Source organism: Urocitellus parryii, chromosome 4, assembly GCF_045843805.1.
Source record: "Urocitellus parryii isolate mUroPar1 chromosome 4, mUroPar1.hap1, whole genome shotgun sequence".
Taxonomy (NCBI): Eukaryota; Metazoa; Chordata; class Mammalia; order Rodentia; family Sciuridae; genus Urocitellus; species Urocitellus parryii.
The window spans coordinates 208,779,226-208,848,046 of NC_135534.1; the positions used below are offsets into that span (position 1 = coordinate 208,779,226).

General features: G+C 57.0%; 1 protein-coding gene and 1 non-coding gene across 4 annotated transcripts; one reads left to right on the top strand and one right to left on the bottom strand.

Annotated features, from left to right (window-relative positions):
• Positions 1–10,195: 10,195 nt before the first annotated feature.
• On the top strand, positions 10,196–27,749 carry Wdr5 (WD repeat domain 5). Of its 3 annotated transcripts, none has more exons than XM_026395437.2 (14): positions 10,196–10,283; positions 12,439–12,605; positions 13,221–13,329; positions 13,668–13,741; positions 14,052–14,141; positions 14,293–14,382; positions 14,533–14,616; positions 18,795–18,850; positions 22,231–22,277; positions 24,471–24,546; positions 25,143–25,176; positions 25,447–25,521; positions 26,146–26,233; positions 27,036–27,749. In XM_026395437.2, the coding sequence occupies exons 2-14, from the start codon at positions 12,525–12,527 to the stop codon at positions 27,134–27,136; spliced, it is 1,005 nt and encodes a 334-aa protein (XP_026251222.1). In that variant the 5' UTR covers positions 10,196–10,283; positions 12,439–12,524; the 3' UTR covers positions 27,137–27,749. The 3 variants fall into 3 exon arrangements, with proteins under 3 accessions (XP_026251222.1, XP_026251224.1, XP_026251223.1); XM_026395439.2 differs by having other exon boundaries at positions 10,217–10,283; positions 12,496–12,605; XM_026395438.2 differs by lacking the exon at positions 10,196–10,283 and adding an exon at positions 11,676–11,765.
• A 3,037-nt stretch (positions 27,750–30,786) lies between these two features.
• Positions 30,787–30,912, bottom strand: LOC113187674 (U6atac minor spliceosomal RNA). The gene has a single exon (XR_003301446.1). It is a non-coding gene; the product is annotated as a U6atac minor spliceosomal RNA (small nuclear RNA).
• Positions 30,913–68,821: the final 37,909 nt, after the last annotated feature.

Genomic DNA, 68,821 nt, shown 5'->3' on the forward strand with positions numbered 1-68,821 from the left:
GTCGCTGAATGGATAGCTTTCTGGACGCTGGGCACTCACAGCATGTAGTCACTCACAGCTGCTCCTGAACTCCCCTGGCCACCATGGACCCTGCTGAAGGGACAGTCCTCATGGACATAGCTGATGAGGATGACACTGCCCAAGAGGGCCCCCCCGCCACCCAGGCTTGAGATGGCCCAGGTAGGGACCAATATGGCAAGACTCTCCACTGGGAGGAGATCCAGAGCTCTGGGCAGATGAGTCTGGGAGGGCAGTGTGGCCACCCTGAGAGTGAGGGAGCCAGATCTAGGAACCGTGGGGATCTCAGCCTGGGGAGAGCTGAGTGTGTGCCTGCAGAGGGGACAGGGGAGACCGTGAGCCAGAAAGGACTGAGACCAAGTCACATGGGCTGGACACAGGGCAGGGATCCCCAAATGTGGTCAGTACCCTGCAGGCTGATGGATCCCAGATTCCTGGGCTCTACCTGACCCACAGGGTCCTGGGGACCTGCATATCCCTGGCTTCCATGTGATTCTGCTGCATCCCCAAGTCTGAGAGGCACACGGCCCAGGTGGCCCAGGTGGCCCCAGGCAAGGAGCCTGGAACCCACTCATCTGTGCACATAGCTGTTGACTACTTCCTGCTGGGACCAGCACCTGGGGGAGGTCAGGCATTTGCACTCTAAGGGACACAGCCATATTGACACCTCTAAGGCCGAAAATTGAGCAGCCCAGCCTCCTTGCCCAGGGCCTGTTGCATGCTGCCCAACCCAGGGACAGCCTCTGCTCCTCCTCCCAGGGTCTCCTAACCAGGGTCACAGTCCCTGACCCATGGGGGCTGGGCTCACTGCACTGCCCAGAGCTGGCTGTGGAGTTCAGACTCACGGTGCCTGAGCTCATCTCAAAGACCCACCAGGGGCTGGGGTTGTGGCTCAGAGGTAGGGTGCTTGCCTAGCACGCAGGAGGCACTGGGTTCAATCCTCAGCACCACATAAATGTAAAGTAAACATATTGTGTCCACGTAAAACTAAAAAATAAATATTAGGGGGAAAAAAGGGGCCCTTCTACCCTGTTGCTCCAAAGAATTGACTTTTCTCTCCTGTGGGCCTCCTGCCCGTGCCAGAGGAGGTGAAGTGCAGAGGTCACCGAGAGACCCAGGGCGGGCTGTGGGCTGCAGAGGGCTCTGGGCAGCTGCGTCTCCCCGGGCTCCTCGAGCCCCACTCTTGCTGGCGTGGCTGGCTGGGGCCTCCTCCCCCTCCAGCCTCTTGGTCCCCCTCTACACTTGGTAGTGGCTGTATCCCCACTCATGCCTGGGTCTGGGGACCTCTGGTCAAGCTCTATGTGGGAAGATCCTGGGACACCCCCACACCCTTCCTGCCAGGGCCCCTGGGTGAGCAGAGAAGCCTGTTCAAGACCCTGGAACTAGTCTTGTGGACACTGGCTGGGCCTGGTCTCCTCAGGGGCTCCCGGACAGCAGGAGGTGGGGGGCAGCTTCCCTCTAGGGCCCCTGGCAGCACCTGGAAGGTTCCTGGGATGCTGGTGGTGCGAAGGGCTGGGCCTGGAATGAAGGGGGCGCCCAGTGTTCTTTACTCACCAAAGCAGGATGAGTGGGATGGAGAAGGCCTTGGCCCAACAGATAGAGGTGGAAAGACCCCCAGTCCTGCCTATTGCACCCACCCGGCACCCCACAAGACCTTGCTCCCCCCTCCCCAGGGCAGTTTTGGTTTAAAGAGACGGGATCCTCCTGTACAATTCTTTTTTTTTTTTTATTTTTTGGTACTGGGGATTGAACCCAGGTGTCATGTACCGCTGAGCTAAGACTCCAGCCCTTTTTATCCTTTTTTTTTTAATATTTATTTTTTAGATGTAGATGGACACAACACAATGCCTTTATTTATTTTATGTGGTGCTGAGGATCGAACCCAGTCCCGCCCATGCTAGGTGAGCGCTCTACCACTGAGCCACAACCCCAGCCCAGCCCTTTTTATTCTTGAGACAAGATGTCATTAGGTTGCCGGGGTGGTCTGGAGCCTGCGTTCCTGGCCTCGCCTGGCCTCCTGAGCCGTGTGGTCCTGGGTGTGGATACTTCTAGTGCTGTTCTCTCCACACCTTCAGGCTGTTCTGCCCTCAGCAGGATTTTCCAGCTATCTCCATCTTCCGTGGCTGTGGCTGTCCCAGCACGTGTACCAGGGCCTGTCAACCTGTGACCTCCTCATTACCCACAGTGCTGCTTGAGCATCCTGGCACCCTGAGCCCTTTCGCAGGGCTTCCTGAGAGACAGATTCCTGGACGGGAACTGGGAAGAATCCTGGTTCCAACGATTGGTGTCCATTTTTACTTCACTTTTAGGGACCATGGTTTCTCTCAGTTAAACCACCTCCACCACCCTCATAGTTCCCATGCCTGAGGCCCCAAGATTGATGAGGAAATCAAAGTCTGGGGTCAGAACCACCCAGAACCTTCCACGCCCTCTGCACCACACCTCCTCCTTCGCCCCAACTTCAAGCCAGCCCGCCTCCCAATAGCAGGCTTACAGTGGGGAGGCACTAGCCACAGGGCTGGGCAGGGAGGCCACTCCCAGCTCCACTGCTGGCCCAGGGTGGAGTGGCCCTGCAAGACAGCTGCAAAGAAGCTGCAGACTCCAGACCCTGGGCTCAGAGAGGCCTCCTCCACACTCCTGCCACCTCCACCCAGAGCTGGCTTTTTTTTGGTGGTGGGGGAGGAGGAGGAGGTTAAAGACCCCAGGGTTTGGAGGGAAGGATGGGCAGATGGAGGGGCCCCCTTGGGGGAGCTGGGGTGGAGTGAGCTGGCTTGCAGCTGCATGGGCAGCCAGTAGGGAAAGGCCTATGGCTTTGGCCCCCTGCTTCCTGTGTCAGCTTTTCTATTTTAGGCCGGTTGCTCCTCCCTTGGGGAATGCTCTGGGGGCCTGTGGGAAAGGCAGAGGCAGGCCCTGCTGGGGCCCTGTGCTCCTTTCTTCAGCCCCCTTGGGCTTCTCATTCTGTGTGGGGCTCGGGCGTAGCTGGCACGCTCCCCCAAACACAGGCCACCTCTTTGAGAATGTTCCTGCCTCCAGCCCCAGCCAGGGCGGTCCTGGATTTTATCCCAAACAAACAATCCTCACGGTGAAACTACGGAATCCTGCAGTCCAGGCCAAGAGGCAGCGGGGGAGAGGGTGGGAAACTCTGCTCCGGAGAAAACACTAGCCCCATAGGCAGGCAGCAAAACTGCTGTGGACACATCATGCCCACAAGGAAAGGGCCAGTGTGACTCCAGGACATGGGTGGGCACTACGACCACCACGGAAGAACAGAGTAAAGCCTCAGCCTGTTATCTCTTGCTGTATGGCCTTGGGCAAGGCATGGAGGCTCTCTGAGCCACATTTTCATCATTTATAAAATTCAGAAGAACGCCCAAGTTTGGGCCAGAGGAGGCTTTTAAATCCTCAGGTGAGTAAAAGACATTCAGTAGGCACTCAGAGGAACTGCTGCCAGGGATTTTAAGAACACAGATAAATGGAAATCGTTTGGCTTGATGGGAAAGGAGAGGTGAAAGATTAGTAGCCAAATCTGTATTTCTTTCAAAATGGCTCTATAAACCATTTTGACCCCCAAATCTCAAGCATTTGAAAAATAGCCTTTGAGAGAGGCCTTTGGGGCCTCTGCACACAGGGACAGCCCCTCGGCCGCGGAGGTGGGCGGGCCGGCCGGCCGCGCCAGGTGCGGCCCGCGCTGGAGGGCTGCATTCCAGGCATTCCTGCCGGGGACCTGCCCGCCGCGCCGGGACCGCGCCGTCCCTGCAGCTTCCGGGCGCGGTGGCTGAGCCGTAGCGCCACCTGCAGGCGCAGCGAGCCCACGCAGAGACCTCGGCCTGCGTCCTCCCCGAGGTCGGGCCCTGGGACACAGCAGCCCCGGGGGCTGCGCAGGAGGAGGTGGCGCCGCTGTGCGTGACCCCAGCGAGCGCGAGCGTCCCGCCACCCGCTCGAGCCGCCGGCAGCCGCGCGCCTCCACAGGCGCCCGGTTGCGCTGAGGCTGCTGTCAGTAGTGAAGGACAGGGACGGTGAACGACCCCAATGCCAGCAGGGACAGTGGTGCCTCGAGGTGGGGCAGCCCACGTGACCAAGTATCTTGCGATGTCAGGGGACCGCGGCTGCACGGGGCCGGACTTATAGTTCTGAAACCCGGAGGGTGTCCGGCACCCGGGATTGTACTCACTTTTGGGGCTAACCTGGAGGGGCCACCTAGATAGGCCCGGAGAGGGGTCCTGATGCATGGAGCAGGCTGCAGGGTGAAAGGGAGCGGAAGGGATGTGGAAAAGGCCTGGAAGGTCACCTGGCCAGGCTGTAGAGGCAGAGAACAAGCGCTGGGCAGATGCCACCGACCCATCCTCAGGTGAGGCAGGACTGGCTCCTCCTGTCCAACCTGCTCCTCTGCACCTGGGAAACGGGCCAGCAGAGGGTGACTACCAAGGCCTGGTCCCAGTTAGGAGAAGCTGTCAGTTGAAGGCCCTTGAGACCCAGGGCCTGTCCTGATGACCACCATGAAGGTGCAGGAACAGGAGAGAGGGCCCAGGGACCAGAGGACTAGCATGAATCCCCCAAAGGCTGTCCTGGCAGAGTTATGGGGGTGGGGGATTTACACCAACCCCACCTACCTGGGCTGGCTGGGAGCCCCAGGGTCTTTGGCAGTGTCAGCAGCTCCTGGACCTTGAACAGTGGCCCAGTGGTGGCAAGCCATCCAGCCTGGAAATCTGGTGAGCAGCTCCCAGAACCCAGGGCCCTGGGCATCCCTCCAGGTCCCTTGACTTCCAGACACTCCCTGGTCAACTGCCATCAGAATCCACCTCTTACCCACCCCCAGCTCTGGCTGGGCTGGCCATTTAAGAGCCAGCACCTGTCCTGCTGCGGGGCACCATCACTTTCTGTTAGGTCGATGGAGGTGGCTCAGGAACAAAGCACAAGCAACCCGTGCAAGAGAAACACCAATCAGGTGCTGACAGAACCGCTGGCGAATCAGCAGGGTCTCCTGGCCAGCTCTGGATCTTGGGGGGTGTCCCCCCCAATTCCCCCAACCCCTGTAGGACAAGGGACTCTAAAACCCCTTTTCCTATCCCCAGCCCTCCCTTCCTGCCCTAAGCCCAATAAAAATTTCAGTCCGGTCCAGCCCGGGAGCACTTTTGCTCAGACCCTCGTCTTACCCTGTTGGTCTGAGGGTCCCGCCCAAGAGCAAAATCTCCATTAAGCAACCTTTTTAAATCTGCCCCCTAACTGGGCATGGTGGCGCATGCCTGTAATTCCAGCGACTTGGGAGGCTGAGGCAGGAGGATTGCAAGTTCAAAACCAACCTCAGCAAAAGCAAGGCGCTAAGCCACCCAGTGAGACCCCATCTCTAAAAAAAAATACAAAATAGAGCTGGGATGTGGCTCAGTGGTCGAGTGCCCCTGAGTTCAATCCCCGGTAGAAAAAAATTTTTTTTTGCCTCATTTTGGTCGACACTGCCTGACCTTACACCTTCCCCCCCTGGGGTTGGCTCTCTCCACTGCCCGCACATGATGTCTTGAGATGGGGAGTCCACTGCTACCCAGGAGATGCTCCTGGGTAAAATGTGGTTTTCCAAAAGCTTTAAGTCCTAAAGAAGGTGATGCTTTAAATTTCAGCTTTCCTACTTCAGAGACACCCTCCTCCTGTTCATGGGGTCCTCTCTTCTTCAACCTTAGCACTTATCATTCATTTATATACCCACTCACCTTCCTTCCACAGACTACCTACCTGCCCATCCATCCATTTATGCATCCACCACCATCCATTGTCCATTGTTAGGGTCTGAATCTGAAATGTGCCCCCAAGATTCATGTATTTAGGGTTTGGTTGCCAAAGCAGTAATATTCAAAGATGGCACTTTGGGGGCAGTGATGGATCATGAGGGTTCTGACATCATTGATGGGTTAACCCATTGATAACTGAACGGACAGCTGAAAGGTGGTCAGAACTGCAGATGTGGGGCCTGGGAGGGTGATCTTGTCCTCTGTCTCTGCTTCCTGGCTGCTGTGAACAGGAAAGCCTTCTGCTGCCTTTCCACCAGGATATTCTGCCCAGTCTCAGGCCCAAAGCCATGGAGCCAGACCACCATGGGCTGAAACCATGAGCCAAAATAAATCTTTCATCCTTTAAGTTGTTTTTCTCAGGTATTTGTCACAATAGAAAAAGTTGAGTACACACCCATCCACCATTCAACCATCCACCCATTCATCCACCCATCCACCAACGTATCTCATCCCATGACCCACAGATGTCCTCAGAGAAGAGTTGTCTCCAGAGACAGGCCTGGGAGTTCCTGGAGAGAAGGGAGAACTCAAAGCAGGACCAGTAGGGTTCTTGGCGCACTTGAGGGAAAAGGATTTCAGCATGCGCTAGTCAAAGGCACAGACAGGCTTATTTAGGAAAGTGGAGACACATTCCAGGAGAATGTGGGTGATCTCGAGAGTTTTGGGGTGAGCAGGGAAAATACAGTCAATGGAGAATGTGGACCATATCCAGAGGAAGAGTCACCCATTGCTGTGGGGTGTTAGTCTTTATAGAGGGGTGGTTGCTTGGGGGTGGACTACAGGGGGAGCCGGGGCGGAGCTACACACTCTCATGCCTGTTTTCCTGGGCCTGCCCATTGCCCTCAAGTTTCTTCATTGCAGACCAGGGCATGGGCCAAGGGGATGGGTAGGTGGCACAGGAGTTGAAACCATCAAGGGTGCTTTCTGCATTTCAATGGTTCATGCGTGTTTTCCTTGAGACTCTGTATCTCTCCCTTTGATGTGTCCCCAGATTCCTATCTCAAATCTATCTAGTCCCCCCCATCCACCCACCAATCCATAAGAACCCCTAAGGGCCACTAAGTTTTTGTATTTTGGTACTGGAGATGGAACCCAGGGGCACTTAATTAACACTGAGCCGTGTCCCCAGTCTTTTTATTCTTTGACACAGGGTTTTGCTAAGTTGCTTTGGGCCTTGCTGAATTGCTGAGGCTGGCCTTGAACTTGTGATCTTCCTGCCTCAGCCTCTGGAATTATTGGAAAGTATTTTGGATTTGATTGGGTGGGACCTGAAGTGCACAGTGCGGAGGGCTGGAGTGGAGGGGGAGGGGGAGTCTGAGCATGTCCCTATGGACTGGAGGACATAGGAAGCCCATTCGGAGTCTTCAACTGGGGAGTGACAAATCAGAGCTGGGGTTTTAGAAGTTCCTCTGGAGTGGTTTGGAAAAGACCAGGCCTGAGTTGGGGCTAGGGTGGGGCCGCATATGGAAGGATTTGAAAGCCTTCTGAGAGAGGTGGAGGGTTGCCCAGTCCCTGTCTGGTCCAGGCAGGTGGGTGGAGAGAGACAGAGAAGCCATTCTTCATGGGATGTGGCTTCCTCCCCTGCCATAGTCACTGCCTTGTGCTCCAGGGCACCTGGCCCAAGGGAGCAGGCCTCCTGGGCACACAGACCCACAGGGAACTGTCTCTGTTTCCTTTATGGGAGGGGATTTCAGACTAACTGCTTTTCTGGGCTCCTGTAGCTATGGCAACCGCCCACCCTCTGGCCTGCTATCTTGGTAGAGGTTCCTGTAACAGAGATCCACTTGCTGCTCTGCCGTTGCAACTTACTCTTAACGGACATGTTTCTTTGTTGCAGTGGGCAAAAGGTGTGACATATGCAGTCCAGGGGGAGAAATAAAGAATGTCCACGTGCTTCTGCCCTAGTCAATGCTTTATTCACTCAACTGGCTCAATACAATTTCACTCTGTAGGTTCTTAATCAAGAAAACGGCAATCCTTAATGCTGGGCACTGCAATAGACATAATCAATCCACAGCAGAGAATCCTAGAGTAATTAATTCACAGCAAACAATCCTAGATTAATTAATTCTAAGCCTGCAAACACACTTAATCATGACAGGCTAACGACAGACATTCCCTCTACATATTAAGCTCAAGTGCCAGGTCTAAAGTCTCAAGCCTTAGGCTCTAAGTCCACAGATGCCCACTCACTCAGCAGTGATCAGGTCAGGAACCAAGGCAGGCTTCTCCTGGGGCAGAGCAGGCCGCTGGCTGAGGAGGGGGTCTAGGGAGAAGTTACTGCTCTCACCAGGGTCAAGATATGGCTGTAGAGTTGGAGAGCGGTGAGGAAGATGCAGAGGATCAGCAAACAATGACAGGTGATGGGATGTCAGTCCAGGTCCTCATCAGGCTCTCTAGCTTGTGGGCATCAGTTTCGGCTGGCTGAATATCTGTTCATTTACTCTATTATTTATACTAAATTTTTGGGCTTTTGACCCCTCTTCAATCCTTATCAGCTACCACCGGATTTCTCAGGGACATCATTTACCCTGGGGTTAAAACATCTGGCCTGGTGGTCCCCACCCTGAGCTTTTCGCCTTTACCTTTTATTAGGTCTTTCCCTCTTATCCGAGGAGGCCAGCTTTCCAGAGGCTTCACTCTGAGTTTATCAGGGCGGGGAGAAGTGACTGTTTGTGCCGGGGAGCCATACTAGAGGGCTCTGTTAGGCAAGTGTGGTGAGACTGCAGGTTTCAAACTGGAGTTTTTAAAATGGACTTGCTTAGGCTCAGGCCCAAGACCATCCTCACATTCTTTCCTTTTCTCTCCCCGCTACTCCCTAATTAATTGCTCCTTCTCTTTAATCTCAGGGGGTAGCAGGATTAGCAATCCATCCTAGGCAGAGTTACCTGTCCTTGAGCACATAAGTACACATCACAGGAACAAAGTAATCCAGAAGATCTCAGAAATGACTATCTCCCAAGTTAACAAGTGAATTACAGCTCCAACAGAGAACACATGCTTTTGAATCATCTCCTTAAAAGCCTCCTGCTCCCCTTGATGGACAGAATCACAGCCTCTGGGACAGGAGTTCTCTGTGCTTTTTCTAGAAAGCAATAGAACTTCTTTTCCTCAAAACCATGTCTTTGTTATTGGATTGGCATGGAGACAAGGATGGAGCTTGTCATTTGACAGTTCCTGTGTCATTTGGCACGCTTTTTAAAAAAAAAATTTGTTTTTTAGTTGTAATTGGACATAATACCGTTATTTATTTTTGGGTGGTGCTGAGGAAAGAACCCAGTGCCTTGCACATGCTAGGCAAGTGCTCTACCACTTGAGCCACAACCCCAGCCCTCACTTTTTTTTTGTACCAGAGGTAGAACCCATGGGCACTTAACCACTGAGCCAGCCCTTTTTAGGTTTTACTTTGAGACAGAGTTTTGCTAAATTTCTGAGGCTGGCTTTGAACTTGGGATTCCCGGCCTCAGCTGCTGGAATTACAGGCGTGCCTGGTGCTCTTTTAACTGGAAGACAGAAGGCTGTAGAGTACCCTACCTAGGCCTGTGTTGAGCCTTGGGGCTGTGGGGGTCATGCCACCCTAAGATTTGAAGACCCATGAGGCTGCAGAAGACCAGCTTAGGCTCTCCTCCCGCCCCGGTGGCCTCCTCTCTGGGTGTCCCCTTCCTCATTTGTAAAGGGAGGCAGAGGAGGACCCCAGGAGAGAAGGCTGTGCCACCACCCACCCACAGCAGAGCAGCCTGCAGGCTCACAAAAGGGACCGGGAATTCACGTACACTCCTCTGGGTGCCAGGAGCAGGAATTCTGGTCACCTTCCCCCTTTGACCGCAGTCATCTGGCGCCATCTAAGGGGTAGTTACAAGGTGCAGAGGCTTTAAAAGCTAGTCTAGGTGATGGAGGGCGGGTTCGGCAACTGCACGTGTCACCCCGCCCCTCCTATCCTCAGGTAGCCCCCGCTCCTTCTCCACAGGTGCCACTCTCCCAGCCTGCCCGGACACGGGTGCACAGCTCTCTGAACCAGCCCTCTCTCCCGAATAAAGTCCGAGTTTGAGCGGCCGGACAGGGAGGCCACCTGGCCTTGGGCTGGGGCGGCCCAGGAGCGCTGCCCTGCAGGGGTCAGGCGTGGGCCCTCGAGGGACCAGGCGCGGACGCCCGTCCTGGGGCGCCAGCCCGGGCTGTACCGGCGCAACGAACCCAGCAACACGCTCCAGCGTGTTCCTAGAAGGAACAGGCGAATGGCCCACATCCGCCAAGCTTGAGCTAACGCTTCCGGTAGAAAACGCGGGTCGTACGCGGCTCCTTTAAGGCGGTGCGCCCTCCAAGGCTTTATGGCCCTCGCTGCCGCCCGTCGCCCCACCCCACCGCCCCGCCCCCCGCGCACGCGCGCCGCCGCCCGCCGCCCGCGCCCCACCGCGTCCAGCTTGTCCGCGCTCGCGCCAGGCGGCGGCTGCCGCGACGCCCGCCCGCCCGTCCCTCCACGGCCGGCAGGTAAGAGGCGGCGCGAGTCAGAGGTGGCGGGGCGGGCGGGCTCCCGCAGGACTGCCGCACGTGTCCGGGGCCTCGGTCCGCCGCCGCCGCGTGATTCCTGCCGCCGACCCCGGAGCCCGCCCGCCCTCAGTGTCCCGCGTGCGCCGCCCGCGTCGCCCGGAGGGACCCCGGCCGCGGGCTGAGGCGGAGCGCACCCCGCTCGCGGCGTCTGCGGTCCCCGCGGCAGAGGCGCGCAGCCCCGCCACCTTCGCGCAGGTTTGAGCGCAGCCGCGGTGCCCTCCCAGCCTCGCGCCGGGTCCGAGCCGAGCCCGCAGCCTGCGAGGGGGGAGCCCCGGGAGCGGCCGACTGCCCCGCCGGGGCGCGGGGCCTGATGCGCGCGGACGGGGGCCGTGGCTGCTGGCGGGCGACGGAGGCCACCCAGGTCACCTTTCTTGCGCTGTTTCCCCAAGGCCCAGCCCCCGACCCTTGGCCTGCTGTCTCAGCAGTTCCTAGAACCCGGGCGTTCAGGGAAGGTGGCCCTGGACCCCACTCGGTGCAGTGGGAGCTGGTTTTCTTACATGTTAAGTGTTTTGCTCTCCTGAAGGTTTCTTGTAAGACCATTCTGTGTTGTTCCTCACCAGGGGCCGCCTGCCTACCTCCAGGTGAACGCTGCTTTAGGGGAGAAGGAACTGCTTCCGCAGCCCCCACTCCCCAGTGGTCCAGACCCAGCGCCACAGCCCCTTGTGTTGTGCTGGTGTGGTTCACCGGGGTTGGCGCAGGGCTCAGGTCTTCTCCGCTCTCAGCTTTGTTTGGGTCTCCTTGGTTCCTGTCTCTCTGATGCCTGCCCAACCCACAAAGGAGATGGTGGCCTTGGGGTTACAATCAGAGTGTCTAGGTTGTATCGAGGATAAGTAGCAAGCAGCTGGCATTTACCAGTGCTTTGTCCCCAGAGAGGTCTGCAGAACCCCCACGCCCACCCTGCCCCTGGACTTTAGGCACAGCACGATCCATCTCTGGGTGGACTCTGTTGCAGGTGACAGCGTGGCTACACCAGTGTCCTGTGCGGTGGAGTTGTAATTTCTCTCCCTTTGAAGACCAGACATGCTCCTTTTGATGGCCTGTTTCCCCTTAGTGTTACATGGGCCTGTGCAAGACTTCAGTCTGAAGCTCCAAGCTAGAATTTACCGTGTGCAGATTCATTTTCGAATGGTAGAGCTGAGTATCAGTCCAACCAGTGGCATTTGCAAGCATGTCTGTGGCTTCTCTTTTAAAGATGTGTCCCTGGTTGGATAGCACCTTCATGAGGTGCATTCAGGTAGCACGGTCTATCATGTTAGAGGAAACAATCATTGGTTTTGGACTGAGATTGTTAAGCCGAAGCTGGATTGAGCTGCAGTTTTTTTCCCTCTGCAGTGTGAGTCTTAATGCAGGATGCCCAAGCTGCACCCTAGGCTGCTTCTCCGAGGGCAGGATGTGAAAACTCTTGGGGAAGAGCCCACTCTGGTATATTCTTGCGGTTTTTCAGTAGTACTGCATGGGCTTGGAGTCCTGTGAATGTTGGTGTTTGGAAGGCAGCCTTGCATCTGCAGTCTGTGCAGGGAGCAGCGAGGCCCACCCGTAGGTGCTGACCACTGGTTGCGTACTCCTGTGTGTTCACACAGAGCTGTTAACATGATTGCATCCCCTAGGCTTCATTTTATGGTTTGGATGTGCTCCCAGGCTTGTGCACCCTGAAGCTCAGTGTCCTGACATTTGACAGGTTGGTTTCTGTCACGAAACCTTTCTTTTCTTTTTTTCTTTTTGATGTGTCAAAGGTTCCTGGAATCCCTTGTGTTTTGTTTGCATGCTTTGTGCTGCATTTCTGCAGATGCCTGGATAGCGTAATAGGAAGCCCTGCTGTGTGTCTTAGGATCACAGAAGAGGTGAGAGCAGGAATATCTTGGTGCCAACTGAGAAGTGGTGCCGGGAGTTAGGGTAATAGTTACATTCTCCAGTTTGGAACAGCTTCTTTCGAGGCAGGTCTCAATATGGTCAGGTTTTTCTCTTTCTTATCCTTTCTCCTGGAAATTAATTGGGAGGGGGATAGTATGTAGATAGAACCCAGGGCCTTGTGCATGCTAGTGAGCTACACCCCCAGTCCTGGAAATTAATTTTCTAAAAAATGATTTGTTTTTAGGCCTCCATTAAAGGGTTTGCTTAGCAGATAGGCTATTCCCTTGTGACTCTCCACCAGAGGTTTCCTGCCACGTGGGCTTCAGAGCAATGGCCACGGAGGAGAAGAAGCCCGAGACAGAGGCTGCAAGAGCCCAGCCCACCCCGTCCTCATCCGCTACACAGAGCAAGGTGTGCTCCTGGGGCTCTTTGGGGCCTCTGGGAGGTTATTGCAAGCCAATTGTCCAGCCTCCTCTACTCAGATAAGCTCCTTTGTGAGAAGCCACTTTTATTCATCGGCCACTTATTGTAATGACTGCCTACTGTGTGCTGTGTCAAGGATTCCCACATCTGTCACCTAGGGGGCAATGGTGGGGGGTTGGTTCTGATTGTAAATCTGTGGTACCCAGAAAACATCTCTGAGTAATCATCCCATCCAGCCCCATGTTCCGTCTTTTCCGCAGACCCCCTCCCCAGGCACAGGAAGTAGGGCCTTCAGACGCCCTCTGGGAGGCCTGGGCATGCTGGAACTGTGTGGACTTGGTGGCCATGCCTGGTGTTGGGGACAGGGCAGGGCCCCAAGGGACCTGAGACATGTATCTGGAATGGTGGAGTTGCTGTGCTGAGGGGGGAGTGCAGCAGAATCAGGGCTTTGATGGGGATGTAATGGGCTGAGACTTAGACCTGGTCAACATGAAGGATGATGTTGGGTGGTTGGTGGGTGCTTGGTGTCTCACTGTGGGAGTCCAGGCAGTGACCAGGCAGTGTGGTTCCTTAGGCTCACTTTAGCTGCACTCTCTCCAACAGCCCACACCTGTTAAACCAAACTATGCTCTGAAATTCACCCTGGCCGGCCACACAAAAGCTGTGTCCTCTGTGAAGTTCAGCCCCAATGGAGAGTGGCTGGCAAGCTCATGTGCGTATCATGGAGCACCTCAGATAATGGGATGGTGGTCTGAATCACAGATAAGAGTGGGGTGGGTGTGCTTCCCAGGGGCTTGTGGTAAATGGCGTGTCCCTTCTCTGAAACTGAAGAATCACTGCTTGTTGAAATTATGCCAGTTACCTTTCTGCAGTGAAGGGGCAGAGTTGGGGGGGCTTGCCCCTTCTACTTGTGACTGTGCCTTCGGGTCCCTGAGTGATCTGAGCTGGTTAGCAGGGGCTTAGGGTGTGGGACAGCTCAGGCTCTGGCCTTTGGGTAACTGGACAACTATATTCCTACCCTGAGCATCAGCTCCTTTTCATTTCTTTCAGCTGCTGATAAACTTATTAAAATTTGGGGAGCCTATGACGGGAAGTTTGAGAAGACCATCTCTGGTCACAAGCTGGTAGGTGTGGGGAGCAGGTGGCTCTGGTGCTCTTGGGAGGGAGGTGCAGCTTAATGCCCTCAGCGTGTGATTGCCTGCTGCTGCTCTCCAGCCCTTCAGCTCCACAGGTGTGTGCCTGTCTGTCTCTGAGGCCAGCAGAGCCACTTTCTCTGGGCTCTCTGCCATCTCCTCTGGGCCAGAGTGTGTCTTCCTGTGGCTAACACTGGCCAGAGGATTTCCCCAGGGGGAATGATGAGTGTGGGGACTTTGGCCTTTTGCTGGCCAGTGGTGTTTTGTCCTAGAGGATGGTTACTGTGTTTTTCTCCTCAAGGGAATATCGGATGTAGCCTGGTCATCAGATTCCAATCTCCTCGTTTCTGCCTCTGATGATAAAACCTTGAAGATCTGGGATGTGAGCTCGGTGAGTGTCATTGGTCCTCTGTGGGCGGAGGTGGTTGAGGAGGGGAAGGGGCCAGGACAGGTGGAACGGGATCGCGGTTGCTCACAGTCAGCGCTGGTGTCTGGGGAGACAGCCTCTGGGAGCCACATGGTCTCATCCTGCTGTGTTGTAGGGCAAGTGTCTGAAAACGCTGAAGGGGCACAGTAACTACGTCTTCTGCTGCAACTTCAACCCACAGTCCAATCTCATCGTCTCAGGGTCTGTAAGTGCGCTGCTCTCTCCTCTGGGAGACGCTGCGGGTGTGCTGTGTCCTGTGCCCATGCCCAGCATGGGACAGGCAGGTCTGGGTTCTGGGGCCTCTGTCATCGCCCCTCCTTCCCATAGTCATTTCAGTCGCCTCTCTTGTCTTCAGTTTGATGAAAGTGTGAGGATATGGGACGTGAAGACGGGGAAGTGCCTCAAGACTCTGCCGGCTCATTCAGATCCAGTTTCAGCTGTAAGTCCCCTTGATGGGTGCATGTGGCTTCACCTGGCACACTTCTGCTGGTGTGCAGCCTCTGGGACTGAGATACCTTTTAGGCCAGTGTGCTGTGGAGGAATGGGAGTGGGTGCCTGTGAGGAACACCCCAGGACCCCTTGAAGGCTGGGAGGCCAGTGGCCACGGCTTTCAGGGGGGTTTCCCCCAGAACTGACTCCCATAGGCTATGCCTGGAAGGGTGTAGGAGAAGAGGGAGCTCTGTGTCAGGCAGGGTGACCACAGTTAGGTGAGTTCTGTGTGTGGGGAGCTGATGGGTGGCAGGGCCTGCCCAGTCACGGAGAGAACCGTGGGGACCTCTGGTGGCAAGGGCATGGGGTCTGTGTCCTGCCATTGCACACACACCATCCCAGTGTGCAGAACAAACGGACAGGAGTCATACTCTATAGAATGTAACAAACTATTGTTTAAGAGAGTGGCCCAAGCCGGTGGCACATGCTTGTAATCCCAGTGGCTCAGGAGCCTGAGGCAGGAGGATTGTGAGTTCAAGGCCAGCCTCAGCAAAAAAGCAAGGTGCTAAGCAACTCAGTGAGACCCTGTCTCTAAATAGAATACAAAATAGGACTGGGATGTGTCTCAGTGGTTGAGTACCCCTGAGTTCAATCCCTGGTACCCTCACACCCAACAAAGAAAAAACACATTTAAAAAAACAGTGGCCCAAGGCTGGGTGAAGCTCTGGCTGAGTGCTTTCTGGGCATTCATGAGACCCTAGGTTCCATCCCAGCACCCCACAGACAAGGTGCTCGAAGGTCTCTGTGTTAACAAGAGCCCCAGGTGGTTTTGTAGCCACACTGTGGATGGAAGGATTGCAGAAGGATCAGGCATGTGGTTTGTTTTAGCCAGCACGAGTGGCTCACTTTTCTTTTTCTTGGTGCTGAGAACTGAACCCAGGGCCTCACCAGTGCTAAACAAGCCACAGCCCCAGTCATTTTTTTAGTTTTCGTATTCTGGGACAGGGACTCACTGAATTACATAGGTTGGCCTCTCAAACTTGTGATCCTTCTACTGCAGCCTCCTGAGTAGCAGAGATTACAGGTTTGCATCTCTCTGCCTGATGGAGCTGCTCACTCTTTGAAGTCCTGGTGGTGTAAGATTTTAAGCATTTTTGGCCTTGGAAGGCTTTTGCCCAGCTAAGACCACATAGCAGACAGACAGGCCACCTGGCCCTTGCTGGCCCAGAGCCGCTGCTAGCACATAGGGCACTCTGCTGTGAGAGGCACGCAGGCAGCAGTGCGCACAGGACTGGCTCAGCCTTGCTGTCAGTCCCTGCTCCCCAGCATCTGAGACCCCAGGTAGAACTGGCTTTCACATGGGCTTGTGAGTGAGCCAGGAAACAGTGTCCCCAAAGAAGCAGGGGCTTGGGAGCTCCCAGTGGTGAGGGCTGCGGGGCTGTCCTCCATGGGTTTCCTGCAAAGGTTGTGTGCACACTTAGTGGAAAGGCAGGCAGGTGAGGAGTCTCCTGAGCTCTGTCCCAGCTGGTGACAAGAGCTGGTGTCCTTGGTGCCTGGGCTTCTGCTTTGTGTGCGTCTTCAGCCTTCTTTGCTGCTGTTCTGTTTTTAGATGACAGTGGTGATGTCTGCTGCTTCATAAGGTCCCTTGGGTGTTCTGGTTGTGTGTATCTGTGGGTCAACATGGGAGGCCACATACCTTGACGGATGCCTTTGGTGACCTTGCTTGTATCTATAGGAGTGACCGGTTTGCACTGCCTTGGCACTTGTGGGACAGCTGAGCAGGCGTGTCTTGAGCTGGATGCTGGGCTGTGGGTGCTTGGCTGGCTTCTCTGTCCCCCTCCACCTTGTCCGCCCTGCTGCTCTGCTGAGCCTTGCCCACATGCCACACGCTGGTCTTTCTGTCCATTCCCCTGGGCGCTGCCTGGCTGTAGCCGTGTTTCCCCTGCTCAGAGGTCTTCCTGGCAGTTCATCTGAGGTGGCACTTGGTCCCCCTGTGAGCTCTGCTTCGCTGGTGTACCTCTTTCTCCCAGTCTATGGTGTGGACTGTGTTACCTTGAACTGAATGTCTGTTGAGTGGAAAAGCCACGTTGAATGGGCCACTTTTGCCAGTAGGTAGGTAAGTGGAGCATGAACTGGGCTTATAAGTTTGGGCCTGTGTTGGCTCGTTGCCATGGAGCAGAGTGCCCTCAACGAGAAAATGCTCAAAATACTCAGGCTGTTTTGTGTGTTTAAGGCAAGGGCTGAGTGTGGGCAGACGGGTTGTAGTTAGTTGGGGAGAACTTTAGGGACAGCCCCCAGATGTTTGGTTAAGGACCTGGTGCTGCAGGAGCAGCTCCGTGTGGGCCGGTAGAAGCAGTGATGACTGTCAGGAAGCTCAGAGCTGCTCTGTCCAGGTGAGGCCACAGTCTCACGTGGTGTCAAGCAGGGATAGTGCTGTGAGTGCAAGGTACAGAGGCAGCACAGTGGAGAAGTGTCAACTACTTTTTCATGCTTTTTATTAGTCTACATGCTGAACGGCATCTTAGGGTGAATGAGCCTACCAGTTTCACCTGTTCTGTGGACTGGAGCTGTGAGGGACCTCACTACTACTGTGGCTTGTGGTGCCCCCATGGAGTCTAGCTGATGTCCCCTGGGTGAGCCCCCTTGGCCAGCAGCAGTACCTCCTGAGTGTATTTGAAAGGCATGTTTTTGGGCCTGTCACAGCCCTGGAGTCAGGATTCAGCGATGGGTCCAGGTGCTGCCCTGTGTGGTAGCAGTCTCCCAGGAGCCCTTGCTGAATGTGGTCTTGGCTATGTCTGGAGACTTGGTTGTCACAGCCAGGTGCTGCAGGCCTCTGGTGGGTGAGGGACAAGACTGCGGCTACATGGGGCAGCTCCAGGTCAGAGTCTGCTGAACTCTTCAGTGCCCAGGTGGGGGAGCACAGAGCCCAGCCCTATCCCTGCATCATGACACCCGGGGATTCTCTGTAGCTTGACTTACAAAGGAAATGTGTCCCTCAAAGCATGGAGCAAGGCTTGTTCTGAGTCGTGTCTGCCCAAGTCTTCACCAAAAATGATTGAAACTTGTGCTTTCTTTCTTTCTCTTTTTTTGGTCCTGGGGATTGAATTCAAGCGCTCAACCACTGAGCCACATCCACAGCCCTAGCCCTGTTCTCTATTTTATTTAGACACAGGGTCTCGCTGAGTTGTTTAGTGCCTCCTTTTGCTGAGACTGGCTCTAAATTCGTGATCCTCCTGCCTCAGCTTACTGATCTGCTGGGACTGTAGGCGTGGCCACCGCGCCCAGCATTGTGGGACTCAACTCCTGGCATTGTGGTTCCGTTTATTTCCACCAAGGCTTACTTGGAAAGGAGAATTTAAGAGCTGAAATGAGTCATTGAAGAGGAGGACTGTTGTCGGGTGCAGTGTCCTTTCTATTAGAAAGTGCTGTTCTGGGATGTTGCTCCATGGTGGAACACTTGTATAGTAAGTGCAAGGCCAGAGCTTTAGTCCTAGTACCCCTCCAGGAGAAAAGGAAGGTAAATGACCTCGTTCCCTTCTGGGGAGTAAGGCTGAACCTTTAAGACCTTTAGATGGAGAGAGCCGTTGGTCATTGGAGGTCGTCTTGGGCCAGTGGTATGTGCGGAACTCAACCTCTTCTGAGGCAGGTGTGGAACCACCTGGATCCCTTCTGTCCAGCTGAGAGCTCATGTGGGCTCTCCAGTTCCTGGCCTGGGATCAGCAGTCAGCTAGGTGTCTGGGGCTCAGCTTCTTGGTGGCTCTGGTGGGCAGGCACAGGTATATGAAGGAGAGGGACCGGAATTCCTGCCTTTTGCCTTTCCTTTCTGTTGAGTCAGGGAAGTTAGGTTCGGCTATATTTGCCCTGTCAGGCTATCCCCAGCAGGACAGATAGACAGGCCTGGAAGCCGCCCCTCTAGGGTCCTGTGGGCCTTTGTGGTTTGGCTTGAATTCTGTGGGGTGGTTTGGCTTTGTGCTAGGGCTCAGTCCTCTGTCACTGACTGTGCTGGACAGGGCAGGTGGGGCATCGCTGAACTGGTTGCTCCTGATTGGCTGTGTATGTCTGGGTACCTAGGAGTAGTGAGGCCTGTGTCACCCTGTTGTGAGTCCTGGGTGGAGGGTGCTGGGGAGAGGAGTGGTGTGCGGATGACTTGGAATAATTTCTGTTTTCCTCCTGTTCTTTAATTCTTAGGTCCATTTTAATCGTGATGGATCCTTGATAGTTTCAAGTAGCTACGATGGTCTCTGGTGAGTGAGAGGATCTTATTTCATGTAATCAACAGGTGCTCATTCAAGGCCTGCTCTTGAGCTTTCTGGCTCTGGGGTGCAGTTACAGAAAGGGACACATGTTCATCTTCCAGAAGCACATCCCAGTGAGCTGCAGTTTCAGTGCAGGTGGGGGAGGAGCTAGGGAGGGAGACCAGCCAAGACTGGTGGGGGAGTGGTGGCCAAGAGCTGCTAGTATGTCCTGCATAGCTTGTGGAGAGGCGCTGACCTAGCTCGAGACGACTCTCTGGTGCCATTAACCTAGCAGAGGGTGTCCCAGCCAAGTCCCCTGGGTGTTATGCTGACCTGGAGGAGGTAGATGCTCAGGGTTGGAGGAGATGGGAAGACCCCTGGGGCAGGTACGAGCCGAGGCGGGAAGCCTCCGATGAGTCCTGGCTGGGGACCTGGCTAAGTGGTGGGACAAGGAGGGACCACTGATACTGGCAGAACTTGGCAGTGGGAAGTGAGGGAGGAGTGCTAGCAGAGCGTCCACCTGTAGCACAGAGGAACAAAGAGCATGCCTGGCCATGTTGGTGGGAAGGCGTGAACCACAGAGGGGAGCAGAGTCTGTAAGCATGTGGCAGAGGGCGGTCAGAACCAGCAGCAGGGCCAGTGAGAAAGAGCCCAGAAATACGGCAGCTGGACCTTGGTGATAAAATCCAGAAATGGGAGGAGAATATGACTGGTTTTCTTTTTTCCCCAGTGTTGGCAATCTAAGCCAGGGTGCTCTACCACTGAGCCCTGTTCCCAGCCCTTCTTATTTTTTGAGACAGAATCTCAAAAAGTTCCACAGGCCAGTCTTGAACTTATGATCCTCCTTCTTCAGCCTCCTAAGTTGCTGGGATTTCAGGCATGCACCACCACATCCAGTACGACTTAAAAATCTTTTGATGTTTACGTTTTTAAAATTTTTATGTTTTGTGGAGCTGGTGATTGAATTCAGGCCTTGTGTATGCTAGGCAAGCACTCTGCCACTGGGTCATACCGCAGGCCCATGAATGCTTTTAATGTATCCTGTAACTCATAGGAGGAGGACTTGGGACTTGGTAGATCTGGTGGACACCTTTAGCTGCAGTTTGCTGTGCATAGACTGTATTGTGTGCTGCAAAGAGGAAATGGGTATTTTCTTTTTAAGCACAATTTTTTTTTTTTTTTTTGGCGGGGGGTACCATGGATTGAACCCAGGGGACTTAACCACTGAGCCACATCCCCAGCTTTTTTTTTTTTTTTTTTCACTTAGAGATGGGTTCTTACTTTTTGTGTTTTTTTTTTTTTTTTGAGATGGGTTCTTACTAAGTTGCTCAGGGACTTGCTAAGTTGCTGAGGCTGGTCTCAAACTTTGTGATCCTCCTGCCTCAGCCTTCTGAGTCACTGGGATTACAGGTGTGGCCACTGTGCCAGGCTAAGATGTATTTGTTAAGGCCAAAAAAGCAAAAATGAGCAAGACTTAAAATACAAAGGGAGATCACAAGTTCAGGGAGGGTGGGCTGTACAGGTTGCTTTTGGAACGGGTGAGGAATCTGGAGCTAGGTGGTCCATCACCACTGAAGAGCTGGAGAACATGGTTGAAGATCTAAAGGTGTCCTTGGTCCTCATGATTTTATACCTGAGTTCAATAAATAACACACTTTTAAGGTTATCTAAACTTTCCCACACTAGAAAGAGGAGCTCCCTAATCTAATCCATCTTTGGGGTCTTGCATACCCTTCCTGCCCAGAGCCCGAGGGCTGTTCCCTCATGAGCACTGATGCCCGAATGCCAAGGAGAACCAGCAGACTGAATCTGAGCGTGCCCCACACCTGCCCGGCCAGGGGACTCACAGGGTGATGACGGAGGGGGTGGCAGACACCGAGAGCTGGCTCCCCAACACTGAAGGCGCCAGCCTCCTTGTCATTACCAGTAGAGATAGGTGCCTGAGCAGATCTGGCAGCCCTCCTTGTGGACACCTGTAGTGGGAGACGCCACTGTGGTCATTTGTGGAACCCTGTAGTATGTGGTGACAGGTAAACCCCTTGCCTGAGCCAGGAGCAAAGTGCACCTGGCCGTCCCCCTCACTTGGCACCCTCAGCTCTTCTAGTTAGTATGACAGGAGAACAGTTGGGTGAGGTTAGATGGGGCTCTGTCTCCTCATAGAGAGATATTTACATGTCCTTAAAATTTAAAATTAAGCAGTGCTAAGGTGCTTTGCCCATGTTTACCCATTCACCCCCTTTTGAGGGTCCTTCCTTGGTTCTTGTCATCCCTACTTTGTGCTTGGGAAACTGAGGCTGGCATAACACTTGCCAGTTGTCCCTCGGCTGGCCAGTGACAGGCAGGACCCAGGCTTCGCAGCTGGGCTGTGAGTCCCAGCCCTGCTGCCACGGTCTGTGCTGTAAACTGGGCCAGGGGCTGTTCTCCTGTCTGCTGGGAGTCACCAGCTAGAAGATGGGGTGCTCTGGTGTGAGAGCAGCACAGCATGGAGCTGATCAGGAGTGTGCTCATCAGAGACCAGGACCTCAGAGAACGGGCATCTGATGGAGGACACCTGTCTGGTGCAGGGTGGGACTGGCAGCACTGCCCTGAGCTTCTACAGTGTGAAGCGGTTGCCTTAGAGAATCCCCCCAAGTTCTTGCTGCAGCTAGGTAAAGGGGTGAGGCTGCAGGGCAGGAGGGCTGCTGCCAGCTCAGTGGGTTCTCGGAGCTGAGGTGGCCTCCTAAGCACACAGGTGGTCTTGTTTGGGGATCCCAGTGCTGTGGGGTCCCTCCTAAGGCTGGGGAGAAGAGGCCATATCAGAGTAGCCTGGGGCGTTGTCGCCTTGGGGTACAAGGAGTATGGCCCAGCCTGGGGACTGGGGAACTTACACTGGGAGATGACCTGTGCACGTGTTATGGTTATCAAGTTCCCACGTTCATCCAGCACCCCCACCCAGCATCTCTGGAAGTGTGGGTGCTGAGACAGTGCACGATGGGGCATGCTTCCAGTGTGCATGTTGGCAGAGGTCACAGGAACCGTGAGACGGGCGTGACGTCAGAACCTGGCATGACTCCTGTTTTCTTGTTACTGAACTAATGGGGTTGCTAGGAAATGGCACCAGCCTCCTTTTTACAAGTGTCTGTCCTGCCCTGCCTGCCTGTGTGTTGGGGGTCTGTGGAGTCTAGACCTGCCGGTGAGCCCTGCACCGCACCCTCGGCCTTGGCTGCCTTCTGCACAAGAGCCTAGCCTAGTCCCTGGGCCGTGGAGGCCTCCTGTGCTCACAGGCGTGGTGCCCGGTCAGTGTCTAGATCATAGGAGAACAGCTGCCCAGGTTGTGAGTGCAGTGGGGCTGGTCCCAGAGCCAGTGGTGGCAGCTGGCCTTCTCATATGGTTTTGTTCTTGCTTTGAAGCCGCATCTGGGACACCGCCTCGGGCCAGTGCCTGAAGACACTCATTGGTGAGTGTGCCATAGGGGTGGGGCTGGGTGGGGCTGGGCCTGCGCTCTTCATCTTCACTGTCGTCCATCTCCTACTAGCATCTACTTCCTGTCGAGCTCTCTTGTTCCTTTTGTGAAACTTGCTGCTGTCTTCTCTCAGGCCAGTCTGGGGCCCCTTGGCCTGTGTTGTCTGGTCTTGCTCAGGGCTGCTCCACTGTGTCCTCAAGTACCTGTGCCCTGCTCCTGGCTGCTGCCTCTGGGGAAGTGTGCTCTCCTGTTTGGGTGCTGCTGAGGCCTGAGGGCTTCTTAGGGATGAGGGAAGGGGAGGACCTGGCATGGCGGGGTGGGGCAGGTGGAAGCCTGTGGCTGGAAGGGTGTTCCCTGGAAGGTTGGTGTTCAGGGCCCAGTCTCTGCAGGCCTGGAGAATTGCAACTTCAGCCTAGGATGCAGAAGGGACAGCGGTGAGGAAGCTGGGTGGTGGTCACCCCACAGGCCTCCCCTCAGTGTGTCCACCTGGGAAGCTGTCTTCGGGCTAGTCATGGTCCTGAAGCTCTTGGTAGGGCCCCATGAGTGGGGGACAGTGTACCTGGACAGTGGCCTTTATGCCTTCCTGCTCTGGAAGCCCATCTTATTACCACCCACAGCAGACTCATAACTGTGTCTGTCAGCTTGTCTCCTGGTGCATGCCCAGCTCTGCTGCCAGGACCTGTCCTGGTGCACAGAGACCAGGGAGGTGCTACACATGATATCTACGTGCTCCTGTTACCACACTGTTGTCCTCACAGTAAGCTGCCCTCAGGGGTATCTGCCTGTCACAGAGCAGGTACTGTAGGCAGAGAGAAGTCAAGTTAACTGTTCTGAAGCCATACAGCAAGTGCAGCCATTGCTCTGTCTCTGGGGGATTGGTTTGAGGACCTCCCATGAATACCAGACTCCTCAGGAGCTTGGTCCCCTGTGTAAAAAGGCGTGGCTGGAGTAGGGCCCGCGCACATCCTCATCTCTAGATTGCTCCTGTGTGCAGCAGAAACAGTGGTCACACGGAGGTGGACTTGCAGCGCGGGGCTCCACGCTGGCCAGAGTGCAAGGCTGGCAGGTGCCCGGAGCAGGGTCTGTGTGCGCTGAGCCCCCTCATCCACGGGGACCAGGCAGTGCTAGTCTCACAGCAAATTCAAGTCTCGCCTTTGAGATTTTCTGGAATATTTTTGTTTTTGTAGTAGTTTTGACCTGTGGCTGATTAAGCTGTGGGACGTAGACTGCAAGTGGCAGGGCCAGGACTTGGGCCGGGACTTGGGCCTGGCGCTGACTAGAAGAAGGCCTGAGAGACAGGGCGGGGTGGGGGCGGAAGTGGCGGGGTGGCCGTCTCTCCTCGGCCTAGTGAGCTAGATTGCTGGGGCCCAAATGGCCAGGCAGCTGGTGTGTCCGGTGTCCTGCTGGTTAAAGTGGCTTGGGTTTAAGCACCGGATGCCGTTTGCACAGGTGAGCCAGCGGGCCGAGCTTCACACTGCCTCGTGTGCCTTTTCAGTGTGGGTGACCAGCCCCAGCGAGCGGAGGCCCTGGCAGACCCCTGGTGGTAATGCCGTGTGCTTGGGGCACGGGGCATGGGGACCCTGGCAGGCTGGACAGCCCCTTCCCAGGAGCACCTCCCCTCTTTACCCGGGAAAGGGTAGACGCCCTGGTCCCCCTGGGAGAATGTGCATCCTAGCGTCCCTGAAGTGGACCTCGACGTGTCCTCAGCGGAGACGGGTGGCCCCTGCCTTTGCAGGCCCTGCGTTGAGCTTTAAAACCAGGGCATGAGGAGCAGAGCTGGGGGTCACAGAGGCTGGGCCCTGAGCTACACCAGAGGAAGGCATCACCAAGGCTCCAGCCCAGCTTCCCCTGAGGAGGTCTCCCGGCCCCCTCAGGGACTGGCGAACCTCAGTCTGTGTGGGGCAGCCAGTGCCTGTCCCCCAACTGAGGAGGCCCCTCAGGCACTTTGTTCCTCAAGTCCTGGCATCTGAGGGCCCTTGGGTCCAGGATTCCAGGCCTCGAGAACACACTACAAGGCTGCCCTGGGATGGGGAATGGGTGCTGGTGGCTCTTCAGGGGCTCCCAAGGGTGGTGGTGCTGCACTGGTGGCAGCAGCCTCACACGGTTGTCACACTTGGTGACGGGGAGCAGCCGTTGGGCAGGCTGTCCTGCTCTGTGTGTGAGTCGGCCTGCCTGTTTCTGGCACAGATGATGATAACCCCCCGGTGTCCTTTGTGAAGTTCTCTCCAAATGGCAAATACATCCTGGCTGCCACTCTGGACAAGTAAGTGCTTGATTTGTGTCAGGGGCGGGGTGTCTCCCACCAGCATGGAGCTCTGCAGGCTCCTTGTGCTTGGCATGGTCCAGACCTAGTGTGGCTGGGCTGTAGCTGGTCTAGCCTGTGCCTGGAGCTGCAGGCAGGACAGGCGCTCTGCCCCTGAGCTGCCCCTCGGCTCCTGAGCACCTGGTTTACCCAGATTGGATAGAGGTCTCCCCTGTGTGCATGCTTGGCATGGCCCACGTGGCTGGGTGTTTTCCATGGTCTGCACCCTCCCTGGGCTCAGGGAGAATCTCACTACCCTGAGTTTGGTCTGTGGGATCTGGAACTGAGGACTTGCCCCACCTTTTTGGGACTGGCAGCTGAAGGAGGGGCTACAGTCCCCAGAAACTGAAGTCTGGCTGTGAGCTGCTCATGTGGGGGGTTCTCCTGCTGGCTCCAGCGTGCCATCAGGTTGCTGGACTTGGTAGACCTGAGTCCCCTGGTCTGGGCACCCTTCCCTGGTGGGCTGGGCTTCCGATCCCAGCAGCCTCGTGCCTGGTGCTGGTGGTCTCTGGTTGTGGTGGCGTGGCGGCAGCTCCTTACCCCTCTTTGTCTTGCAGCACGCTGAAGCTCTGGGACTACAGCAAGGGCAAGGTGAGCTCTGGCCCGGGGTTGTTGGCGGTAGTGCGGCAGTCTGGGAAGCCGAAGCAGAAGGGGCTAGGGGGCCCACAGACCTGGGGTTTCTTGCTGCCATCATGCAGGTTGAAGCTTAGACTGTGGTTGGACCCTGGGTTGGGCTGTGTGGGTTCTGTGTATTTAGAATAATTTCCAGATTCAAGTTCAGCCAGCAGACTGTGCTCGGATCTGAGCGTTCTCCAGAATGCAGGGACCTGGGCTCTGACCCTGCTGCGTCTGCCTTTTCAGTGCCTGAAGACGTACACTGGGCACAAGAATGAGAAGTACTGCATTTTTGCCAATTTTTCTGTGACTGGTGGGAAGGTGAGTCCCCTTTTAGTAGCCTGCCACCCTCCTCCTCTCTTCCTGTTGCCACCCCACAGGTGGCTCATGTCCTTCAAGTTTTCCTGAGCCCACAAGGTGTATGTTCTAACAGGGTCGGGTCACAGCTGTGCAGTGCAGGGGCACCTCCTCCCCTGCTGCTGGGCCCACCTCACTCCTGGGGCCAGCCTTGCTAAGGGGCCGAGATGTCACTGGCCAGCATTGTCTTCCTGGAGTCGGGATGCTGCGACTGTGGCTTGCGTTAAGCCCTCTGTCCTCCCAGGCCTGTCCTCCCCGCCTGGACTCTGGTGTCATGCTCTGACTCTGTCCAGTACCTAAGAGTAGATGGTGACTCTGGGCGGAACGACAGCAGAGCCCAAGGGTGGTGCCTGAAGGGAGCAGTTCACACCCTGGAGGCCCTTGGGGGATTGAGCTCTTGAGTCTCAGCTCAGGCTGGGGTGAGGGGTCAGGGCGACTGGCAGTCCTGCTGGAGACCGGGAGCTTTGTGTTTTGGGTTGAGCATAGCATCCACGAGAAGGATGGCGCCCTGGTATGTAGCTGGAAGTTCAGCTGTCCCCATGCTGAGCGCTGGCCTGTCTTCTCTTGTCCCCGGCTGTGGTGACTCAGTGGATCGTGTCTGGCTCTGAAGATAACCTGGTGTACATTTGGAACTTGCAGACGAAGGAGATTGTCCAGAAGCTGCAGGGGCACACAGGTGGGCCCCCTGGGGGGTGACTGCCTAGGGGCGGGAGGCGTGCTCTGGGGATGTGGTCCCTGCTTCCTGCTCCTCTTTCCAGGCCTGCCGCCAGGTGTGTAGCGCTGGGCCCCAGAGCTGGTCAGTCCTGGCTTGTGGTTCCTGGTTCATGCCCAGGGCTCTTGGCCTCACCTGCCCTCCTTTTGCCAGATGTCCACTTGGCTCTGTGATTCCCAGGAGGCTGAGGTGTGCGATGGTCCCCTGGTGGCAAGCTGTATTTTCTAGAGGCTCCAGCCTCTTTGAGGAGGCGCTTCCCACCTCCAGCAGAGGGTGCTGAGCAGGCGCCTTGCATCCTTGGCTCTGAGGGGGGGCTCCTGTGCATTCTCAGTGCCCTCCGCTGTCCCCTAGCTGCCCTTGTCCCTGCTCTTCCCCTTGGGTCCTGGGAGCAGCATGTGGCGCTCCTTTGGAAGTCTGAGGGGTGCTGTGCTTTCTCCCTGAGGTGGCAGTCTTGGGGCTCAGTTTACGTAAGGCTGCAGACACCTGACAGTGCCAGCCTGCTGTGCCAGCTCCTTGGTGCCCACGTCCCTGCCTGATGTGCAGTTGCCTTAAGGTGGCTGAGCATCCTGGTGGGGCTTGGGCTCTGTTCCGTGGTGGGGGGAGGCACAGAGGTCACCTTGAGAGAAGAGCGACCCCTGCTGGTAGCAGCACTTCCAGCACTTGTCCTGGAACCCTTCCTGGGTGGTCACCGGCTAGGCATGGTGTGGCCTTGTCCTCCAAGGCCAGCAGGGCAGCGGGGCTGGCCTTGACCCCTTTCTTTTTGCAGACGTTGTGATCTCCACGGCTTGTCACCCGACAGAGAACATCATTGCCTCGGCTGCGCTAGAAAACGACAAGACCATTAAACTGTGGAAGAGTGACTGCTAAGTGCCCTGGTGCCATAGGGGCTGTTGGGACGTTGACCCTGATGGGCAAGAAACGTGGCAGAGGGGCCCAATTCAGGCCTGAGGTGGCCGAGGGGAAGTGCACGCCACCAGAAGGTTCTAGAGGTTGCTGTGACACTTCTGCCAACTCTGCCCTGTCTGGGAGGAGATCCCAGTCTGTTGTGCTCAGAGAGGCAACCAGATTTTTAATTTTTTATTACAAGAGTGAAGTTCAATTTATCATGGGTTGTGTTTTTTCCAGTAATTGTTCTGTACATTTTTGATATTTTACTACCCAGTGGGAGCGCTGTGACCAGTCCCCTCCTGGGGCCCTGGGCCACTTTCCCAGTCCCTCCCACCCTCGCCTGCCACGTGGTGTCCTCACGCCGCAGCTCTGCCTGCCTGCCTGCCTGTCCGTCGACCCCTGCCTGTTGTAGTTCCCGGCGCGTTTCCAAGTCTTCCTGGAAAGTGCAGCGCTGTAAGGTTGCCTGTGTGAAGTCCTGTGTTTTGGGAGTTGGAGGCTGGTGGCCTGGCAGCTTGGTGGCTGCAGACAGTTTCCCCTTCGTGCCCAGCACTCACACAGCTGCACACGAGCTGTAATAAAAGGTGGGATTTTATATACACTTGTCCACGGCGTTCTGATGTGAAGCTCGTCCCCTGGAGGAGGACAGGAGGTTGGAAGGGGCTCTGTCCCAGCCCCTGCTGTTGCCTCCTGTCTGAAGGCCAGTGGGAGGGGACGCTCTCCATTGTCAAGGAGCGAAGCCCTGAAGTGGCCTGTGTGGCAGGAGGTGCCTGAGTGGCTGTAAACAGGTTGGGCTCAGGCCAATTTGTGCGGGAGGGAGGAGGGCAGGTGTTGCCTATCCCCTTGTTGATGGCCTGAGGACCAGCAGGTTGGCTGCCCCTGAAGGCACGACCTCCTTCCTTCTTGGTGGCTTCTGCTGCGGGCTCCTCAGGGATGCTGGGTGCTGCCCGTGGGCCTGCCCCTTCCAGTCCCCACCCAGCTGGAGCCTCTGCAGCAACCTGGCAGGTCTGGGAGGTGGCAACTGAGCTCGGAACCTCAACTGCAGTTTGTCACAGCTGCTGCCTCTCTGTGCTCCTGGGGAGCCTGACCCTGAGCAGGGTGGATGCAGGGGTTCCGACCCAGGTCTGCTGGGTGAGATCTTGTTGGTGAGGACACGGTGGAAGGCTTGTCCCCTCACCTGTGTGCCCTGACTACAGCAGTGCGTGGAGCTGGTGCTGGTGCTTGGGAAGCCTGCCAGGTTTGGCCGGCTCCCCTGTTAGGGCCCCAGGTGGACGGGCCTGGGAGAGGGAGTTGGGGCTTTCCTGGAGGGGCAGTGGGGTCAGTCAGCTGTCCCTAGCCAGGCTCATGGGGATCCTCCAGTGGCTAAACAGGGTGAGGTAAAAATCCTATAAGGAAGCTTCCTGCAGTTTCTGTCTCCTCCTCCTGGAAAGGTGTAAGCACGTGGGTTATCTGTTCACGAAGCCCACTGCGCAGGAAGAGGTGGCTTCTAACGTCGGTTGCAGCCCTGTACTGCCACTTGCTTGACTGTCACCAGAGGGTCTGTGCTGCTGCGGCTCCCCTGGCACTTCCTGAGGGGAGCGGCGCCTGCCCACCCTGCCTTCTGAGGATACAGCCCCTTCCTGGGTGGAGGAGGAGCTTGCTATGCTCAACGCTGTATTCTTAAATATAGTTTATTTTTTCTACAGTTGAATTCTGTTGTAGATTTATGTAAAAATACACCTCTTTTTGGAAATAAAGATTTTCATGTCTTGTAATTTTGTCCCATAAGAATTTCTTTTCTTTTTTAAATAGCACAAATTTTTATTTCTCACTTCCTTTGACAAGGAGCTGGTTGAAGTCCTTCAAGGGTGCAACATCACGATCCCTGTGTCCAGAGTTTAGTGGGAAGCTGGTTTTGGAATTTGGCCATAACTCACACTGTCCTGGGGCTTGAGTGGCCTTTTCCAGGCAGGTATGTCCTTGGTGCACACAGGACATCCCCCACCTGAGCTGAGTGCAGCCTTGCCTCGGGCACTGCCACCTTCCATCCCGCGGGAGCTTGTGTGGGTGAGGGGAGGTGGTGTGCCTGCTCCTCCTGCAACACAGGAAGGGCACCAGTCTCCATGTACTGTTTCCACTCTGCCTTTCTGCTGTCACTCCTCTGCTAGCCCCTTCTGTAATTAGGGTTCCAAAACGTGGGTGCCTCCAGCCACAGTGAACATCAAAGGCCATTTATAGATTTGGGGTTGTCTACAGGATCCCCATGAAATAGATTGATTTTATTTTTGAATTTCAACTTAAAGTTTTAAATTAGGCATTCTCTGAAATTGCATGTGTTAAAGGTAGAGATGTGTAGGGACACGTTCTGGTGTCCAGACAGTGGGGACCAGCGCCCGGCTGGGTGTAGGTACTGTGGCTCTCCATCTTTTGGGTGAGCTGAATCTGGATCATCTTATTCTTGCTCACACAGGCTAGTGAAGGTGTTGACACCATGTGAAGAACTAGCTGATTTAGAAAAGAGCTTGTACTCATTTCAGTCCCAGAAATGCCATTGAAACAGCCAGCAAAAAGCTGGGGACATAGTTCAGTTGGTAGAGTGCTTGCCTTGCATGCACAAGGCTCTGGGTTCAATCCCCAGCACCCCCCCCACACACACACACACCAAAAAAGAAAAAAAAAAAAGCTTCTATGGTGGCCTTCAGAGGTGTGAGGTTTAGAAGTCCTTCCAGTGGGGCATTGTGGCCCCAACTATACACCCAAGTGATTGGAGGCTGAGGCAGGAGGATTGCAAGTTGGAGGGCAGCCTCAGCAATATAGTAAAAACTAAACTGAAAAGGGCTGGAATGTAGTTCTGTGGTAAAGCACACTGGGGTTAAGTCCTCAGTAACAAAACATCTCAACAAGTTGTGGGTCCAGCAAGCACCAGGGGTGCACAAAATGGCCTAAATTTCTAACTCACAATGTAGTTATGATGAGGAGGGTGACGGTCCTTGACATTGGCCCTCAGACTGATCATTGTCTCCCAGTGTGCTTTGCATGGTTTTAAAAAATAATTTATTATTGTGGAAGTTAGATATTTGTGTTAATTACTGACATTAAGAGTGCAAAGCTGGGGGCTGGGATTGTGGCTCAGCGGTGGAGCATTAGCCTGCAGGTGTGAGGCCCTGGGTTGGATCCAAAAAAAAGAAAAAAGGTAAGTACCTTTATGTCCAACTATAACTTTAAAAAAAGTGCAAATATGATAAATAACTCAAATTTCTACCATTGCTAACAATTTGGGGATGTCTTAAATGTAGTCACTGTTACAGAAGCTTTCAGACAGAACAGTGGAGAGAGGGAGGCCTGGTGTGGTGGCACCAACTGAGGCTAACTGATCAACTTAACCGGATCCTGCTTCCCCTGCCCAAATCACGCAGCCCTCATGTCCTGTCCCCTGCTGCTGTTCCCTGGAGGTCAGAGTTTGTCCTGTGAGCGAGACTATCCCTACACTGTCCCACCCTAGAACGACGGGATCTGACGCTCTGACTTCTCAGTTGTCTTGTGCTTTAACGCACTTGCGGACACTCCTGGACCTCCCCCCTCCCCCGCGGCACGCAGGCACGGTACCAGCCAGGTGCCTTTCCATCCCGGACCACGAGGTGGCGGGGGAGGAAAAAAAACGATGGTTAGATGCCACTAAGTAGGTGGCAATGCCTTAACCGTATGCGTGTTGTCAGGCCCGAGGGCCTCTTCCATCCTTGTCAAGGGGAGTGCTAACCTTCTCTCCTTTCATACAACACGTCTGAATTTGCGCAAGGTGGCTATTTAAGGACCACTTTCCTGCACACCTTTTGGTAATGGTGACTTCCTGTTCGCCATCAGTAGCAGCCACAGGTGATTACAACTCTTTGACTATTGAGTCACCACTACTACATTTGATCGCCTTTATTAATTTGAATAAGAAGGGAGCAGATTTTTTTGCTTATGCTTTAATGAATTCATAAATCCAGCCAATCAGGATAAGGGGAACACCGGAAGTCACGAGCGTCTTTCTAAGAAGCCTACTCCCCCGGAAACAAAACAGGGCGGGCGCGCACTTCCTACGGATGGGTACACGTCTCGTGGACGGCGGGAAGAGGAACCGAATTGTCTGCGGAAGTGGAAATGGCGGGTGACGAATCAGAGGACGAGGATCGGAGATTCCCCGCATCGGACTTCCGGACGCGGCCCACGCGCGGAACTGTGGGTGCTGCGCCTGCTCTGCGCTTCCGCTCAGGTCCGCGCCTGCGCCATGCCGCTCCGCCTTTGGCTGAGGATTCGAATCCCAGAGCCCGCGCCGCCTCTGGCTCGCGCGTTCTCTTCCGGGCCGGGATGTCGGTGCGGCGCTGCAGACCGGCATCCGGCTGTCGTTCCTGCGCCAGGCGCTCAGGCTCAGTTCTTTTCTGAAAAAAAGCCAGTGAGCTCAAACGGCCAGGCTGCACCAGCCTGATCGTCACACCACGACGGTGTGTCCACGCGTGCGCTCGTGTCCGCACGCGCACTCCCGCAGGCCTTATGCACACACTCAGTCCCGCAGGCCGTGTGCACACGCGCACCCCCGCCTCCTCCCCTGGAGACGGCCCGGAGTGGCCCGAGCGCCGGGAGGACGCGGCGCCAGGCGTGCCCGTGTGGGCACTGCGCAGAGGGCAGGGCGGCCGCGCCTCGGCCCGGGTGCCCGGCCTGGGAGCTGGGCGAGCCCGCATTAGCGACAGCGAGCGCGGGGAGCAGGGGCAGCGGGGGGCAGGGCCGCGGGGGAGGCAGCCCGCAGGAGCGGCACGCTGCCCTCAGGCTGCGGAAGGAGAGGTTAGAGCGGGCCCCAGGGTCCGCAGGGACCTGCGATGGGGACCGGCAGCCCTCACGTCCTGACCACCTGCCTGCAGTCGCATTTGTCCTGGTCACATTCACCTGGCCTCCGTTTGTTCCAGACCTGAACTCTGCCATCTTACCCGGAGGCCCGGGGTGTTAAAATGCTAAGCCCTAACTTCGCCTTGGGGGTCCCAGTGGCCTGGTGAGGTTAAGAGAGATGTCCTCAGCACCGCCAGGTCCTGCCCTGACCCCTGTCGTGGCTGGGGAGGGGTTACAGCCAGGGCGAGGGTGGACAGCAGACCCCGCACAGGCCTGGGCACCACCTGGGTGTGAGGTCAGGGAGGTCCCACCCAGGTGTTCTCTGACTTGGCCCCCAGCCCCATCAGAAAGAGGGTGTCCCAAGGAGGAGGCCATAGGCCAACAGCGACAGCTCCCTGCTGTGGGCAGGAGCTGGTTGGACAGTCTGCTCCTCTCCTGTCTGTCAGCTTCGCTGCGTCATGGCTCACAGCTGGTGGCTTTGGCTGTAGCCCTGCACACGGGAGGCTGTGTTAGGCACAGGGCTTGCTCTTTCCTCAGTCTGCAAGTTCATGGTCTCTGATTGTTTGGAGTGTGAGGGGGCAGCTGGGTCCTCCTGAAGGCCAGACCAGGCCTCTCCCAACACTGGGATTGTTAAAATAGACGCTCTTACCCCCAGTTGGATGCAGGTCCCAGGCCCAGGGATCTGTGGGCATGAAGCCTGGGGTCCTGCTTCATGGTGGCCTGTGTTTGGGTGCAGGTGGGGAGTTATCATCTGTGGACTTAGCAAGAGTGACTCAGGATGGAGGAAGACAGCCGAGGGTCTTTGCAGAGTCAGGACCAGGCTGGAAGTCCCTGGCAGGCCACCGCCCTTTCCTGAGATCCCTGTAGACTGGTGAGCCGTGGGCTGTTTGTTGGCTGCATTCACTGAGGCAGCATTTCTGGCGTCCCTGGTGCTGCTAGGCCTCATGCTTTGCCTTGGGTCCTGTTGACCACCACACTGAGCCCAGTGTCTTGTTGAACACATGCCCCATTGGGATGGGGATCACCACCTCAGCCTGCATGCTGGCCTCCGCACCTCCACCCCAGGAAGGAGGAGGCACACTAGGAAGGCCCTTGCACCGTGTCCATGTAGCCTGGGGTGGAAGCACAGATGGTACCATCCGAGTGTTCGCTATGGGATTTGCTCTGCATTTCCTGAGTTATCAAGAAGGTTCCTGGCTGAGTCTCCTCCCAAGGGCATCCTCAAAGGCTTCTGTGTTAAATCAGGAGCTACAGAGAAAGTTCTAGAAGTAAGAAAAGGTGAGGTCCCCTTGCTCACTTGCACTTTCCATACACGCAGGCACACAGAGGAGAGGAACCTGCCTAGGGGCACCTGGCAAGTTGTCACTGGGGGGGTCGGGGTGGGGACCCAGCTAGCCTGCTCCTAGGAGCTGGGAATGGAGAGGGGTTGGCAAGGGTTAGCATACAGACCTGGAGGAGCCCAGCCTGTGCCCACCTTTACTTTCAGCTGTCACTGGTAGGGTCACTAGGTGGAACCCAAGGTGCCCAGTGTAACTGGAATCTTGGGTGAACTATCAGGGATGACTTTTTTAGTTCATGTCCCAAGGGTTTCAGAGAACGGGCTTCACTAAAACATTATTTCACCCGAGGCCACATGTGGTGTCAGGTCCTGTGCGTTTATTCTCTAAGCTCTGCTGCTTCATAATAGGAGGGGCACCTTTGTCATTTGCCCACAAAGCAGCTTTCCCCAACAACTAGTGGCCACTTGTCCCTTGAGATGCCCATGGGAAAAGGGAGGAAAACTGATGAGTTCTGTGTTAGATAAAATTGCAGAATCCCTTTCTCTGTAAGGAAGGGTGGTGGGCTGGTGGAAACCAGGCCTGGGGTGAGCGCGGTTAGTCCCATGGAGGCCAGTGCGTTCCTAGCCTGGTGGATTGAGTTCTGTGTTCTAGTAAGTCAGTGTCTGGAGGACGATGAGAGGAAGAGGGGGGCCAGAGGCAGGCAGGAAGGCTAATGGCTTTACCTTGGCCTAATCCTGGCCAGAGGTCACAGGGCACCATCTGGCATACTGCCAGAACCCAGCCCTGTTTCAGGATGTCCCTGGGCCCTGGGAAGTGCTCTTGGACAAGCATCAAATGCTTGGCTTCAGGCAGGGGTCCATCCAACCATTCAGAGCAAAGGCTGCTTCAGCCTGGTTACAGCCTCATATCCAAGCCCCCATGGTTTTGGGGAGCCTGCATTTCTCAGGCCTGGGATGAATTCTCTGCCCTGGATCTGGGGAAGGGGGTGAATCAGGACTCAGGCAGCTGTTTGGAAGTCTGAGGCCCGTTTGGGCCCCTGGATGTGTCTATTTCCTTTTCCCGGCTCTCTGGATGGCCAGGTGGGCCTGCCCTTTGCAGCAGGAAGCTGTGGGTGCCATAGGAAGGAGGGCACCAGAGAGGAGAGACAGTGGGGGCGTCTGCAGATCAGCCCTGCAGAGCTGAGGTGGAGGGGTTTCTCTGGGAGACAAGCTTCCTGGCAGTGTCTGTGGGGTGAGGCCGGGGGTGTTGAGGGCAGCCCGGCCCCTGCTGCCCACCTCCAGCGCACAGACCTCCACCATAGCTGGCCTTTGTGAGCTCCTGGGAGGCTCTGGGGCAGTAGAGTCAGGGTCACAACAGGCGCTGGAATAGCAACAGGGACCCACTGCCTCTGAAATGGAAGGCCTTGGTGACCTGGGTCCCTCCTGGGGCCATCATGAGCCTTCTGGAGTGACTGCTGGGGCCCACAGGGTCAGCTTCAAGGCCACTGTGAAGGCCACCACACTGAACCAGCGGCCTTTGGAGTTGGTGGCTGTGGGCCCTAAGGGACTGGTGGGCTACCTGGGTAGTGGTTCCTATCCCTGGCCTTTGCGGTCATCTCCTTGGGAAGAGCCCAGGGCAATGGGGTTTCAGTGTCAGGCCTCTGGGCATTAATATGTGGGCATCCACTGTGGGCCACAGGGACTCCTCTCCTGCGGTGCCCTGCTGGGTGATTCTCGAAGCCACCACCAGGGGGCGGGGTGATGCCGCTCAGAGTTCGGAGGTGCTGGATCAGCCAGGCAGCAAGGCCCTGGGCAAGGAGCGGTGTGACTCCCCACCTCCAGGCCTCAGCCCCCTGGGCGGGGCTGACTGTCTGGCTCTGTGTGGGCTTAGGTGAGTGGCCTAGTCACTGTGCCTTGGTCTGACCACAGAGCTGCAAGTGGCCACCTCGGCTTGGTCATGGGGAGGGCTCAGCAGAGCCTGGCCGTGGCTGGCTCATTTCCTAGAGAGGAACCGGTGCTTACGGGAGTGCTTGCAGGATGCCTTAAGGTGACCCTGGGCTGGTGGGGTGCTGGGAGGCGCCTCAGTGGCCTGGAGGTGGCCCTCCTGCAGGGTTCGTGGTGAGAGCCGGCAGTGCCCCCACCTCCTCTCCCTGGCTCTGTCAGAGGTCCACTTTGTGTCACATACGCATCGGCCCCTCACAGCAGAGGACCTGGGCCCACAGGAGCAGGACCCTCGGCACCAGCTCCTCCCTGGCTCACGGGCTGTGTTTCTGGACCGGGGTGGTTCCTGGCACTGTGGCTTCTCTGTTCCTGTCTTCTGGCAAGTGAGGGGCTCAGAGGCCCTGGCCAGGAAGCCGGGAAGGACAGCAGTGAACTGTTCTCTCTCTCCATGTTCTGTGTGGCATGGCCTGGCAGAGCTGGGCAGAGCGGGGAGGCTGGACAGGCCTTTTGGCAAGTGACTTCCCGGGCTGCTCTGTGCATCGAGGGCCAGCGGCTCAGCACAGTCCATCCCCCTTCATGCTGGCGCCAGGCCCTGCTCACTGTCCCTGCAGTCCTTCCCCACGTGCTTTGCCCCCCAGGGCTGTGGAGGAGGGCCCCTGGCTGGGTCCTGGAGTCCTGCCTGTCCTTTCCTGCAGCGTCTGCAGCCCCGGGCAGGGGGGTGGCTGAGGCTGCACTCCCTCTGAGGGATGCCCCCGGGCCGCTGGCACAGGGGCGGCCTTTCTGCTACTGTAGGGAGGGAGGGAGGATGGCGACCATCCAGGGGGTGAGGCCCGTCCTCAGGGACCTCTATTAATAAAGTGACCGCTGACCCCTGGACGTGCGGTGGGGACGAGGGGACGGAGCATTCCCAGGGCCAGCGTTTGACTGGAGGCCTTCTTGCCTGACCCAGCTGCCTCTAGAGTGCTCGGTGCTGCCCTGGCTGGCCCCTGCTGCTGCTGGACCGGAAACCCTGTGTGGACCCAGAACCAGGGCTGCCCTCCCTCTGGGATGTGAACATCTTGTGACCAGCTCCCTGGGAGCATCCTGAGGGCCAGGGGGTGGGGCGGTGGGGTGGGGGGACAGGGCCTGGGCCACAGGACCACGCTGGATCAGATACATGTTCTCTGCCTACAAGGGGCTGGCCCAGAGCTGTTCCAGAACCTTTTCAGGGCTTCCCACTGTCTGGCTGGTCATAGATCCTAGGGATGGCCTGGAGGAGGAGTCCTGCTGTAATTCTTGGTCTGTCTCTCTCTTTTTTTGTACCGTGGATTGAACTCAGGGGCACTCAGCCACTGAGCCACATCCCAGCACTATTTTGTGTTTTATTTAGAGACAGGGTCTCACTGAGTTGCTTAGCACCTCACTTTTGCTGAGGCTGGCTTTGAACTCGAGATCCTCCTGTCTCAGGTACCTGTGCCTCTGGGATTACGGGCGCGCACTACCGTGCCCAGCTATAATCCAGTTTTATTAGTGTTTGGATTTCATGCACTATGAAGCAGCCACGGGCCCTCTCTTCTTTGGCAGCGTTGGCATCCAGCACAGGGCCTTGCCACGCTAGACAGGGCCTCTGCCACTGAGCTACACCCCGCCCCGGCTACAGGCTCCTTATAAGGCCCCTAATTAAGTCAAGGAAGTTTCTTTCTTTTTTTGTGGGGGCATATTGGGGATTGAACTCAGGAGCACTCAACTACTGAGCCACATCCCCAGCCCCCCTTTAAATATTTCTTTTTTTAAAATTAAATTTTATTTAATCTGATTTGTTATATATGATGGCAGAATGCAATCCCTTTCATATTACACATACCAAGCACAGTGTTTCAAGTCAGGGATTGTACACAAGTATTTTCACACCACTTGGGTCTTCACACGCGTACTTGGGGAATGATGTCTAACTCATCCCACCGTCATTCCTACCCCTTAGCCCTCTCCTTTCCCCTCCCTCCCCCTTGCCCTATCTAAAGTCCCTCCCTTCCTCCCGTGCTCCCCCCATCGCCATTATGAGTCAGCCTCCTCATATCAAAGAAAATATTCAGCCTTTGGTTTTTGGGTTTGGCTAACTTCATTTAGCATTATCTTCTCCAACGCCATCCATTTACCTGCAGATGCCATGATCTTATTCTCTTTTATTGCTGAGTAATATTCCATTGTGTATATTTGCCACATTTTTTTTCAAAGAGAGAGTGAGAGAGGGAGAGAGAGAGAGAGAGAATTTTAATATTTATTTTTCAGTTCTCAGCGGACACAACATCTTTGTATGTGGTGCTGAGGATGGAACCCGGGCCGCACGCACGCCAGGCAAGCGCGCTACCGCTTGAGCCACATCCCCAGCCCCTTGCCACATTTTTTAATCCTTTCATCTACTGAAGGGCTTCTAGGTTGGCTCCACAGTTTAGCTGTTGTGAACTGTGCTGCTGTAACATTGATGTGGCTGTGTCCCTGTAGTGTGCTGTCTTTAAGTCCTTTGGGAATAGTCCAAGGAGAGGGACAGCTGGGTCAGATGGTGGTTCCATTCCCAGATTTCCAAGGACTCTCCATACTGCTTTCCCAATTTGCAGACCCACCAGCAGTGTGTGAGTGTGCCTTTTTCCCACATCCTCACCAACACTTATTGTTGTTTGTATTCTTTTTTATATAACTTTATTTATTTTTCTGTGGTTCTGAGGGTCGAATCCAGGGCCTTGCGCATGCAAGGTGAGCACTCTACCCCTGAGCCACAACCCCAGCCCTGTTGTTTGTGTTCTTGATAGCTGCCATTCTGACTGGAGTCGGAGGGTCCTAGAGTAGTTTTAATTTGCATTTCTCTAATTGCTAGAGATGATGAATGTTTTTTCATATGTTTGTTGATTGATTGTACAACATCTTCTGAGAAGTGTCTGTTCAGGTCCTTGGCCCATTTATTGATTGGGCTAGTAGGTTTTTTGGTGTTCAGGTTTTTGAGTGCTTTATGTATCCTAGAGATTAGTGCTGTATCTGATGTGCGTGTGGTTAAGATTTGCTCCCATCTGTAAGCTTCCTCTTCACCTCACTTTCTTTTGCTGAGAAGAAGCTTTTTGGTTTGAATCCATCCCATTTATTGATTCTTGGTTTTAATTCTTGTGCTATAGGAGTCGTATTAAGGAAGTAGGGGCCTAATCCGATATTATGGAGATTGGGGCCTACTTTTTCTTCCATTAGGCACAGGGTCTCTGGTTTAATTCCCAGGTCCTTGAGTTGAGTTTTGTGCATGGTGAGAGACAGGGGTTTGATTTCATTTTCTTACATGTGGATTTCCAGCTTTCCCAGCACCATTTGTGGAAGAGGCCATCCCCAGTCCTTTTTTGTATTTTATTTAGAGACAGAAGTTGCTTAGTGCCTTGCTTTTGCTGAGGCTGGCTTTGAACTCGCGATTCTCCTACCTCAGCCTCCGGAGCCGCTGGGATTACGGGTATGTGCCACCGGGCCCGGCCTAATTCTCTCTTACTCAGTTGTTTCCACAGGTGTTTGTGGATGTGGGCTGGGGACAGGGGGGGGATGACTTCTCCCCCCTTCCAGAGGCCCAGATGGGCTGGAGGGTGGGAAGGCCAGATGGGGGCGGGACTGAGTGTCTAGTTCTGTGGACCCTCAGGGTTGCTTCGGCCAAGGCCCTCAGGGTTCCAGGGGGGCAGTCATCTGGGGACAATGGGCCATGACACCACAAGGGTGCGAGAAGCCCAGAGCGTGGACAGGCCAACTCCTGGCCTGGGCCCCAGGGAGTGAGGAGGCAGGTGATGAGCTGGGGGCCGGGAGCCCTGCCTGAGAGCCTGGCCAGCCTGTGCCGGCCCCTCGGCAGCAGGCGCAGCTTTGGAAGGAGCACTGGGCCCGGAGGCCTGTCAGGTGGGGACTTGGGGAGGCTGGCCTCCTGGCAGATGGAGGCTAGTCCTTCCCTGTGGAAGCTGCCTGGACCCCCAGCAGGGGTCACAGCCTGAGCAAGGGCGATGCCTGGCTGCCTGCTGGCCCAGGGGGTCGTTCTTCGAGGCCAGAGAGGTCAGTGGAGCCTTCTTGGGAGTGGCCCTGAGACCCGACACCGAGCTGAGGTCTTGGCCAGCCGGGGTGCCACTCGGTGCCACCCCAGGTCGTGCCTCCACACAGCCCTGTGCTTGCGGGTAGGGAAAGGCCGCGGTTCTGGTGGGGATGCCCTCTGGCCCTTGATGTCTGCCGAGTGCCTGTGCCACCTTCTGTCTCAGGCCACAGTGCCCATGAGGTTGCTCTCCCTTGGTGGCATCCCGGCCCCGCTCCAGGGTGCAGGTTAGCCCAGGGCAGTTCTGGGTCTTCCAGGTGGAGCCGTCAGCTTCCTGATGAGCACTCACCCCCGAGAAGGCCCACCCCGTGGGAAGGATCGCCTGCCAACACAGCACCAGGCTCCTTCCCTTGGCCACCAGCACCCACCCTCAAAAATCCGTTCAGAAGTGCCACCATGCGGAATTGGTTGGGGAAGCAGGGGTGGTGCCAGCCTCTGCCAACCAAAGCCCCCTCCTGGTGCCTGCCGCTTGGCATTTCTGGCCCTGGGGAGAGGGCCGCTGCCTTCTACTCATGACAGAGGAGAAAGCTGAAGTTCAGAGAGGACCCCAGCCAGTCCTGAGGAAGGATTTGAAGGCAGCTCTGGTGACAGCAAAGGCTAGGCCAGCCCCGCCCCTGATTTTGACAGGACCAAGTCGGTGACCAGGTCTGTGGGGAGCCAGGCCCTGGCCCAGCATGGCTAATGCACTGGGAACTCACTTGCCATCCTGGGGCAGCCTGCAGCCGGCTCTGAGGAGTGCTCGGCTGCCCTCCCCAGCTTCCGTCGGGCGCCTGCGACTTGGCCCTCGAGGTTGTGCAGTGGCAGCTGCCTGTGGAGAGTCCAGAGGTGGCCCGTCTCTGCCTGCCTGCCTGTCTGTCCCCGGGCAGGGCTGGGCAGGCTCTCTGTGGGTGGGCGTCGGCTGAGACCAGCCAGCTGGCTGCCAGGAGGCTGGCGTCACCCTGCAGGAGCTCTGTGGGCCTCCCGCGAGCCCCGCCCTGGACCTCTCTGCTGAGGAGTGGGGATGGCAGTGCCCACCTTGTGGGCCGTTGAGGGATGTAGTGCCCTGGGCAGGAGGCCCTTGGCCGGCGGCAGCTGTGAAGCCCCTGTGGCCAGGGGACGCCTGCTCGTTGGGAGTGCAGGGGGGCTGGCCTGAGCTGGCTGAGAGCACTGGCTGACACCCCTCTGGCCACCTTCTTGCCGTCCCAGGTGCTGCTGCGGAGGCAGAGGGCGCCATGGCCGGCCATGCAGCCTGCTGCTGTCCAGCCGGCCTCCCGCCCTGCAGGGCCTCTGGCTGGGAGTGGGGCAGGAGTGGGGGTTGGGACTCGGGGCCAGCTCTGGAGGCCTGGGCCCAGGCTGAGGGTACACGGGAGGCCTAGGGGAGTGAGGCGGGCTCCCGCAGCACTCAGGCTTCTCCCAGGTCACCCTGGGGTGGGGACAAGGCAGCCTGGTCCTTTACTGCCTGCACATGGTGTGGAGGGGTGCCCCTTGAGGTGGCCCCACTTCCCGTCCCCTCGCTGTCATGGTGGCCAGGGGCTGGCCACTTGAGGCGGCCGGCAAAATGCCTGCTTGCCCCTGAGGCCTGTTCCCAGAGGAGGAGGCTGCGCAGGGCACCAGAGTGGGGGTGGGGCTGGTCCCAAGCTGGGCTTCCTGTGAGCAGTGAGGTGCTCTGGTGGCAGGGGTGGTGGCCCCGTGGAGGCCTGGTGCTTTCTGCGGCTAGTCCATTCTTGGTCTCCTGAGTGTCCTGACCCTGACCCAGTGACCGTGGCCTTGTCCCGTGGCCTGGGAAACCTCTGCTATTTCTGGCTCTGCTGAGCTGGAGCCTGCTCACGTCTATGGTTCCCTGCAGGCACCACGCTGGGCCTGGTCCACCCGGGAGACCCAGGGCTGGGCTGCAGTGCTCCCCACGAAGGGCCTGGGCTGGTCGAGGGGCCTGGGCTGGACGAGGGGCCCGGGGGAGTCTGGAGTGCAGGCAGGAGGGCCGGCTGGGCTCGCCACGCTCTGGCCAGGGCAGCAGCCTGGCTCTGGTGCTGCCTCCCAGGCTGAATCCCTGCTCCGCCCGGGGGGCCAGAGAAGCCCCTGGGTTTCCAAGCAGAAGGAATTGACTCTCTCCCAGGCCCGGAGGCCTCAAGGGGTTTGCTCCCTGCTGAGGCTCAGGGCAGGGTCATTCCCCTCTCTCCAGGTGGCCACCTCTCCCTGTGGCCCCGTGCTCCCTGGCCTGGGTGTGCGTGGTCCACTCTGCCTTCCCGTGGCCCCTGCCTGTTTCCCCTGCCGTCTCATAGGACACCTGTCCTTGGGTTTAGGGCTGATCTCATCTCAAAGTCCTCTACCTAATCCCATTTGCAAGGACACTTTTTCCAAGTAAGGTCACCCTCGTGGTTTCCAGGGGACATATCAGCCCCTGGGATGTGTCCGCCACCCTGGGGCCTCAGCTCCACATGCTGCTTCCTGGATGGCTTCTGGCCCAGTGGCTGGGAACCGTCGCCCACTTCCCACTTCTCGGGCCTTCCCCAACCACTCCTTCCACACCCCAGCTCCCAGTCAGATCCTGTTCCTGCCCCTGGTTGTCTCTGTCCTTACAGCCACCTCTTGGTGACCTGTCCCTTCACTGGGGTCCTCCTCTGTTCATTGTGGGGCCTGAGGTCCTCAGCAGGGCCTGGCTCAGGCAGAGTCCCAGTAGGGGTGAGGGGGGAGCTGAGGAGACGGACGGGGAGGACAGAAGGGCTGATGGGTACCGGAGGCAGGGGCCCTGGAGCAGGTGGGCACCTGGAGAGGCCCAGGCGAGGGGGAGCAGGTCCCCACAGCAGAGGGGCTAGGGCGGGGTTCTGGCCAGAGCCTCACCACTGTGCCCCCTTCAGGCCTGTGTCCTCTGGGTCCTGGGCAGAGCCTGCATTGTGTCTCCTAGACCTGTCCAGCTGGTGTGGAGGGCGCCTGGCCCTATGGTGGGCAGTAGTTCATTAGGTGGCCTCAGCCATGGTCCCTAGCTGAGGGGGTGGTGGGCTGGCCCACAGTGGCCGTGCCAGGGCTCCCATTCTGCCCCAAGATGGCGGTGACCCTTGGGCATCAGCACCCATGGCAGGTGAGGACTGAGGCTGGGGACGGGCAGTGGGTCCTGAACATCTGTGGGATTTGTGACATGACCCAGGAGCTTTCCTACAGCCCTTGCCCAGGCACCGTGGGGTTTTGGAGAAGCAGTAATTTTTAGTTTTATTATCATGAAAGAGTCCAAGAGAGACCAGTGCTCAGAAGAGGAAGAGCGAGGGGTGATGGGAGGACGGTGTGCTGCCTGGCGCCCCCGGGTGAGCCTGGAGCCGCCCGTGTGGGGGTGTGGTATAAGCATGTGGCACGTGACGTCATGTGTGGACGTGTGTGTGTGTGTGTGTGTGTGTGTGTGTGTGGCCTTGGTGTGTGGCATGTGACGTGGTGTATGTGGCACAGGTGTGGCACTATGTCATGTGAATGTGCTGTGGGATGTGGTCCTGTCCCTGGGGCTCGCCCCCACTGCTCCCCACTGCCTGTTCCGTGCCTTCCAAGGTGAGATCTGTGACGTGACCTAGAGTCCCCAAGGTCCCCAGAGGTGGGAAGGCTCCCGTGGATGGGCTGTCCTGAATGTCCCTCCACTGACCCGGCCTTCCCGGCAGGGGCGCGGACTGGGGTGGCCGTCCTCAGGGCTGTCCGTCTGTGGACGAGGGTGGCCATGCTCCCTTCTCGGCGGCCCAGAGGCTGGACGCCTCCCTCCTCATCCCGCTTAGGGACTGTCATCAAGCATTACCACTGTGGCAGGGGTGGGAGAGGGCTGTGCCTCTTTGCCTTTGGGATTTCCCAGCAGGCGGTCTGAGTGGGCCTGGCGAGTATCCTGGCTTTGCTGGGGACGGAGTGCGAGGGCATCCCCTCGGCGTCCGGCTCCCCTCTGCAGGTGTCCCCAGTCGGCCTTCTCCCCTTCGGCTCGGCTTTGGGATTTGCTCTGATCCCTCAGTGTTTTAGGTGCGGTGCCCAGTTGCCCTTCAGTGGTGTCTGGCCGGGGTGCACTCTGGGGGCTTTGAATGGTGTGGCCCTTGTGTCGTGTGGTCGTGGCAGGTGGCAGCTACCCTCTAGAGAGGACAGGCGCTGCAGAGCCAGGGCTGGGCTTGACTGAGGGACAGGACAGGTGGGTGCGGGAGGAGGGCGGAGTCTGACCTTCCTAGAACACCGCGGGCTCTACCCTGCTTCCAGCCGCCTTGCTGGGTGCTGCCCTCTGGGGTGCAGGAGCCGGGGCAGCCAGCGCGAGTGCCCGGACAGCGCCCAGCACCTGTCTTGTTTTGCGGAGATGCATCCTGCTGCGCTGCCTGGGCTGGGGTCCAGCTGTGGCAATCCTCTTGCCCCAGCCTCCCAGTAGCTGGGACGACAGCTGTGGGCCACCCCAAGATCACTTGCCTGAGGCCACCGGGTCCCTCAGGGGACAAGGTTCCCTGGGCCATTCACAGTGCATAACAGCAGAGTGGGTGGAGGCCAGGTTGCCCTGGGAAGGCCACACCCCAGGTGCCCTGTGTGGCAGCCACAATGATGCGCTCTTCAGACCTGTCTTACAGGTGGAGAGCTGAGGCCCAGCCGAGTGAGCGGGAGGCCAGCGGGGGGAGTCCCTTTTCCTGCTCCTGTCCTGGCGCCTTCTGCCCCCAGACCACAGCTCTGCTGCCGACCAGGCCTCTTGGGAGAGGGGCCAGCAGCCATGGGGGCTCCCCTCCTGCCGGCAGCCCCTCACTGTTGAGGTGTGGTCAGCCCCACCTGTAGGCGCTGCCTCTGGGGCAGAATGACACCAGGGACGGGTCACACTGCAAGCCCTGTGCCAGGCATGGAGGATTCAGCCACTTGCACACAGCATGAGCGCAACCAGGATGCCTGGATGGATGGAAGGGGCGCGTCTGTGTGGGAGCTGCTGATGGCCGGCCTTCCTGGAAGCCGGCACAGGGGCTGCCCGTGAAGGAAGGGAGCTCGAGCGGCCCCGGGGGTCTGGGCACAATCTCCTCCCGGTGTCGGGACTGCTTTCATCCAGGCAGTGGCTGGGCTGATTCCCAGGGACGCCTGGGCTCAGGCCTCCTGTCTGGGTGACACACTCATCTGGCACTGGGTCCTTGGACTGCAGAGGACGGTGGGCCTGAGGCCCTGGCTCAGGTTCCCGTCCATCCTCCCACTGGGGATGGACTCGGTGTTCTCCTGCGAAATGTGTCTGAGGAGCACTGTCTGCCCAACCCTGCCCCTGAGGCAGTGCCAGCCCCTGGGTCCCCTGTGAGCCCCTGGAATACATAGGGGCTTGTTCTGGGTCCCTGCCACCTCCGGCTCTCCCGGGGCCTGGCCAGGAGGCCAGCAGAGGCTGGGCCTGGCTTGCAGCAGCAATGAGCCCTCCTGGTGTACTGCCGGCTACGGGGGTGACACGCTGACTCTCTACCTGTGTGCCAACCTCATTTCCACCGGCCCTGCCAGCAGACAGGCTGTTGCAGGCGGAGCCCAGATACTCTGGTGGGGCTCTGCCCAGAGCCCTGTCTCCCTGTGCAGGCCCTGGGCCACACAGGTCCTCAGGGTAGGGCCCCAGAGCCTCTGGAGGGTTGGGCCTCCCAGGTGGGCAGCAGAAGGCGGTGGGGCAAGATTGGAGTGTCCCCAGACCTTCCAGACAGGGTGACCCCCAAGCCCCACGACTGGCGTGGGAGTCCCGGCCCCCAGCCTGGCTCCCTGTTGGAGGAGGAGAGGGTGATGGGGGCCCTGGGGCACAGGACCCCCAAATGCGCCTCAGCTGGCAGGGCCACCTGGGACCCCTGCCTGTCGCCAGGGTTTCAGGCATGCAGAGTGTTTGATTTTCTCCTCACCCCTCCCTGCTCGGAATCCAATCAATCAGTAGAAGAAATCTCTCGTGTGGCACCTTTCTGAGCCCGCAGGCTCCTACAAGATTGATTAACACAAACATCAATTTCTCGGGCCGCACGCCTCCGAAAACACGGCCCTTTTTCAGATTGAATTGCTACTGTGCGCCCGGTGTAAATAAAGGAGAGGGGATAATACAGGAGATTTGTGGCGCGTGCAGGGCCACCACTCCCCCCCAGGCTGGTGCTATTAAAGGCTGCTGGGGAGAGGGAGGGTGGGAGACAGACAGACGGAGGGACAGGGTGGAGACCTCAGCGTGTGGAGAACCAGAGGGTGGAGCTGTGTGCCTGGCAGCAGGATGGCCGCAGGGATGTGCTAACTGGGTATTTTCTCTGGCCCTCTGGGAGGGGTGGGAGCGGGTGGGGGTGGGGGTGCAGCAGAGGGTGGGAGCTGCGGTCCTGCAGCAGTGGAGGGGTGGCCTGGACCTGGCCTCAGGCTCAGGAGGCTCTTCCTGCTCCCTCCCCTCAGTTGGGCAGAGATCACAAGCGACCCCTCCTCTGAGCAGACCCCAGGGAGGCAGCTCAGACTGGAGTCTCAGTGACTGATGCAGGGCCCAAGTGCCTGGCCAGGAGGCCAGGGGCCAAAGCCCAGAGCAGGGAACTAAAGCCCAGAGCAGAGGCACAGGAACCGTGGCCCCTGAGCACAGTGGGGTGGGGGCGCTTCCCCCACTGCTGACCCTCCCTGACAGCTCCCTTCTGCCGTGATCCGGACCCAGAGGCCCAGGGCATCCCCAAGCCCCGTGCCCTCCCTCCCTATCCTGCATCCCAGCGGCCCCTGCACCTCCCTGCTCCTCCAGCAGAGCCAAGGGGCTTCAGACCAGTGCAGCCAGGAGCACAGGTGGCCAGCGGCTGGGACCGTGTGGCAGCCACGTGGAAAAGAAGGAAGAAGCATGGTGTCTGGTGTCGGGATGAGCTGTGCCCAGGACACACCCATGTGCTCTTCTCAGCAGGAGTCCGGCCGGCCGTCTAGTGCCACACTGGCTGGGCCAGGTCTCCCAGACAGGCCACCCAAGGTGGGGGCTTGTGGAGGAAGAACCTGTGTCCAGGGTCAGAATTCCAGCTGAGCCCCAGGGGAGGCCCCAGGAGCCTTTGGGGGGTGACAGCAGGCCAGTGGCCAGGTGCACGGGGTGACAATTTCCATCTTCGTCCTTGGTTCAGGTCTGGGGCTACATTTCCCTTTCTTGGTCAGCTCTTTCTGGGGAGAGGGGTGTGGGGCCCTGGGAGTTCCGCTGGTACTAAATGTGGGCTGGGCAGGACCAGTCCTGAAGCCACCTGTCAGTGCAGCGGTCCTCAGCTGTCCAAATGGCAGGAGCATGTCCTGGGGTGCAGGTGGGGTGGGGCACGGGGATGTGGCTCAGGGTTTACAGCAGCCATCTGTCTTGACCACGGCCCTCCCCTGCGTCAAGCCCTCCACAGCCCCTCAGTGCTCTTGGGGTCCAGCCCCAGGGCCTGCCTCTGCCCTCCTGAGCCTGCCAGATGGTGCCTGGCTCACCTCTGTATCTGGGCGAAGGACGCCCCTGTCGGGAACGCTTCTCCTGCACCCTTCCTAAGGCCAGCGTGTGCCCTTCAGTCCCCCCAGGATGTGGCTCTTACCCTGGAGAAGTGCTCACTGAGGACACAGTGTGTCCAGGTCTGTGGGTGCCCAGGTGGTGTCCGGAGCTTTCTGTCTAGGGTCCTGCCTTGCTTCTGGAGGTGGGGCCTGCCCTCCCAGAGCCAGGGGCCTCTGGAGAGTGCCTGATAACGCCAAAGTCGCGAGTTTGTTCCCCATTCGGGCCACCAATTGCCTCAGTCTGGCTGGGCACAAATCACGAGCCACTCAGCAGGAACAAACTTTATTTCCGAACTCCCCTGAACGCACCCACTCGGCCCTTTCACAGGACCACCACACACCAACGGGAACTCCCTCCACCGGAACTTCCCCAACCAACTCGAACTCCCCAGGAATCCCCGCAAGAACTCCAAAGTAGCAGCGCCCAAGGCGGACAGCAGGGGTCTATATACAATTGAATACACAGCCTGTTTCAATCCAGCATCATCCAGTCACAGCAATTATACACAGCTTCACTTAATTATCATCATCTTAATGGCTCACCTCTCAACCATTCTGGCAAAATGCCAGGGGCCATTCCCACTAGGAGGTGGCTCTCAACATCCCAGCACCTTGCCTGCACCTTGCCTGCACCTTGCCTGCACCTTGCCTGCACCTTGCCTGCACTTTGCCTGCACCTTGCCACTATGTCCTGAGCTCTGGCTCTGAGCCACCCTGACCTACATCAGGGACAGATGCTCCCTGGTGGACAGACAGCGTACAGTGACAGTACAGAGGGAGGGGCTGCAGGGCACAGGTGCTCCCCAGCCCACCTGGAATCCAGAAGGGCTTTCAGAGGAGGAGGCACCTGGGGAGGAGCTGCCCCAGAGACTCACAGGTGCACGAAAGGGGCGGGCACCAGAGGGTTCTGGGCAGGCCGGGAGGCCTGGCCAGACTGGGAGAGACCTTGGGGGCAGGAGAGTGGCCTGGGGTGGGGCAGCAGGTGTGCAGAACAGAGGGTGACATGGCCTGAACCCAGGTGGCTAGGAGGTGGGAGGTGGGTGGGTTGGGGGATGCAGAGGCAAAGGGACTGCTGTAGGGGTGAAGGTGGGAATGCATGTGGTGTCCCCGGCCCCTCCCCCTCCCCTGGACACCCTGCCCCCTCTCCCCCTACCCTAGAGCCCCTGCCCCTCTCCCCTGTCCCTAGACACCCCTGGTCATTTCCCCCTTCCCTAGACACCCTGCCCCCTCTGCCCTGCCCTCAAACACCCCTGCCCCCTCTTCCCTGCCCTGCCCCCCCTGCCCCCTCTTCCCTGCCCTCAGACACCCCTTCCCCCTCTCTCCCTCCCCTAGACACCCTTCCCCCTCCCCATCCCCTGACACCCTGCCCCTCTCTCCTGCTCCCAGACACCCCTGCCCCCTCTTCCCTGCCCTCAGACACCCCTTCCCCCTCCCCCTCCCCCTCCCCTAGACACCCTTCCCCCTCCCCTAGACACCCTGCCCCTCTCTCCTGCCCCCAGACACCCCTGACTCCTCTTCCCTGCCCTCAGACACCCTGGCCCTATCTCCCTCTCCCCTAGACACCCCTCCCCCAGGCTCTTTCTCCTCCTGCTGGTCCTTCCTGCATCTCCATCCTCCCCCACTGAAGAGAGGGTGGGCTAAAAAGGGACGGTGTGCCCACCACTCCTGCCTGGAGGGCCCTGTGTGGTCCCTGCGTTCCATAGTAGTCCCAGGTTAATTGTGTCCAGAGTCCTCAGTGGAGAGAGCCCAGAACCATGGCCGTTGTGTTTCTGATGAGCACCAAGGAGGCCTGGCTGGGGAGCAGCTCCGGAACCCTGGGGGAAGGTCTCCCCGAGGAGCTCTGAGGATGGACGAGGGCCACGCTGACTGTGGGTTTTAGGTGGCATCAAGGGAGTGGGTCAGCCCCGGGGAGGGTGGCGGGCAGCAGGGGGCAGGCACTTGAGCTGAGTGTGGCTGCTGTGGTATAGGATCGCGCTGTCACGGCCACGTCTGCACCTTGGAGTCAGCATGTGTGGCCCACAGGGTGCACCTTGAGGCCAGGAGGGAGTGTCTGAGGTGGGGCGCAGGACCCGGGCCCTGCTAGCCCCTTCCCCCAGCCAGGGCCCTGGGGTGAGGACCTGCAGTCATGGGCCCATGGGGCGGGCAGCGTTGGCCCAGCAGGGTTGGGGGCTGGGGCTGAGCAGGATGCCTGCCAGGGAGCTGTGCTTCCCGGGCAGGTCCCCAGGAGCCGGCTCACTCCCCCTGCCTCTTTTCTTGCATCAGGAGACGCAGGAGGGGCCTGGGAAACATGGCGTGGAAGCCAGCCCTGGGAACCTGATAGCTCTTAACCCCAGGGGACAGGGACAGGCCACTGCAGACTGTGGGAGCAGGACTTGTATTTCTCCTCAAAAGCATCCTTGCCCCTTGGCCATGTTCTAGACTGGAAGGAACTTGCTGGAGAATCAGCAGCAGGTAATTCTGAGCTCTCCCCAGAGCCAGACAGCTCAGCCCTGACCCTGGGCTTCATTCCGCCCAGCAACAAGTGAGCCCTGAGCTCTGGGGCTACCTTTGTGGGTCAAAAGGGAAGACCCCTGCCCTGCAGCTCTGCTGACACTGGACCCTCCTGGCTGGGTGACCTTGGATAGGAATCACACTACTCCCTGCTATGAAGGGAATATTGTAGGCTGGGAAGTGCTAGCTCCCCTCTGGGACCACAAGTTGAGTGACCCTTGGTGTCCGAGAGGTGCCCAGGCTTCAGGAATCTGTGGGCCTGGTGCCATACCAGGCCGACTGAGCTGAGGACGGCTGAAACAAAAAGGAGCATTCAGGTGGCCTCCTGGAGTCTGGCTCACCTCTCCTCTGACTGCTTCTTGGGGTTGGCCTGGGGCAGGGTGGAATATTGGATATCCAGATATTGGACACAGAACCCCGGAGCCCCAGGTGGTTTTCCCTCTTCACCCTCAGCCCCTGCAATCCCTGCTCATCCCATTCACCCAGGGCCACACGGCACAGGGGAAGGGCTAAGACCAAGGTTAATGCAAAATATTTTGAATGAAAATTAAAACACAATATATTGATTTTGTGTGATATAGCTAAAACAATAGAGAAAAAAATCTTGGCATTTAATGCTTATATTAAAAAAGATCAATGATCTAAATATTCATAAGAAGAAATTTTTAAAAAGGAGCAAATTGAACTCCAAACAAAAGTAGGAAAGAAACAGTAAAGACAAGAGTGAAACAGAACAAACAATCAAGGAAAGCAAAGCTGCTTTTAAGAACAGATTGACATGATTGACAGGTCTATGATTAGACTGAAAAAGGAAAAAAAGAGAAAAGACACAAATTGCCAAATCAGGAAAGAAACAGGGAACATCATTCTGCTGATACCAAGTTGGCAAGAAGGAATATTATAAGCAATTTTATGACCATACACTTTCCACTTAGAAGAAATAGACAAATTCTGCAAAAGACAATTTATAAAACTCAGAAAAAAATAGATGGTCCCGTATAGATGTTAAAGAAATTCAATTTGTTCTTAAAAATCATCCAACAACAAACTGACTCTTGGCTAACTGTCATTTCTGGTGAAGTCTACCAAACAAATGCCAATCACACACAATCTCTTCCAGAAAGGAGCAGGGAGAACAGCTGTCCAACTCTTTTTGAGGTCAACATTGCCATGATACCAAAATAAGACAAAGACATTATAAGAAAACTGCAGACCAATTTCCCCTATGAACATGGACATAAACATCTTTGGTAAAATATTTGAAAGTCAAATTCAGCAAAATATAAAAAGAATAACACATTTTGCCAGTGGGATTTATCCCAGGAATGAAAGTCTGATTCAGCATTCAAAAATCAATCAATCCAATTAATCATATCATTAGATTAAACAAGAAAAACCATATGGTCACATCAATAGATGTCAAGATTTTTTGACAAAATTCAAAGTCTGTTCATGAAAAATTCTCAGAAAACTAGTGAGAGAAATGATCTTCCTCATTTTTATAAAGAGCATCTATAAAACACCTACAACTAATATCATAATTAATGATGAAATACTAAATATTTTTCTTGAGGATCAGAAGAAAGCAAGGTATGCAGTGGCATTACTCCTAACAATATTGTACTAGAGAGCCTAGCCAGTGGAATAAGGCAAGAAAAAGAAACAAAACGTATATGTATGTATACCTGTATACATATATACACATAAATATACACATATATAGATAAATTAGATTGGAAATGAAGAAATGAAATTGCTTGTATTCTCACTCATTATTGTCTATAAGAAAATCTCAAAGAATCTATGAAACATTTACTAAAACTAATAAGTGAATTTGGCAAGGTCACAAGATACATGGTTAATATACAATGAAATAATTAAAATCTTAGGTATTTGAAATAAATCATTTAAAAGAGCCACAAAATCCATAAAATATTTAGGTACAATCTAACAAAGCATGTGCAAGATCTTTATATGAAACCATAAAACATCAAGAAGGGAAAATGAAGACCTAGATAAATGGAGAGAGACACTATTTTTATGGATTGGAGGGCTCTGTACTTAATATGAACATGAGAGTTAATACAATTCCAACAAAAATCTCAGGAGAAATGTCTATAGAAACTGACAAGCTGATTCTAAAATTCATGAAAAGACAATGGAGCCGGAAGAGACAAAATATATTTGGAAAAAAAAAAACACAATAAAAAGACATGGAGGACTCCTACCATCTGATTTTAAGACTTACTTTAAAGCTACAGTCATCAAGACAGTGTGGTCCTGGCAAAAGGACACACCCATGGATCAAAGTGGAATTCAAAATAGACCCCAATGATATGCTTGGTTGATTTGCTAAATTGCATACACAATTATTTATGTATATGCTTAATTGATTTTCACAAAGGTGTGAAATAATTCAATTTGGAAGGAAAACTCTTTTCTACAAAATTCAGGAGCAGTCGGATATTCTCATGCAGAGAAAGAGAGAGAGGGAGGGAGAAAGGGAAAGAAAAGAGACTTGCCCCATACCTTACATCCAATACAGAAATAAACTCCAAATGGAAGACTGAGTCCTACAGTCCCAGCTAATTCGGGAGGCTGAGACAAGAGGACGACTTGAGCCCAGGAATTCGAGGCTGCAGTGCACTCTGCCTGCCAATCAGGGGCCTACATTGTATTTGGCATGAGTATGGTGACTTGCCAGGAGTAGGGGACCACCAGGTGGCACACACTGATCAGCTGTGGGATCCTGCCTGTGAACGGTCACTGCACTCTACCCTGGGCAACATTAGGGAGCCCCCATTTCTTGTTTAAAAAAAAAGATGAAAGCAAATTTTAAATTTAAGTCCATAAAATTTGTAGAAGGAAAGAAGAAGAAAAATCTATTATCTTGGTTTTGGCAATGATTTTTTTTTTATATCTGACAACAAAATCACAATTCATTTAAAATTTGGTAGATTAGACTATCAAAACTTTAAAAAATCTAAATGGCAAGACAGTCCACAGGATTAAAGAAAATATTTTCAAGATGCAAATCTGAAAAAAGTGTTTATATCCAGGATATATAAAACACTCTCCAAACTCAATAATAAGTAAACAAATCCCAAATAAAAAATGGACAAAATATTTGAACACCTCATCAAAAAATACATATGCATGCCAAATGGGGACATAAAGGATGCTGAGGACAATCAGTCGTTACATATATGCTGAGATGAGACACCACCAGGCGTTATGAGAGTGGCTTTTTAAAAATTGATGGCAGGGACTTGGGATGCAGCTCAGAGGTAGAGCACTTGCCTAGCACGCACAGGCCCTGGGTTCCATCCTCAGCACCTCATAAAACAAAAACAAAAGCTATAGAAAGCCCTGGAAATGCCAAAGATTGGTGGGGATGTGGGGCAAGTGGGACTCTCAGATATCACTGATGGCAGCACAAGACGGTCCCGCCACTCTGGGAAGCAGGGTGGCAGTTTCTTGTAAAGTTAAATACATACTTATGGTATGACTCAGCCGTCCCCCTCCTTGGGACTCACGCTAGATAAATCACATGAGAATCTGTGAATAAGTGTTTACAACAGATTAGTTTATAATTGTTCCAAAGTGGAAACAACTCAAATATCGTCTAACCCATGGCGCATCCATACAGTAAAACACTGCTCAGCAACAAAAATGAAAGAGCTATTGATAATGCAAGATTATGAATGAATTCCAAATGAACTATGCTAACGAAAAGAAGCCAAACCCAAAGACTGGTTTATATCCTAGAGCTTAGATTACATCCTAGAGCCAGGAGTGGTGGTGCACACCTGCAATCCCAGCAACTCGGGAGGCTGAGGCACGAGGGTTGTAGTTCCAGGCCAGCCTTGGCAACCTAGTGAGACTCTGTCTCAAAATAAAAAGGAGAGAGGCTGGGGGTGTAGCTCAGTGGTCCGTCAGCCCTCAGTACTGTGCATGCACAACACATGACATTGTAGGAAAGGCAAAGGTATAGAGACAAAAAAATAGATCAGTGCTTGCCAGAGGCTGAACCTAATATCTTTTGATGTTGTTGAAGTGGTATCATTTAAATTTTTTTTGTTACTGGGAATTGAGCATGGGGGCCTTTTGTTTGCTAGGCAAATGCTCTACCACTGGACTACATGCCCAGTTCTAAATTTTTGTTTTTATTCATTTAATCTCATTACATAGAAATAAATATTTTATATGTTGATTTGATATCAAATATCCTTGTTAAACTTTTAGTAAATGTAATCATTGACCTATAGGTTATTTTAGAGCTATGTATGCAATTGTGCTATCTTTGAAAAATGATAGTTCTGTACCTGGATTCCTATTTTTTTCACCTTTTATTTCTTTTTCTTACTTTATTGCACTGGCTACTGCTACTACTACAATATGGAATAGACTTGGTGAGAGGAGTCCCATGCCTGCTTCTAATTTTGGAGGCAAAGTTTCAACATTTATCCATTAAGGATGAAGAGTGCTGCTATCTTCCTATGGGTACTCTTATATTAAGGAAGTTGTCTTATTTCCAGTTTGCTGAGAACAGTTTTCGTTTTTTTTTTTTTTTTTTTGGTAGATGGACATAATGCCTTTATTTTATTTATTTCTTTGTGTTGCTGAGGATCGAACCTATTGCCTCACACATGCTAGGCAAGTGCTGTGCCACTGAGCTACAGCCTCAGCCCCAGTTTTAGTTTTAGTTATGTATGAACATTCACTTTTCTCAAATGTCTTTGTTATGTGTAGTGAGATTCTGTTCTTTCTCCCTACTTTAGTGGATCACATTGGCTGCTTTTCTAATGATAATAACATGTATATTTCTGATATAGGGACAACTCTTTAATGATAATCTGTCCTTTTTATTGCATCAGTTTGTTAATCTTCATATTTTTGCACTATATATTTATGTATGAACATCGATATGTCTATCTATCTATTCTCCTCTGTCCAGGGCTGGGACTACAAGGTCCCCGAGGTGTAAAATCTAAGTTGGTCCTGCCCTTTTCCAATCTGATTCTTGAATGTGGGGCTCTTGGTTTCTCGCTCATCTCCTGGCCTGAATCTTCTTGTACATTTTTGTTGATTTCTAGCTCATCTACCCTTACACAATGGTTCGAGGCACATATGCTCTGCTTTCTGGTGGAGTCTGCAGGTCTGAGGTCACGGCTGTTCTTAAGCATTTAGTGGATCTAGAGGTGGGGTCACCCAGTCCTTGGGCTCTCTTATAGAAGTTCTGTTTAGTTACTGATTAAGTTCATGTCACGATTAAAGGACTAGTTTTTCTTTTTCTATTAATTTTCTATTTCTTCTCCAATTTGTTTCAATGTGTCACGTATTTATTTACTGTGAAGAATTGGCCCATTTAATCTAATTCCATACCATTATCAGATGTATTTATTCACTTTATTTAGTTTGGTACCAGGGATTGAACCCAGGGGTGCTTAACCACGGAGCCACATCCTCAGCCCCTTTTATTTTTTATTTTGAGACGGGGCCTCACTAAGTTGCCGAGGCTGACCTGGAACCTGCCAGCCTCCCACCTCAGCCTCCCGAGTCCCTGGGGTCCTAGGTGTGGCCCCTGCCCCTGGGGACTTACTTTCAACAGATGTCAGGTTTTCGCCCACATCTCTGGCCTGAGCACCTTGTGGTGGGGTCTGCCCTGTTGCCATCTGCGATTGATCCGTCCCTCTCCGTGTCTTGGCCTCTGGGTTGCAGGTTGTGGGCCTGCTTTGTCTGCTCCTACCCCTTCCACCTCCTACCCCTTCACGTCCGGCTCCGACCGCTGTCCAACATCTGCCCTGGGCCCCATCGGCCTGTGGTGCTAACGTGGCCTTTCTGCAGTGGACACGGCGGGCACGACACAGACCCAGCTGTGGAGGCAGAGGTCACCTCCTCAGCTGCAGTGTCCGACAGCTCACCCTCAGTCCAGGGCTGCCCGGCCTTTCCCCTGTCCCTTGCCTCACTGGACACAGTCTGCCCTGCCCACAGGGCGTGCTGGGCATCAGGCCGTGGTGCCCTGCGCCCTCTGCTCTGGTCCTGCAGGCTCTGGGTCACCTTCTACGCCCATTGCTGCCTTGAGGGGACAGTGTGGGGGCAGCGTGCATCTGCAGGCTGTGGGGTCACGGAGCCCTTGTTTGGAGAGGGTCTGCTCGTCTGTGGGCCATCGCTCTGGGGACCAAAGGCCTCCTGGTGTTCTCTGGGTGGCAGCAGCCCTGGCTCGAGGCTTGAGAGGAGTTCCGCCCCCTGCCAAGCAGGCGCCAGGGGCTTGCTGTGCCTGTGGCATCACAGGCTGGGGATGTGGCTCTGCAAGTGGCCTCTGGTCACCCTCCGACTCAGGGCTTTCTTGCTGCTGTCCTCTGACTGTGACCTTCCTCCTCCGGCCTCCTACTCAGGGTGACCTGCCCCACCCTTCCTGTTTCGGCTTAAACCCACTTCCTCAGAGACAGGAGCAGGAGGCCCCCACTCGCTTCCCCTGGCCCCCGAGTTTGCCTTTGGGGAATCATCGGCCAGGCCTGGTGGCCGCCCTCTGGAGGACCTTTCAAATCCAGGCCCTTCACCATCCCACGGCCTCCCCAGGGAGTCCAGGGAGGCTGGCCTCACTCCTTTCCCCACCTCTGGGCACCTGACCCTGGGGCCTGGTCTACCTTCCGGGCAGTTGCTCTGCACTGCCCGCTCCCCAGCCTCCCTGAGGGGCGTGTGAGGCTCCAACTTGGAATGTGCACATCTCTTGGAGAGGGCCAGGGTGACTTCCTGTTTGAAGACTTTCTAAGTCTATGGAATTTCAGAAATGCTCTGTTAATAAGAGCAGAGGTGACCTTTGACCTCCCTCCCCCCCACATCCTGTAATCGGAAGCCAGAGACTGGCTGCTGCCCCACCTACCCCAGGGGCAAGGAAACATCCCTGGGAGAAGAACCCTTGCCTTCTGCCCTCTGTCCTCGCTCTGGAAAGTTCTGTGCCCTCCCCTGGGGGGTGGATGAGTGAGACCGGCCGACCTCTGGATGCTCAAGAAGGGCCAGAGCACTTCAGGGGTGCAGAGTGGGGTGCCCACGCACAGGTAGCCCTCGGGGAGGTGGGAGGCTGGGGGAGGAGGCCCCTGAGCACGTGGGGCTGTCTGCCGACTTAGGGACCCGAGAGCCTTGCTCTCCACGGGGAGGGCCGGTGGAGAGCCGCCAATTTAAGAGCTTTATTTACCTTGAACCACTCAGCCAGGCAGACACATTATTTAGGGACTAGAATAAAAAGCCATTCACTTTACTTCAATTGACCATTAGTTCAATTTGCGTGTTAGTGCAGGTAATTACTCCAGTAATAACACGCAGTGATCGTCGCTGATTGGGAGGCGGCCGGCTCTGTATTAATGCCGCGTGCCATATATACTAATTACCCATGTGTTACCATGGTTATTTGCACGGACGCCGTGCTAACGACACCCTGGAAACATAAAGCAATAGCGGGTTTTGAATTAAATCTTTGTGTTCTCTTAGAGCTAAAAGTGCATTTCACATAAAATAATCATGAATAAAATGAGATCATCTTGGCGGAGTTGCCAGGAAGCTGATTAACTGAACTGCATAAATGTGACTTTGCCCCACTCCAGAGTGGAGCTCCCAGACGTTGTGGGGTTGCTAGGCAACGCCCCAAGATTACATCACTCACACAAGCCGCGCTGCTGGCGATGTCATGGTACATATTTATAGCGCCTCCGCAGAGAGGTGTGCATTATGGAGAGACTTATTTTTCTCCCAGATGATGGGTATGAATGGCCGGCAGCCCTCGAAGGGCTGTGGAGACAGAGGATTTGGGGATACCTGTGTGACACCCCGGTGTGTGATGGGAGCTGTTTCCACCAGGTTACGCTAATGGGTATAAATGACAGGTGCATGGCACAGTGGAGGAGGGTCCCAGAGCTGGGACAGGGGCTTGCCACCTTCCTGCCTGTGAAGGGACGTCTGGACATGTGCCTGGGCCTTGAGGGAGGCACAGGAGCACCATCCTCTGAGCAGGGAAGAGCCCCACCCCTGCACCATGCTCCACCCACAGCTGGCACCAGGTGACCGGCTGGGGCAGGAGCATGGGCCTGGGGTGTGAGCAGCCCGTCCAGGGGGCTTCAGGGGAAGCCAACGGCCCAGCAGAGAGGAGGGGGAGGCCGAGTGGCTCCCCAAACCCAGTGTCCAGGGCCCCAGGGTCAAGTCCGAGTGCCTACTCAGCACAGGCTGCTGTGGGGCACTGGAAGGGGACCCACTAGGGGGAGACCGCATGGATCTCAAGGAGAAGACCTGCTGGGGGGCCCTGCCGGGGCTCCTGCCCTGGGAGACTCCCGGACTCCCCTGGGCACAGGCCTTCACAGAGGGGGCAACTGTCTTCCTGGAAGGTCCTCCTGTGGCTGCAGCAGGACAGGACAAGGGGCCCGGGGTGAGTCTGCCTCCCTCCTGCAGGCTCACCCCTCCTCCCACCAGGCCTCCGCCCTGCCTCTCGCCAGCTTCCTCTCTGGTCCTCACACCCCGTGAAGGGGACAGGTTTCCCTGTTGACAGGGACGACTGTGTGCTGGCCCAGCCTTCCCTCCTCCAGCTGCACCTGCCTGCTCTCCGCCCGCTCTGGGTGCCCCTCCCTCCTGAATCCCCTCCCAGGTGGCGCCTGTCTCCTCGCCTTTCCCCACCCGGGGAGCCTGGGCTGAGCTGTCCCCACCACGACCTTTCACCCTCCATGTGGCCATGGCTCCCATGTGCCTCCATCCTGCTGGACCTCCCCCTGGGGGTCCACCTCTGTGGGGTCCACTGCCCACTCAACACGCCATATTGCAGTGTTTTAAGATCCCTAAACCTGGTCTGCCCTGTGGGGCTGTTCCTTAAGTGGGCTCTGGATCTCTACTGGGTCCTGCTGACCCTGTGGCACTGTCCTGGACACTCCCGGCACTGTCCTCTGCCGGGTCCCTCTGCCCAGCACGATCCTGTCCCAGGCCTTGGCCCTGCTGTCTCCCCAGCACCCCAGCATCTCCACGCTCACCCCTCACCCAGGGCTCTGCTCTGTGGCCGTCCTCCCCCCGCCCTGTCCTGGGCCTGTGTGACTCGCGGTGGCACCCAACATGTCCTTTAGGGACACGTTCTTTATTTGCTGGGGTGTCCCTGCTGTCCTTCCTGGGGCAGGAGTGCCACTGAAGCCGCTGTTTCCTTGTTGCTCAGAGTGAGGTTCAATGTGGAGTTGTCAAGTTGGTGACAAATTGGAGATGGTGTGGCGGTGACAGGTCACAGGCCAGGAGGGATGGACATCGTCAGCCCAGTCCCGTCAACCCCTGTCCCCCACCTGGAAATGTGGTCTGAGTCCTTGCTGGTGGCCCAGTGGTGGCTCTGTCTTTGGCACCCGGGCTGGACAGGGGCGGGAATGGCTCCGGAGCTCAGGGAGCAGCCTCTCTCCCCAGGGGTCAGCTCAGCCGCTCGGTGGGGAGGGACTCTCTGTGGTGTCACAGTGAAGGCCCCAGGGAAGGGCTGATGTGGGCCTTGGCCCCCGGGGGGTCCTCCAGGGTCAGGCCAACAGCCTTCCTGTAGCATGAGCAGTGGGCTGGCTTTTGGGGTCAGGGCCTTGTCAAGGCTGAGGGGTTGGGACGGGGGTGGAGATTCCCCAGACCCCTCGGGGCGGGGCTTGGAGGCATCTGGTCCTGTGGTGGGGAGGAGGGAAGGGCTGAGGGGAGGACGAGGGACCCTCACAGCCTGTTATCGTCCCCAGATCTCGGGGCTCAGGGCGTGATGCTCATGGTCACATGATCTAACTCCTTGTCCCTGCTGACGCTGCCCTGGCCTCTCGGTCCCAGTGTAGGTGACACTTTTTTGGCAGTGTGAGGCTTGCCCCCGGGGCCTCGTGCATGCCAGGCAGGGGCCCTCCCCCTGAGCCACATCCTCAGGACATTTTTAAAAATTTTAAAGCCAGATTTCTCTGTGTTGCCCAGGCTGGCCCTGAACTCCTCCCACCTCAGCCCCCAGGGCGCGGGGACTGTGGTCCTGGGCCACCTCGCCTGGCTAGAGTCCCGTGTGGCCAAGAGCCTACTGGAAACAGTACCTGGAAGGGACAGGGTGGGGAGTGGCAGGGGCGGGGACGCAGACCTGCGGGTGCAGGAGGGTGGGTGGGTGGCGTGGGCCTGGGGTGGCACACGGACTCGGTGGGCTGACTGTGGGTGCCCCAGGTGGAGGGGACCCCGCAGCTCCACGTTTTCCTTGAGGCTCGTCTGAGTCTCCTCGTCTCAGGTGAGTCTCTGAACCAGGGTGACGCACAGGCCTGGGACCCATGGCTCCCAGACCACCTGGAGCCCACGCGGGGTGACACAGTGTCTGCTTCTTAAGTCACTCGAGCAAATCCAACAAACAAGCAGCAGCCACTTGCCACTTGCCACCACCGGAACTCCACCAAAAGGGACGTCTACACACCCAGGGGGCTGCAGTGGGGACTGGTCGTGGAACTGCCCCCCACCTTGCTCTTGTTGGGGTGCCCATGGCAGAAGATCTTGTCACCAGCCAGGCCCAGTCTGGGAACAGGGATGAGGCCTGGTACCAACGATATCTGAGAGGTCCCAGGAATTGGGCCAACAGCTGGGCCCTGGGCCTCACCTATGCCAAGGCTGGGTGCCGCCCATGGCTGGGGCAGGGTGGCAGTCACACTCTGTCCCTCTCTCCTGCAGCACCCCTGGTGGGAGTGGAGAGCGAGTCCAGGTTCCTCACCACGTCGCCCTGAGCATGTCCGTTCGGGGGCTGAGGCGCCACGCAGGGTCAAAGCAGCCTGGGGAGCGGACTCTGCCTGGCCTCCTGTGCAGAGGTCTGAGCGCCGTGCCCCCTCCTCAGAACCAGCTTGGGAGATGACTTGGCAAGGAGGAGCTGGCCCACGCTGGTGTCTAAGCGGCCCAAGGTCCTTGGGACTTGGGCTCTAGACCCGCTGCACCTGGCCGCCTGCCTGGGGCTGGGGGCTGTGACGGGCTTGCTTGGCACCTCTGCCGTGCTGGTGGGCCTGCCCACCGTAGAGACCCCCGGGGGGTTCCTGCCACAGGTCCACAGCATCCCACTCCTTGGAGATGGCCAGCTCTGGCCCCTGGTTCTTTGTGTACAAACCAATCCGACCCCAGGGACCGAGTATGGCCAGCGAGGCTGCAGCCCCACGGAGGCCCCCTTGAGGGGTGCTTGGGCTGGGTGACAGGTGCCTGGGGTCGCTGTGGCTGAGCGGCAGCACCCGTCAGAGTTGGCTCTCAGCGGGGCTCCGAGGCAGGGGGAGGCATGGGGGCTGGACTGGGGGGCAGAGGAAAGCCTGAGAAGGTTCTGGAGGGAGGAGGAGGTGCTCAGCATCCTGCTTCTGCAGGAGGACTCGCTGGCCTGGCTGGGAGGCGGGGGGCTGGGTGTGAGGGGGAGGAGCCCAGGGTACCAAGGCTCACAGCGGTGACACCACTCACAGAGTCCAGCCTCCTCCTGCCAGGCCCCTGGCTGCTGGGCACATGGAAAACAGAAGGTAGACAGGAGAGTGCTAGGGGACGGGCCCTGGAGGAGGCTCAGAGGTCCTCGGAGGGGAGCTGACTCAGGCTGGGAGATGGGGCCCATGTCTGTAGGCGCTGGGTGGGGAGGGTCTGTCTTGGAGCTGGGAGGGTGCCGCTGCCCACCGTGGACTCACTCCATCCTCTGCTGAGAGTGGCCCCGGCCCCGCAGTGCTGCTGTCCACACGGAGTTGGCCTGGGCGGCTGGGCAGGCAAGTCAGCGGTCCCCGAGGAGGGCAAGCCCCCAGCCGCCATGGGCACTGGCACTGTGTCCCCCCGGAGACCCCGGTCCTGCGGCCTCCAGACCCCGGCCTGGCACAGGTTGACCCCAAGGGCGTGGCACCCTCACCGTCCAGCTGGCAGGGGCAGGAGTCTACGCAGAGCCTGGCAGGGGCTGCTGCCACCCGTGTGGGTCGCCGAGTCGGGCAGCGCGTCCCAGACCTGCTTTATAGACCACCGGCCTCCCTGCCTCTCCTGCCTCCCCTGCCTCCCTGCCCTTGCTGCCTCCTGAACAATGGCCTCCAAGGTAGGGTGTCTCTCTGTGACTCCAGAGGTGATCTAGCAGGTGAATGTTTTCAGTACCTACTGCAGGCAGCCTGCTGTACAGTGAGCAAGAGTAGGAAGTAATTGGAACACAGGATGTGACCCCGTGGTCAGTTCCATAATCAGGAAAGGGGCCTCTGGGGCTCCCTTTCCAGTTTTTGTCCTGGCTCTACCACCTGGAGCTGTGTGACTCTGGGACAGTCACTTTGCCTCTCTGTGCCTCTGTGTTCTGATCTGCCTCCTGGGTTGCTGGAGGACCAGCCTCAGCAATACTGGGGCCAGTAGCCCTGAGTGTTGCTCCTCTGCCAGACCCAAGAGGAGCTGCCTGTCTGTCCCCAGGAAGCTGCCCCTGTGGGTAGCAGGGGCTTCACCACCTTGGGTGCCCTCTGTGTGCTTGCAAGAGAAGCGAAGAAGAGCTTCTGAGCCCAGAGAGGCAGAGGCAAGCATAGGACCACAGAGGTGGGCTCTAGGTGACCCCTGCAGGCCTGGTCCCAACCTGTCCCCAGCCCTGGACTGTGGGGGTGCAGAGGGCACTCAGCCTGGGAGGGCCGTGGCCTCACTGCCCGCTCTGCCGAGAGGTGCTGTAGGACACTCTGGTAGGGCAGGGCGGTGCAGGAAGGCCACCCTGCGGAGGGGGCCAGCTGCCCAGCCCACTTGTATCTGTGAGCCCACGGGGAGGCAGAAGAGCTGGCCGATGGCGGCTGGAGCGCTGGGGTCGCTGACCTCTGAGTGTCAGTGGGTGGTCGCCCGCGGGCCTTTCGTGAGCCACAGACCCTGGCTCGGCCTTCCTGTCAGGCCCCCAGGAGGAAGAGGGCTGTGGCTTGACCTTGATCTTGGCCTGTGGGACCAGGTCTGTTCCTCATGACCATCTGTCCAGGGACCTGGAGGTCTGCAGGTCTCCAGGCTGGCCTCTTGCCGGGGACTCCACATCTCACCACAGGCTAGAGCCAAGCCTCCCGGGGGTGGGGATTTCTTACCTCTTGAGGTTCCCAGGCCCTAGCCATGGGGGGCCCATGGCCGGGCAGGTGGTCAGCAGCCAGTGTGGACAGACAGACAGCAGGGAGCACAGACGTGTCTGCTGCCAGCCCTGCTCGCCTGGCCGTGGTCATTTCCCTAACACCTGATTTTTCATTAGGAAAGTGCACGGGCTTTGAGCTGCCCAAGGTCACGGGGCTGCGGGGGGAGCTGAATGAGGCCATTACGCTGGCCTCTAATGTCCCTGCGGCCGCGGCACCAGCTGCCTCGATCAAGCATCCGGGACACTCCAATTTCCGCCTGTCCCGCGGCGATCATATCAGGGCCTGAGTGATCTCCTCACAGCGGGCAGCAGCCGCACAGTACAGGCCATGAGCTAGCTGTCCCCCACAGCCACCCTCTGAGCCCAGCCATCCCCTCCTTTGGGAACAAAGGGATGTCCTAGCCGAGGCCATCAGGGCTGAGCAATGGCCGCGTGGAGCCAGCTCCCCACACCTCACCCGCGGCCCCCGCGAGTTCAGGCTCAGTTCACCTGCTGGCTGGGGACATGGGCCACTCCCTTCTGCGGCTGGAAGGGCTGGGGCTGGGGCAGCTGCAGCTGCAGCCCTGAGGGTCACTGCATGGAGGTGGGTGGGTAAGGAGGAGCAGGGCTCAGAAGCCCCCCCAGGCATCTCAGGCGTCCCCAGGCCTCAGTCACCTGTTTATAAAAGGTCCGTGATTCTAGGAGGTGGGGGTGGGTGGGGGTCACAGTGGCCCCTGGCCTGCCAAGGCAGGAGCTGGGGTCCGACCCCTGAGAAATGGCAGGGGCCTCCGGGCCGCTGAGCTTCCTCCCCAACTCCACGCAGCACCCGCATCTCCGGAAGGCTTTGCTCCGGAGCAGGCGCTGGGCCGAGCCCCCGGGATGTGGAAGTCTTTATTAGAACCTGGCCAAGAGAAATGGGGACAACCCAGGAGTCCCTCTCCTGGGGAGGGAGGGAAGTCCTGGCCTGTCCCTGCTACAGCGACTCCTCTCCCCCCAAGCAATGAAAAGGCAGGACGCCACAGGGACCCTCTGCTACTCCTGCGGACTCCACAGGCAGAGCCTTCGCTGGGGTCGGCCCAGCTTGGCAGCAGAGGGCCGCGGAGCTCTGGGGACAGCGGAACACGGTGTCGCGTCTGCGTTGGTCGAGACCCCGAGCTGCACTGGCGCCTCGGCTTGCAGTGAACGTCGTCCTTCCCCACCTTGGCCGGGGCTGCCCTGCTCCGTCCCTCTGTCCCCCCGAAGGGGTGGGGTCTCCTCCCACAGTGGGCAACATGGGGCTCTGCCATCAAGGCCACCTCCCTGTCCTCCCCTGGCTTAGGAGGCAGTGCCGGCTGGGATCAGCCTCCCAGGGGGCGGAGGGCTTGGGCTGCCGGGGGCTCTGCCAGGCTGAGCCCCCCCAGGGAGTCTCACCAAAGGTGCAAACAAAGCAACAGAGTGTCCTTCCAGCTGGGACGACTGGGCACCCAGGGACGGAGGGGAGGAGCTGAACCTCAGAGCCGCGTCGGGTGCTGACATGGTAACGGGGACCCGCATTTTCTGCAGGGTGCATCTGGGCCTGCCCCCACCTTGGGCCTTGGGCTCAGGACAGGGCCGGCGCCTCCTCCAGAAGCTCCCCACCACCGACAGCCTCTGCTGAGGCCGGCCGGGGCGGAGGCCTCTGTGGATGACCGGCTCCTCCTGGAGTCCCCACGCTTTGCTGGGTCCTGATGTCACATCTGCGTTCACTGGGTCCTGGGCCTCCAAAGCCTGTCTTCCTCTCCACCAAGCTGACCGCCACCTGTCAGGGCCATCCTCCCAGCAGGCTCCTCTCGCCTCCTCGTGGCCACAGCGTGTGGTCAGGAGGGTAAGAAACTAGCAGGACGGCAGCCCCATCCCGGCGTCTGCACACAGACCAGGGACAGTGCATCTGGGAGATCCTCATTCAGTGCCGAGAAAACAAGGTCCAGGCCCAGCAGATACCAGGCCCCAGTGGGCAGGACGCACCCCCAGCCAGACTGCCCTGGAACAGCCTGCCAGTGTCCCCAGGTGCAGCCACCGTGAGCCATCCCAGGAGATGGGGTGGCCTGGGCCACTGGATGGGCCTGTGGCTCTTACCCCCTGAGTCCAGGGTGCTCTGAAATGAAACTCAGATGACATCACTCATCTCACTCATGATCCGAGAAAACACACACACACACACACACACACACACACACAGACCTGATTGTAATTCCGAGAATTACAGGGAAATCACTGATAATAAAATAATCCACGTTTCAGGTGCGAATGCCTGACCCCAGGAGGAGCCCTCCAAGACTTGCCTGGTCATCAGGTGCCACACCAACTGCAGATGGGCCCAGGTGACCTGTGGGGTTCCTGCTCAGGAAATTAGAAGCAGATTTAGAAGAAATTAAAAGCACTTATCTGAAAGCTCGGTGGGCTGTGGGCGTCACTGAATGTCACTACAAAGACCCAAACGTCTCCCAATATCCAAAATGCCCCTTGGGCTGGATCCACTGGTGAAGAGCCACCTGACGTACCCCAGCGACAGCACACCCTGGGGACATGAGGAGCCTGCAGGGACGAGTCCCTGCTCAGGGCCTGGAGGCCACTGGGTGAAGCTGGCTGCCCATCATGAGTCTGAAGGGCAGGAGAGTGGACAGGACATCCAATGGAGAGGCCAGGGCCAGGGCCTGAGCAGGAGGCCCTTGTCCCAGGCTTCAACAAGCTCTAATGACGTTTGGACACAATATTTGCATTTTTGCAAAGTGGGCTGGTCATGCACAGGCCTGGGACCCATGGCTCCCAGACCACCCGGAGCCCACGCAGGGTGACACAGCGTCACAGAACTGCGATCCTCCCACCTCAACCCCCCGAGTAGCTGGGGCTCCAGGCCTGCACCATGTCTGGCTTAAATGTTTTAAAAAGCACAATTAAATCAAAATTGAAGCAAGACACCAAGGACTAAGGGCACGTCGGGGTTTTGATGAAGGTCCGGTCTCAACTTCCCCTCTAGCTTGGCTCCGAGGGCCAGGCAGGGCCTTGTCGGATCCCTGGGCTCTGGAGGCCCCTCAGGCAGAGGGATTTGTCGGCCCAGCTTGGGCTAGGGAAGGATGGGTGCTCAGAGACCCAGGACCCTCGGCAGTCCTGGACACTGGTCAGGGTGTGGGTCCATGTCTGGCAGACCCAGAGCCCAGGAGGCTTGGGGAGGAGAGGGCCGAGCTGGGTTCCAACAACAGCAGGGACCGTCTAGACCACGGGAGACTTGGCCTCACCACCCTCTATGGGGTTCTGCGAGTGAGGATGTCAATAACCCTGCAAACCACCTGTGGCTCCGGCCTTGTGGACGCTTCTCAGGTGCCTCACAGGGCGGGGGGCCGCAGGCTCCTGGCTCCTTGAGGCCTCGCAGAGGTGGGGCCTGCCGCTTGGCCCTCCTCCCAAATGGCCTTCAGCTTTGCCGCCTTGAGCTTCTCTCTGCAGGGCGCCCCCCACCACCCTGCAGGACTGAGCTGAGTTCACTCTGGGGGCGGGCAGCTGTGTTCTGGGCCTCTGCTGTGCCGGGGCTTCTCAGGTGTGTTCCCTGCGGCCGGGCAGCTCAGGTGCTGGAGCTCAGGTGGCCCCATCACAGGAGGCCCGGGGTGGAGGGCCGAGTCTCCTGGCCGACCTCTTGCTCACTCCAGCCCTCCCCCACTTGGCTCTGACACCCCCTCCTTCAGGGCGAGACCTCCCCGTGCCCTCTCCCTGTCACCGGGCCGGTGACGCCCGCCTAGTTCCTCTGGCGGGGATGGCCGCTGGCCCTGCGTGGAGCTTATTGCATTTGGTGCGAGCAGCTCCGATTCGTGGGTTATTGGCTCATTTTTCATTTTGCATCTGTAGTAACCAGACTTGGAAATGGAAAGTCGCGAGTTGCCTGACTGTGATGGAAGAGGGTCGCCGTGACACCCAGATCCGAGAGGGTGGTGGGAAGGCAGCTGAGCCAGGAGGCCGGAGTCCAGCTGGAGCCTCAGCCTCCCAGGGGCAGGGACAGGGAGGCCCACCCTGCAGAGGGCTTGGCAGCACTGTGTGTCTCTGAGGCCCAGGACGGCTCTGCGGCCCGGTTCTGGGACCCCTCAGGAAACAGCTAGGAGGAGGGGGCGCAGGATGGCTGCCTGGAGGGGGCTCCCTCTTGCACAGAACCCTCACTGTTTTAGTTCTGCAGTGACCCATGCCACACACCCGAGCCAGTCTCAGGGGGCTGATGGGGTCCTCAGAGGACCCCCTTGGGATGAGCAGTTATCACAGTGAGCACTGGTACTGCCCAGTCTTAGGAGCCCGAGTGACCAGTAGAAAGTCACAGGGCTGGGGCAGGGCTGGGGCTCCCATTCGGGGTCTGGACCCCTGCCTAGACCTCCAATCCAGTGTCCAGTCCTCACCCAACCCACGCCACCTGTGGGGACCTGGGGCTGGGAGGTCAGGTCCTGTAGCCACGATCCAGTAGAGAGATTGACCATGAACTCCCACATGACTCAGGGCCTTGGGGAGAGACTGGCTTTCCAGGAAGATGACCCAGGGATGGGCACGGTGGTCAGGGGTCTGCTCTGTGGAGCTGGGCCGGGCCCAGGGCGGGACTTTCCCAGTGGTCTCTGGGGTCCCAGGACTCCTCAAAATGGGGTAGCAGCTGCTGAATGGAGCCAGTGCCGGGAGCCAGCGTGGCTCCAATGGCCAGGCCTGAGGTGGTGGCCTGTCCAGGATCGGTCCTGCACCACCAGATCCTTGTCAGGGGCTCGGGTGCCAGGAGCAGGTGGACACCCACCCCTCACAGTGGGGGGCACCTTTGCACCTTTCCATTTTTCTGTGGATCTAAAGCAGCTCTTTAGGAAATCGTCTTGAAAAACTAACAAACCCCTCCCTGAACCCTGACTTGGGGACGCTCTGGCACCTGCTCCCGCCCCCCTGGCGAGGAGGGGCGGTGAGGGTGAAGGCCGGCAGGGCTTTCCGTGGTGTGTCTGTTTCCAGGGGCAGCGACACCCTCAGGGTGCATCTGCATTGGAAGGCTTTGGGTCCCGGGGCAGCATGTTCCCTGCCAGTTGGGTGAGGTGCTGAGGCTGAGAGGCCCAGCGGACACTGACCGCCCTGCCGGGTGCAGCCCGCACCCGGAGTCCCGCAGCCCCGCGGCCACTGACCCTGCTGTGCCTGGCCGGCTCCCTCTGGCTTCCTTCTCTGGCCCTGGCTTCTGTGTTGACACTGTTGCTCACCGTACACAGAGGACGTGTCCACGTGGCAGAGACAAAGGTCCCCGGTTCTTCTGATCTTTTTTCCCTAGTGGCAAAAGCACAGGAGGGCAGGCCTGGGAGTGACCGGTCAGCAAGGACCCTGGGGGGACGGGATGCCCAGAAAAGGAGCCCAGGACCAACGTCACCTGCAGCCATGTGGCAGGTCCAAGTGGGATTTGGGGTGGGGAGTCAGGGGTGTGCAGAGGTGAGGAGAGGCCGCCCGCGGGTCGGATCCTGGGCGGACGCCGTGTGGGAGCCACAGCCAGCGTGGCTGAGAACGTGTCCTCCTGGGGGTCCCAGGCTGCTCATGCCCCTCCTCTAAGTGACCTCCCAGCACCCCCACCCCACCTGAGAGCCAGCCTCCCCGTCCTTTCCTGCTGTGTCACTGCCACTGGCCCCTGGGCTCCAGCAGCTACTGACACTGGGCGGCTAGCACCTGGCACTGAGGGCTGAGGGAGAGCCGGGGTCGGGGTCCAGGTCTGGCCCAGGGCGTCCGTGAGTCATGCAGGTCGGGATGGAGTTCCTTTGCCGCGGACTCTAAAGGCAGTCACTTCCTGGTCCCGGGGTCGGTGGCCCTCAGAGCCCACGGTGCCGGACCACCACCTCCTCACGCAGCTTCCCCCCAGAACCCGCCCCGGGGGACAGACCGTCCTCAGTGTCCCTCTCCCGTGCCCAGAAGCCACCTCTGCTCACCACACCCCTTGTGGCCCCTGCGTCTGGCTTCTGCCATGAGGGGGGCTGTTTCCAGCTTCTCCGTGCTGTGGCCTGTCCGAGGTCCCTCCCTCTGGATGGACCGCCCTGAGGTCCATCTACTGAGGGATGCTGGACGGCTTCCCTCTTCCATCACCGTGGTCAGTGCTACTGGGAGCCTGCGTGGACCTGGGGTGTTTGGGTGGCTGCCGTCAGTTCTTTGGGGTGTCTACCTCGGGGTGGACTTGCTGGGTCTATGGCAATGCTTTGCCTAGCCTTGTGAGGAGCTGCCGATCCTTTTCCTCAGCGTCTTCTTTTTGGCATCAAGTCTCGTGCACCAGACCTTGTAGTGTCCACACCGACCTGAAGCAGGTGGCGACATGGTTCCCATTTGAGGGTTGGGGAGACTGAGGTGCCCGTGGTCAGTGGCACCAGGTGAGAGCTTCAGGACATCAGTTCTCCAACTCTCAGTCTTGCCTGTCCCTGGAGCCCCTCGGAGCCCTCCTCCTCCCAAGGCCTGGGCAGGGCTGCCCCTGGGTGCAGAGCTCAGTGGTGGCTTCGAGCTCATGTCCTGTTTCTCCGTGGGCCCCTGGCCATCACACGGTGGGTCACGACTCATGGTGGCCTCCACCAGGTCTGGCTGGTTCCGAGCCTCGGCCTGGAGAGATGGTTC

Bases quoted from the DNA above. Each gene is read 5' to 3' on its own strand.
- Wdr5 (XM_026395437.2), top strand. From the start codon at position 12,525: ATGGCCACGGAGGAGAAGAAGCCCGAGACAGAGGCTGCAAGAGCCCAG. The intron at 14,142-14,292 runs GTGAGTGTCATT...GCTGTGTTGTAG, and splicing joins AGATCTGGGATGTGAGCTCG to GGCAAGTGTCTGAAAACGCT. The intron at 14,617-18,794 runs GTAAGTCCCCTT...TTTAATTCTTAG, and splicing joins ATTCAGATCCAGTTTCAGCT to GTCCATTTTAATCGTGATGG.